This window comes from Crotalus tigris, unplaced genomic scaffold, assembly GCF_016545835.1.
Source record: "Crotalus tigris isolate CLP2741 ecotype Arizona unplaced genomic scaffold, ASM1654583v1 scf7180000024350.909852, whole genome shotgun sequence".
In the NCBI taxonomy this organism is placed as follows: domain Eukaryota; kingdom Metazoa; phylum Chordata; class Lepidosauria; order Squamata; family Viperidae; genus Crotalus; species Crotalus tigris.
In genome coordinates, this window is record NW_024100519.1 from 605,943 (window position 1) to 676,052 (window position 70,110).

The 70,110-nt window shown below is 43.0% G+C and overlaps 2 protein-coding genes across 3 annotated transcripts; one reads left to right on the forward strand and one right to left on the reverse strand.

Moving 5' to 3' along the window:
- The first annotated feature begins 4,157 nt into the window (after positions 1 to 4,157).
- Positions 4,158 to 40,222, forward strand: CNTRL (centriolin). Of its 2 annotated transcripts, XM_039327056.1 has the most exons (44): positions 4,158 to 4,315; positions 6,668 to 6,884; positions 7,903 to 8,027; positions 8,195 to 8,325; positions 8,814 to 8,955; positions 9,820 to 10,006; positions 10,121 to 10,314; positions 10,689 to 10,808; positions 11,688 to 11,904; positions 12,303 to 12,412; positions 12,984 to 13,178; positions 15,258 to 15,411; positions 15,589 to 15,809; positions 15,896 to 16,072; positions 16,367 to 16,501; positions 20,196 to 20,338; positions 20,451 to 20,658; positions 21,605 to 21,784; positions 21,968 to 22,147; positions 22,353 to 22,469; positions 23,254 to 23,392; positions 23,538 to 23,680; positions 24,348 to 24,531; positions 25,049 to 25,344; positions 25,915 to 26,120; positions 26,508 to 26,700; positions 27,315 to 27,445; positions 28,171 to 28,311; positions 28,539 to 28,665; positions 29,056 to 29,220; positions 29,519 to 29,678; positions 29,791 to 29,906; positions 31,002 to 31,219; positions 32,079 to 32,236; positions 32,397 to 32,470; positions 33,031 to 33,219; positions 33,978 to 34,203; positions 34,899 to 35,104; positions 35,640 to 35,780; positions 37,135 to 37,410; positions 37,899 to 37,961; positions 38,531 to 38,743; positions 39,257 to 39,345; positions 39,909 to 40,222. In XM_039327056.1, exons 2-43 carry the CDS (start codon positions 6,701 to 6,703, stop codon positions 39,332 to 39,334), a joined length of 6,963 nt encoding a protein of 2,320 aa, XP_039182990.1. In that variant the 5' UTR covers positions 4,158 to 4,315; positions 6,668 to 6,700; the 3' UTR covers positions 39,335 to 39,345; positions 39,909 to 40,222. The 2 variants fall into 2 exon arrangements, with proteins under 2 accessions (XP_039182990.1, XP_039182991.1); XM_039327057.1 differs by lacking the exons at positions 4,158 to 4,315; positions 6,668 to 6,884; positions 7,903 to 8,027; ... (6 more) ...; positions 12,303 to 12,412; positions 12,984 to 13,178 and adding an exon at positions 13,189 to 14,015.
- Positions 40,223 to 40,804: 582 nt separating this feature from the next.
- On the reverse strand, positions 40,805 to 52,183 carry RAB14 (RAB14, member RAS oncogene family). Its single transcript, XM_039327058.1, has 8 exons — positions 51,920 to 52,183; positions 47,492 to 47,550; positions 45,912 to 45,965; positions 45,220 to 45,397; positions 44,802 to 44,868; positions 43,852 to 43,939; positions 43,560 to 43,590; positions 40,805 to 42,977 (listed from the first exon to the last, which is right to left on the reverse strand). The coding sequence occupies exons 2-8, from the start codon at positions 47,541 to 47,543 to the stop codon at positions 42,800 to 42,802; spliced, it is 648 nt and encodes a 215-aa protein (XP_039182992.1). The 5' UTR covers positions 47,544 to 47,550; positions 51,920 to 52,183; the 3' UTR covers positions 40,805 to 42,799.
- Positions 52,184 to 70,110: the final 17,927 nt, after the last annotated feature.

A 70,110-nucleotide genomic window follows, 5' to 3' on the forward strand; every position in this document is an offset into this window, starting at 1 on the left:
GGGGTCTGATGGTGAAGAGGGGGCTGCGGGGGGAGGTGGGGCTGGGGCGATGGCGCGCGTGCCCATAGAGAGGGCTCACGTGCCATAGGTTCATCACCACTGCCTTAGGGTAAATTTCAGCAAGGCCCATCACTTTCATGATACACCGAAGAGTGAATTAAACCATCTGTCTTACTGTTGATGTCTTCTTCTTCGTCTACAGGTCATTTTGGATTCGTGCCTTTGAAATAAAAAAAGTCAACATTACTTCAGTTGGAATTGGGGTTTTACTCCCTTGCTTACCTAGGCATAATTAGTGGAAGACCATCCACCTCCCTCCGTATCCTAAAGCAGGGGTCTCCAAACCTGGCCCTTTTATGACTTGTGGACTTCAACTCCTAGCATGCTGGCTGATGAATTCTGGGAGTTGAAGTCCACAAGTCATAAAAGGGCCACGTTTGAAAACCCCTGTCCTAAAGCTTTAAAGAATACAAGACTCAATGTACCTTTCAGTGTCGAGGGCGCCATCACAGCCGAAGACTAAGAGGGCTTGAGCTGGAGACATTTTCTTGCTCTCTTTTTCTTCTTTTTTCTTCTTTCTCCTTTGTTTCTTCCTCAGTCGTGCCCAGCAACGTTGTCTCTTTCGAAGAATATTCGGCAGAAGAGTGCACTTCGTCTGCTCAGTCTGCAAAGCTAGAAAACTATAACATCTTTTACGGCTCAATGGCCGCACCTAACATTAAAAAGGGCCATTGAAGTTTTCCTTTGGGTTCTATGAACCATTGCTAGGGCTAAATTTCCAGACCAACAATGAAGAAGTAAACAATACCCTAATCTAGAAGCTGCCAAAGAAGCTAACAACACATAGCACAACAAAGAACCTCCAAGACCATTTTCACCAACACTGAGCCACTAGAACCTAAATTGGGAGTAAACTGCACTCCCTTCAAGCACTGATGATGTTCCCTAGTTTGGTAAGAAATGTCTACAACAGGGATGTCAAACTGCCGGCCCACGGGCCAGACGTGTCATGTGGAAGCCACGTCCACCCCATTGCCGGCAAGGGCAAAACCAGCCCGATACGTTGCACAAATGACGTCACGTGACGTCGCGAGTTTGGACATGCTTGGTCTACAAGAAAACCGCCAAACTCAGAGAGCAGCAAGGACACCTCATTTCAATCATGAACCAAAAATATTTTCCTTTATTGGTATTCCTCATATTAAATTGCATCATCAGGTTTACTTTTGGTTCTAAGAAGTCTGCTGGTACTACTAATAAATAATAATAAGAAACCCTTTATTATCAAAGTATAACATGTATACAGTGAAATTGGCTGAGCCAACTCAGGCACTGGAGGAGGCTGGTTAGCTGTCTGGTTCTAAGATCCACAGCCAATAGCTAAAATGGTCTTGAGTCAATTTTTTTTGCTACTTTTTAGGCATGTTTGTCAAACTTGTGACGGTTCTTTTTAGCCTTGATACTTTGTAATGTTTTTTTTAAAACTGCTAAAGCAAGCCTTAAGGTAAACTTTAGCAAGGCCCAAAGATTTTTGCAGTAGTTAACATGTTGCAAACAGTACTTGCCAGCTGCACACTTTCATGATATACTGGGAAGTGAATTAAACCATCTGTCTTACTGTTGATGTCTTCTTCTTCGTCTACATGGATTCATGCCTTTGAAATTAAAAAAAAAAAAAATCAACATCACCAAATGACCAGTGGATGTTCAGAGGCTAGAAAAGCTATCAGTAGTCAAAGGGGCTTTTATGTGTTTTATCCTACTGTGAAAGAAGGCAAGATACAGCGAATTGTAACATTGTTCTCTCGAGCAATTAGTGGTCTTCTACATGGTTTGCTTCTTTTAGAGCGGAGGTGTCAAACTTGCCACGTCACGTGACGTCGCAACGTGTTTTTTGCATTGCCGGAGCGGGGTGGGCGTGGCCTCCGTATGACGCAACCGTGACCACAAGCCGGTTGCGTCATACGGAGGCCACGCCCACCCAGCTCCGGCAGTGCCAAAAAAAAAAAAAAAAAAAAAATGTCGCGGCTCCCATTTTAAGGCTTTGAGCCTCGACCGCCGTTTCCTCAGGTCCCGAGAGTTGCGCGTATTCAAGAAAGAAAGGGCCCCTCCAGATAACTGGAGCAATTTCGCCTTTCAGCTAAATTTTGCCTTTAGCCCTTTTCACTGCACCTGGCTAAAGTTGCCTCCTTTATTCCCGAGAGTCAGATCAGCTCCTGGCCCCGAAGTAATTTTCATTAACTTTCCCCTTTTCTTCCTTGCGGCGCTTTTAGCCTGCAAAGACGTGGCTGAGATTACCTCTGACTTTATTCTGAAGCTAATTTTAACTTATTCGCCTTGGCTGGTTTGCTCCTTTTTAAAGGGGCATGGCTGAAATTAATATTAATATATTATTATTATTAATAATAATAATAATAAGAAGAAGAAGAATAAAGTTGGAAGGGACCTTGGAGGTCATCTAGTCCAACCTCAGGCTCCGCCAAAGTTTTACTCTGCGCACCCGAGTCTTGGCTGAAATTACCTCAGGCGCCAAGAATTCGCTTTATTCCCGTGAGCAAAGTCAGCTCCCGAGTCCATTTTACCTTTCAAACGAATTTTAATTCTTATCCACCTATGGTAGTTTGAAGCTAATTTTAACTCTTATTCGGCTGTGATAGTTTGCTCCTTTTTAATGGGACATGGCTGAAGTTAATATTAATATATTATTATTATTATTAATAATAATAATAATAAAGTTGGAAGGGACCTTGGAGGTCATCTAGTCCAACCTCAGGCTCCGCCAAAGTTTTACTCTGCGCACCCGAGTCTTGGCTGAAATTACCTCAGGCGCCAAGAATTCGCTTTATTCCCGAGAGCAAAGTCAGCTCCCGAGTCCATTTTACCTTTCAAACGAATTTTAATTCTTATCCACCTATGGTAGTTTGAAGCTAATTTTAACTCTTATTCGGCTGTGATGGTTTGCTCCTTTTTAATGGGACATGGCTGAAATTACCTCAGGCGCGCCAAAATTTTACTCTGCGAACCCGAGTCTTGGCTAAAAGGCGCCAAAAATTTACCTTTAGAACGAAATTTAATTCTTATCCACCTGTTGGTAGTTTGAAGCTAATTTTAACATATTCAGCTGCGGTGGCTTGCTTTTTCAAGGGACATGGCTAAAATTACCTCAGGTGCCAAGAATTTGCTTTATTCCCGAGAGCCAGGTCAGCCCCGGAGTCCATTTTACCTTTAAAACGAAATTTAATTTTTATCCACCTGTTGGTAGTTTGAAGCTAATTTTAACTCTTATTCGGCTGTGGTGGCTTGCTCCTTTTTAAAGAGACATGGTTGAAATTACCGCTGGTTCCACCAAAATTTTACTCTGAGTCTTGGCTAAAATTACCCCAGACGCCCAAGAATTCGCTTTATTCCCGAGAGCCAGGTCAGCTCTCGAGGCAATTTTACCTTTAAAACGAATTTTAAAATTACCCCGGACGCCCAAGAATTCGCTTTATTCCCGAGAGCCAGGTCAGCTCTCGGGGCAATTTTACCTTTAAGACTAATTTTAATTCTTATTCACCCGGACTAGAATTACGTTATTCCCTAAGGGAAAGACTATCTTTAGTGACCTGTGGTATCGGCGTCCTTTTAAATAACACCCCTCGGCCACCCCCGGCCTTTTACTGCGAAGAATACACGCCTCGGTTCAAATTACCACGGGTGCCCCCCTTACTCCGCGAGAACAGGCTATTCCTTAGCTAAAGAACTCCCGCTCCCCCCCGTATCTTACAACGTAGAGAAGGCTCAGAATTACCTCAAAAGCTCAAAAGGCCCTGCCCGGCCTCGAGCTCGAGGACTTGGGCCGCGGGAGCGCCGGAGAGAGAGAAATTTTTGCCCCCCGGCGCCCCGCAGCATCGTCTCTTTGGAGGAAAAAGAGACGCGGTAGCGGCGTCTGCTGCCTCTGCAGCGCGCTCGCTTTTTTTTTTTTGCACTCAGCCTGAGGGAGCCCGCCGTCTTTTTAAATGCCCCCGCCTCTCGGAGAGGAGAGAGGCCTCTCAGCCAATCCGAGCGACGGGTTTTCGGAGCAGCCAATCGCGGCCGAAGTGGCCACGAAGAAGAAATTCGCCAGGAGGTCCTTGGGTGGCGCTGGGCGGGGGAAGGAAGCGCGCTCGCGCTCGTGCGCACGCGCACACAGTGGGCGCGCGCGGCTGTCCCCCCCCCCCAACCTCGCAATCCGGGCCCGGCCGCGGCTCCCGGAGCGGTTGCCATGGAAACGGCGGGAAGCAACGCGCGGCGCGCGGGGCGCTTCATCCCGGCCAGGTGGGCCGAAGCTGCGCAGGTGAGGAGAGATTTGGCGGTTGCGACGTTGTGTGTCAGTGTGTAATGCCTTCTCCTCGAGGTTTCGCCCCATCTGGGGGAGCCTTCGCCTCGCCGGTGAGGGGGGTGGGGGGTGGGAGCCTTTGAACTACAAATCCCATCCCTTAGGCAGTCAGCGGATCTCCCGTGGTGCGTGAGAGGCCGGAGTAAGGTTGGAGGCTGCCGGCCCCCCCCCCCGCAAAGGCCCAGGTTTTAAAAAAAAATCTGAAAATTTAATACAAAAAAATAATAAAAAAAATAAAATTATGATTATATGTATAGGAGATGCGTTGGACTACAGTTCCCATTAGCCAGTGTGTTGCAAGATGGGCAATCCCCATCAGCCCTCCCCCCAAGGCTGGCTAATGGGAACTGTAGTCCAAAACATCTCCTATGCTCTACATATACCCATTATTTTATTTCATTTTTTTGTATTTGCTGTATTAAATTTTCTGGTTGCAGTTCCTTCCCACCTAAAATTCAAAGTCCCTTTTTCTTTTTTTCTCTTTTTTTGTTTGCATCTTCTCCACCATGTTACAATCTTGCCAAGTAGCCCATGATTTTATTTTGTTGTGCAAATATTGAATTTATTTTTTCCAGTTTTTTTTTTAAGAAAAAAATCTAGGATTGATTTGTTTTGCTTTGCTTAAAAGTTATAATAGAGTTTTTGATACATGGTGTCTTCCCTGTGAAAGAAATTGACCCAAGTTTGAAACTGTTTCTCCCTTTTTCTGTTATAGGAATTCTTCCCCCCCCCCCATCCCTGGTTAAAGGTTTTCAAAAGAGGTGCTTGTCCGAAAGTGCAAAATAATAATGGCTATCTTAGTTGAGTTTATTTCTGTTCTTGAATGACACTGAACTTATTACCCACATGGGCTACTTTAGCAGAGCACCCTGAAGTGGGTGACAGATTAGAAGTGGGTGACTGATTCCTTGTGTTGGACAAACTCGGTTATTGATTGATAAAATCTGCTGCTTTCTACTTCATGTGTTAGAAAAAAATTGCAATGGAGAAACTGTGATCTTTTGCATATTGTACAACTACTCTATAGTTTTCAGCACTCCTTGCCAATGGAAATACTGTTAGGGTCTGCTAGGGGCTGTAATCCAGCAACATCTGCAAGCACAGCATGTTCCTGTACATGACAAAATGTTACATGTATGTATTTTTTTTCCTTGTTAACTTCATGATTTCTCTAGTACTGCATAAGAGGACCACACAAATCTGATAAACTCAATAAAATTTATCTTCAGGCTCAATGTCTTATGACTTCATAGGCCTGTCTATGTAATTTTCTTTGCTGCAGTATAGAAGCTATTTATCACTATTTTCTTTTAGATTTTTTTTTTTCAAGTTCCCAGTCTATCCTATAACTTTGGATTTCCTTGTGGTCTCCTATCCAGGCATAAACCCGCAGCCGTTTTTGAATTGAACATGGTCAGCCAAGTGCTGTCTCCTGCTGAGGTGATAAGAAGCCCAATACCAAGAAACAAAGCAGTCAGAAGAGAAATAATATATTAGCAATAAAATCTGATACAATTGAACAGATACATCAAGACAAAAGGGATGCCTTCCTTCAAAAATTTGTTGAGAATGAACTTAGAACAGGCGATGTGTTTTTCCTGATTTTAGTTTAAGCTAGTTTCCAGCAATGACTGGCTCTTTTGTATACCAGTAGAAATATGCCCAAAGGAAAGAACGTAGAAACATCAAAGGCATATTTTTTTAAAAAATTAAATACCAAAATAAATTTGGGGCACTGCTTTCATAAGTGTACATCTAAGAGAATAGATTATGCAGAAAAAGTTACATGCATTCAGAGCATAACCTCAGATCTTACTTTCAAGTCATTTTTTTCCTTCCTAAATATGAAACTGTTTGATCTCTGGTTTTACCTTTAAAAAAGTAGCTACCCCTTTGCTGATACAGATGAGAGAGTCATCTTACAATCTATGCTTGTTATTAGTGGCCTCAAGGTAGGTAACGGAAGCAAATTATCGGGGCAAACACTGAAGGGATTTCTTGAGTGGATCCTGCTACTTTGGAACTGTAAAAGCAGCAGCTAACATCTGCTAAAGTGTTTATGCGCTGAAGGGGAACCACAGCTTCCGGAAAAGAGGCATGTAGTGAGTAAGCAAAGATGGAGGTGTAAAACTAGGCTGCCTTGGAGAACGTGTCTTCTAATTGATTTCCCTTCTTGTGAAAAATTAGTGCAGGGCAGGTTAATATTTTGGAGGGAAGCCGGTTTAAAAGTTGCTGACTCCTCTTGTTTTACAGTGAAGCAGCTGCTCAATTGGTTATGCCCTGCTAAAGCCTGGGTGTCTTTCCTTGCAGCTTTTTGCCTTGTGACATGCAGAGGTCTGTGCGATGAGGAGAGGCCAGCCACAGAAAACATCCCTTGGGAATCCACAGATGTCTCCGTCCCGTGCTCGGAGTCCAAAGTCTCCTGCAAGTGCCCGTAGCAGGTCATCGTCTCCGCTGAACAGAGAAGGGATCCACCAGCCAACTGGGCGAAGCTATCAAGGAGAGGTAGATCAAGAAAGCGATACAGGTATTGCAATAATCCGTGAGGGATATAATCAAATGTTGCAGCTTTCCTTCAGGGACTTGGCTTAAGAGATCTAAATAATATTAATATTATGATTGATATTTATATGTATTTGTATGTAAGGGTGTATGTATATAGCATGTTTATATGTGAGTTATGTATGTGTTATGCTTTTGAGAGGCAGAAAACAATTTCATTTTTAACGTGTGCCATTGTGCCCACAGTATAAAATGACAATAAAGGTTATCTTATCTGGGCGTGGCTCTTTAAGATTTTTGTGTGTGTGTATGTGTGTAGAATATACACTACAGGTAATCCTTGACTTACAACCGTTCATTTAGTGTCCGAAGTTGCATGACCGTTTTTCACACTTAGGACCATTGCAGCATCCCCAAGGTCACATAATCAATATTCAGACATTTGGCAACTGGCTCATATTTATGACAGCCACAGCGTATCGGGGGAGTCACGCAATCCCCTTTTGTAACTTTCCGACAAGCAAAGTCAGATTCACTTAACAGCCACGTTTCTAACTTAACAACGGGAGTGATTCACTTAACAACTGTGACAAGAGAGGTTGTAAAAAGGGGCCAAACTCACTTAACGACTGTCTTGCTTAGCCACAGAAATTTTGGGCTCAGCTGTGTCGTAAGTCGAAGTCTATCTATATTTCTGTTTTGGCTTACCACTTCATCCGAACATGAATATGATTTCTAATCCTATCATAAAGATTTCAGGCCTTATGAAGTTGATGGAAGAGAAGAGTTCTGCTGCTGGTCTTTTTCTACTTTGTATTGAATGGACTGTTTGATTTTAAAAGTTTTTATTATTAGGTGGCACTGAGAGTGTTATGGAGTTGGCAGCTTATAAGTTTAATACAGCGTTTCTCAACTTCAGCCATTTTAATATGTCTGAACTTCAACTCCCATAATTTACCTCTATGGCTTTGATAATGTTTAGATCGTTCCTTGTTCTGTTTCTGTATCACTCACTACCTCACAAACCTTGCTGTTGATTTCAGATGGCAGTCCAGGTATCCGGTACATAACAGAGCCTCTTATTAAGAAGCTGACCAAGCAAGAGAATCTGGCGCGCGTAACTGCTCTGAATCTTTCTCTCAGTAAAGATGGAGGGAAAAAATTTAAGGTATATGTCTGGTGCTTTGTACTTTAACAACCATCAACCACAGACAAATAAGAGATTGTGGGAATTGGGCAAATAAACCCAATCTAAAGAAACACCTTATAATGCTTTATAGTGTGATTGCAGAGCTGAAATAGATTAATTCAGTAGGATGTTCTTATTCCTTTCAGTACATAGAAAATCTGGAGAAATGCAGTAAACTGGAAGTCCTAAACCTCAGTCATAATCTGATCGAAAAGATCGAAAAATTGGATAAACTTCTGAAGCTATTAGATCTCAACCTCTCTTTCAACAGAATAAGGTAAGCAAGAAAAAAGAGTGAATAATTACAAAGCAGATTATGCTTTTCTTGAGATAAGGCTGTTCCCATTTTTTAAACTTGCATCAACTGGAGATTATTAATGTGTGGTAAAATGAGGAGGGCAAACTTTTACATTCTTCTTAAACTTCTGATAAACCCTCTCAATTTCAATATCTTGGTCATTCTTTTGTTGTAAAGGGATATAAGTACATGGAGGAAGTCTAAGAAGTACATGGAAAAATAATGCATAATAACCAACCAATGTATGTTAGCAAACTTCCTGTAAGTTTAGATGCCCTTCCATTCTTGTAACTTCTTAAGTTTTTTTATTTAAGGTGAGGCATTGTTCAGTTCTTCTAATCCTGGCCTATTGAATGGGAAAATGTTATCACAGCTCTTTCTTTGTGTAAGAACTAACATTAATGATAAAATCTGAACCTCACCTTAAAATGCCTGTTTATCAACCCATCTCTCTTTTTTTTGTCCAGTAAAATAGAAGGTATTGAACATTTACACAGTCTTCAAAAGCTGAATCTGGCTGGGAATGAGATTGAACACCTCCCTGTGTGGCTGGGGAAAAAACTCCGGTCCCTTCGCATCCTGAATTTAAGAAAAAATAAAATCTCATCAGTAAGTGATTTCCCCCCATAGCAGTGTTTATTATCCCACCATAGCTATCGTTGTGATTGTTTAATTCCTTCTCAGCACTATAACAATATAGTCACCTCTGAAAACAGTTCTGCTTCCTTGGAATACCAGACTATAACTAAAGAACCCAGATGGCACAGTGGTTAGAATGAAGTATTGCAGGCTAACTCTGCCATAGCCAGGAGTTTGATCCTGACCAGTTAAAGGTTGACTCAGCCTTCCATCCTTCCAAGATTGATAAAATGAGGACCCAGATTGTTGGGAGCAATATGCTGATTCTGTAAACTGCTTAGAAAGGGCTGTAAAGCACTGTAAAGTGCTATATAAGTCTAAGTGGTATTGCTTTTGCCAAAGGAACTAACTGGGATAACCAGTTGCAGAATCCTATGACTGCAGAAAGTTACTATAAATATATATTGCTTTCTGCTAGAAAACAAGGATAGGATCACATAATTTCTGGGAAATGTTCCCTCAAGCTAAAAAAAGAAAATGTACTCTCTCCCACACAAAGAAGCATTTTGTGTGTCCTTAAAATGCTCTTCATTGACTTCTGTTTTTGGTTCTATCGCTGTATATTTGTAAAGCTCTATGAAAGTACTGTAGTAGAAAAAGCAGGGTTTTTTTAACACCAGAAATTGAGTTAACATTATGCGTTATGATTGGTAGAATCATTGTGTGTTAGTGTGAGTGTGTGTAATGCCTTCTCCTCATCGATTTCTATTCAGTTTTAGCGTAAAAGAACCATTTAACTTATTTAACGTTCTATTGCATTACTTATCTGTAGTAGAAAACTAACTTCAGCTTATGCCTCAAGTGTTTAATTCCTACGCTATTCTTTCCTTTCAGCTCCATGAAATAGCCAAACTGAAGCCTCTTAAAGATTTGACTTCTCTGTTGCTGGCAGACAACCCAGTGGTCAACCTGCCTCACTATCGTCTCTATACCATCTTCCATCTGAGGTCATTGGAGGATCTGGAGGGGCAGCCGGTGACAAATTGTGACAGGGAAGAAGCCCTTGAAAGATTTAATTTAGGTAAATAAGTGCCAGTTTGAACCCTCATTTGGCCTGCCAATCCAGTTTGCATTCCTTATTTGCTTTCCTGTGAAGAAGCTGGACATCACTTTCTGGCTTGCTTTGTCTTTGCAGAAGAGATAGAACACCTAGAACATAACTTGGAACAGATGACCAAGGAGATAGAACACTTGCAAAACAAACAGTCTGATTTGCTAGAGCAGATCCATCAACAAGAGGAGCAGAATAAATCCTTAAAACAGAAGCAAGACCAGCAGAAACAGAACCACAAAGACCTGGAGAGTGAGCTGGAAACCAAAAATGAGTTGGTAAAAGCAATATATATGGGTGTTAACCACCCATAGATTCTATTTTAAGGTTATGGGTTGCTTGCAGACTTAATATGAAGTTAAATTCTTTAGGAGATGCACTGTGTCATATGCTTTTATTAACTATGGTTAATTAAACAGTTTGTTATGCTAAGCCATTGTGTGATCTGTTCTGGTTTTGGCTTTGCCTTCTGCATGAACAAACCCACTATGGATTGTTCAGCAAACCATGAGTCTAAAGCATAGCTTTATATGATGCGTAAGCCAATTTGTCACATCATCCATGCCCACTATTGTGCTGGGATCTTGACTTCCTGCTTGTGTTCACATTTTCCTGAAGCTGACGTTGCTTTACTCCCTGCATTTTTCCTTAGCTGAAGCAGAAAACCGTGGAACTGACTCGAGCTTGTCAGAAGCAGTATGAGCTGGAACAAGAACTGGCCTTCTATAAAATTGATGCCAAATTCGAGCCGTTGGGCTATTATCCCATGGAGGTAATTCTTGGATGTTGTTCTAATTTCCAGGGATCTAAAATTTTGGCTAGCACGAGAGCCAAATTTCTGGTAGTCCCATTTTCAATGGGATGACCAGAGAAGAGAGGCTTATGCACATTAAGTACGTGCTCAGATTACTCCTTCCTCTGATGATGATGGCGCTGATGATGTTACCTAGTTGGGTAGTGAAATGTCTGCAAGAAAAGCAGCAAGCTTGGAGAGCACTAAGTATTCCATATTTCTTCCTCACCAAAGATTCCATACTTCTTCCCATGGTTAACTTCAAACTTATGGAAGAAGTAATGAAAAGAGTCATCCTTGGAACTGGATCATGTTTTTGTGGGACTCTTTGTGCTTCCAAAATATGAAGCCTCAATAAATTGCAGGTCATCTCTTCATCCTGGGAGAGAGAGGGAGGGTAACATGTACATAGTTGAAGCTTCTGATACAGACTTCCTTGACCCTAGTCACCTCCTGATATGCTTGTCTCAAATCCCCACTTGCTAAGAATGGGCCATGTAGTCAGGCAAAATGTGGAAGTATCAAAGCTGGGGAAGACCTTTTGAGTGCAAACGAGATGGCTTTTTTCAATCTTAGATGTTCTTGCTTCTATCCCTCATCTACACAAACTAGTATGTATAACAGAAACTTTATATGACGATTAAAGTTCAGGTTGGCTGAAGAAGATAAAATCCACAAGTAAGGGGACTTGGATGAAGTTTTTAGTTATTTAACAGAATAAGAATTAGTAGTAAGATCTTTATGAAACACATTGGTTAAATCAAAACAGAAATAACACGTCTCATGGTTCAGATGATGCTGGCTTTGCGGATGATGTCCTAACATCCCTGGACTCTTGCGTCACTTCTCCTGTTTTAGGATGTCGAATTTGACAACGTACCGGGCGAAAGTCCGTACATCGGCAAGGCCAGGTACAAAAGGAACATGTTTGCTGTGGAAGGTTACATCCCCAGAAAGGCTCAGCAGATGCAGATGGGAAACTTGGAACAGGAAGAAGAAACCCAGCAGCTGAAGCAGAATCTTCTTCAGTCGCTCGATAAACAGCTTGAGGAAAAAGAGAGGAAGATTAAAGAAGGTATTAACAGCTTTCCTTTTCCTACCTTGAAATCATGAGCAGTCCGTGCGATGACAGAGATGACCTGAAATAGACAGCTCCTCCTCTCACAGGTTTAGCCATCCTGGTAGATTCCAGTAAGACATGCTGAAATAGCTTCAGAGGTTATTCAGATTTAAAGTCAAACCCCTTGGCTCTTTTGATCTTTCTTTTTAAACCCGTCTCCGATCCTCAGCCTCTCAGCGGCCTCTCAAACCCTGGGCATGAAAGAAAAAGAGTCTTTAAAAGCTTTGGCAGCAGTTGGTTTTTAAAAATTAAAAAAAGGATTGGCTTTTCTAACACTAGAGAGATGCCTTCCAGAGCTTCTACATTGCCTGCTTTTAATCAATTAAATCTTTTTTTTTTTTCATTTTTTTCAGCCCAGGAACAATTGGCCACACTGCACAATGAAGTTGCAAAGGCAGAGCAGCAGGTCTTAACAGTCACTGAGGAGCTTAAACAAGTCCAAGATGCTGTTGGGCAGAAAAAGGTAGGAACAAATGAGCAGCGTGACAACCAATCTAGCTAGGCTCACCCAACATGCTAAACCAGGTTTCTGCTTTGCCAGTCACGTGTTGCGTCGAACCCAATAAACCATAGATAAAAATGGTTTAATGCAAGACAAAACCTTAGCTGTTAAGAGTTTTTTTGTGCCTGAAGGATAAATTTCAAACATTCCAGTTTAAGGCTCTTAAACTAGAGGACACAATGCTTTTTGGAGCAAAACATTAAAACAATCCTTAAACTGGGATGGGAACAATAACAACATATTTAGCATTTTATCTTCCATTTTCATCATTTATAGCAATGCTGCTGAGCATAAAATGACAAGAAACTGACTCGGAAACCCTCAAAAGTCACAGTCCTGCGCATTTATATTTGGGTTTAATTTCCATTAATGCAAGGAGGTTGATGTCTAAACAGGAATGGGAACCCCGATTCCCGAATTGCAGTAGATTCCAGGTTTTTATACCTCAGCTTTTAGCTTGGGAATCTCTTGCGTGCTCCTCCTTTCCCATAATCTCTTTCATTGATTATATGCTCTGCATGTTCAAATTCAGACATCTGAAGCAGAAAAAGATTGTTTTCGGCACCAGCTAAGCAACAAGATACGTCTTCTACATCATTTACAAGAGGAGGCTCTGGAACTAGAGAGACAGATGCAAAAACAGCGCCAAGAAATGGTGGAAAAGGAAAAAGAGCTAGAAGGCTTGCAAAGTTTCCTAGATTCTCTGGATCCTAAAGACCCAAGACATGTAAGTCTTCCTGTTTTGAAATGGTTTGCTTTCTTTTTTTTTTTAAACTAGGATCTGTTCCGTTGAAGAAACTCAATTCAACTTCAAGTTGATTTCTTTAGATTTTTGGCAACTACGTCCTTCAGATGCTTCCTGTTTATTGCCAGAGTCATTGCCAATGTCCAATTGTCTGCAGGAGGTATAGATGTATTCCCCTACCCAGAGTTCCCTCAGCAAAGCCAACTTTCATTGACCCAAATTCTTTCATTTTGCGGAATATCGCAAATTCCTTCAGCACGGATGGCTTGCAAGCAGCTCCTCTAGCTTTTCAATCCCATGGGCGTGAATGCTTCTTGTCCCAAACTAATTTTTTTTTTTTTTTTTTGTGCGCAAGGCCACAAAGCGCACCACACAAAAAGCCCTGCCCAGATTGCAGCCTTCCAAAACTGACATCCCCGCATGCTTTCCAAACAAAAGGAAGCCGTTTCCTCTCCAGATCTGCCTGTTGCAGCTCCTAAAGCCGATTGGCCGCTGACGGGCGCTTCCTGTGTTGTGATTTAAAGCAAACAGGGCAGATCCCGACTCGCTGAGTCGAGCAGGGGATTGGGCACACCCGTTCCTGCTGTGCAAGCGTCACAAAGAATCTGGCACGGGTCTCTGAGCTGGCTTCTTTCAAACCACTTCCTCGCCTGAGTGCAACTGTCAAAAGAGTGGACGATGCACAGGACGAGAAAAGAGATTAGGGGAACTGAGTCCCAGTTAAGCAACGCCTTCCGTTGCTGCATGAATTTCACATGCTGAGAGCGGGGTGGGGGTGGGGGGAGGCTGCGGAAAAGAAAGCAAGACAAAGAAAGCAGTGTAAGTCTTCTCCTTTTTTTTCTCTCTCTCTCCCCCTCCTCCTGTCAAAAGACTCAGCTCAGCAGCTGCAGAGACCTCGAGGGAGTCGACAGTATTCAGCAATAGACTGTAGAAGAAAGATTGTGGGTGTGTCACCAGGGGCTGAGCAGTTTAGCGAGTCTGCGATTGTGCTCACATGTAGCTTGCTTCAACCTTTTTTTTTTTTTTTTGCGTTGCTTCCGAGAATCTGGAGGAAATCATTTCATTCTCAGAATCGGAGTAATTAGGATTTTGCATTTTTAAAATAATTGCTGGACGCTGCAGTTTTGCAAAGAGACCATTGGATTAGCCTTGAGATACCTCCTTCGTTTTGTTTTTTTTTTAAACCATTGCTGTTGCTTTTATTTTTGAAGTTGGCAATCCAAACCGTCATTTTTCTTTTTTTTTCCTTTTCTTTTTTCTATTGATACAGAAATAGCCAAATACAGTATAGCTGTAATTATTGGTAGGCTGAAGGCCCAGCTAAAGGAAATCAAGCAGGCAAAATTTAGCTACTGTTTTCTAAGCCAGTGGTGCAAAGGGAGGCTGTAACAAAACTTGCTATCAGGACAATTTAGGTGGGCTGTGCTGTCAGTCTAATCATGATAGGTGTTGCCTGGTAAACCCATCACTCAACTTGGAATGGGCTTTGTGATCTTTAAAAAACCGGTTACTGCATATAGTACTTACATTAGTTGCTGAGGGTGTTTGGTTTTTGTTTTCTTGCCGTTGCTTTGAGCTGTCATAGAACATAGAATAAGAGAGTTGGAAGCGACCTCCCTCGGAGGTCTTCTAGTCCAACCCCCTGCTGGAGCAGGAGACCCTACAGCAGACAAATGGCTGTCCAATCTCTTCTGGGAAGCCTCTAGTGATGGAGCACCCACAACATCTGAAGGGAAACCGTTCCATTGGTTGATTGCTCTCACCGATAGGAAATTTCTCCTTAGTTCCAGGTTGCTTCTCTCCTGGATTAGTTTCCAGCCTTTGCTTCTTGTCCTGCCTTCAGGTGCTCTGGAGAATAGGTTGACACCCCCCCCCTTCTTTGTGGCCGCCCCTGAGATATTGGAAGACTGCTATCATGTCCCCCCTCATCCTTCTTTTCATTAAACTGGACATACCCAATTCCTACAACCGTTCTTTGTATGTTTTAGCCTCTCTAATCATCTTTGTTGCTCTTCTCTGCACTCTTTCCAGAATCTCAACCTCTGTCCATTCTCTTCCTAGGCTCATATGAAGGCCCAGAAATCCAGCAAAGAACAGCAACTCGACATGATGAGGAGGCATTATAAGCAACTGGAAAGCCGCCTGGATGACGTGCTGTCCCGGATCGCAAATGAAACCGAGGAAATCCGGGATTTGGAGCAACAGCTTACAGATGGTAACCTTCTCCTTTGCAGTCATCTCCTCCATCCAAAATTTTTATGGCAAACTGGCCAGACGTGCCTCGGACATAGGGGCACAGGCATTTAGTGACACCGGTAAATATAAGTCAATGTTTTGTTTTAAGAAACACCTGGGGTAGCTTGTGAACTGTCTTGAATTCATCTGTTTGCAGGCCAGATTGCAGCCAACGAAGCCCTGAAAAAAGACTTGGAAGAAGTGATCCTAGGATTACAGGAATACCTCAAGAACGTTAAGACTCAGACGAAGCAAGCCACCGACGAGTGCAAAGAGCTGCGGCAGGAGAAGGAAAGTTTGTTGAAAAAATTGGGGGAAGTAGAGGAAGAGAGGAACCAGTTGGAAATAGTGGCCATCGATGCTGAAAACCTGAGAAAAGTGAGTTTCCGAAGGCACCTGTCTTCCTCAAATGCTGTTTTTTCCCTCTGTTTCTTTAGCTGACAGGCGGGTATCTTTGATTTCAGGAAACTGCGAACCTGGAACGGGCTCTCCAACAGCAGCGTGAACTCAACAAGGCCTTGCAGGAAGCCCAAGGAGAAATCAGCGCTTACGAGGCTGAGCTGGAAGCTGAGCTGAAGGCCCGAGACACTGAAGCCAGCCAGCAGAAAGAAGAGCTTGAGAAGTTAAAGCAGATTATTCAGGTAAGGCAAACGTACAGAAAGAAGATTCCCTCCTCTTATTGTCTGAAAATCAAAGTTAATGGCTCTCCAGCTTTAGAATCGTTGCTGGGAGTGATGTTTTAAGGTGTCAACAATATTCTGGACAGATTTATTTCAACAAAGGCATTCCCAAATTCCATCCTGATGGGAACTTCATCTTCAGGGCCTTTAGAAGGAAAATGTAAATCAATATTCAGTAGCTTAATTTGGAGGTTTCTTTAAAAGATTCTCTTCGTTTGCTTTCTACCTCATTTTTTTTCTGATTGGGGGGTACAGGTGGAACAGTCTGCCCTCCACGCTCAGCTTGGCAAGGAGAGGCTAGCCCTGGAGAATGCCTTGGCCAAAGCACGCTTGTGCGAAGAGAGGGAACAGGAAAATAATCAGCTGCTTTCCCAACTCAACCAGCTGCAGGTAGAATATTTTTCCCAATTGTATTCGTAGCTCTGCTCCTTTTCCTTCAAAGAATTAATATTAGCCTGATGGGAACCAGTTACATTTTCTTGTCTTTCAGGTCTGTTAAAAATTAACAAAACCGGACTTCCGGTGGATTTTGCGCGCGCGATGGCGGCTACTTTGTAGCCGTCTTTCCTGGGCAAGTGTAAGAACCGCTATGAACAGCAGACACCAGCTGTTCAGCGGTTCAAAATCCCCCTCCCGGGCAAAGGGGGGGGGTAGAGAGTGTCCGAATAGTGGTAGAGCCTCTTTTGCACCCCCCAAGTTTTTTTGGGGGGGGTGAAAGGAGTGCTCCCACGGAGTTCGGACTTGTCTCCGCTTCCCAGCTGTTTTTGTCCTCAGGGACAAAACGAGCCGCTGCAAACACCTCCGTGCTTAAAGAGAACTGGTGAGTTTTTTTTTTTATAAACGGACAGAGCTGAGTAGAGGATTTAGTTTTTGCTTTCTTTGATTTATTTGGATTTTAAGTTTTAAGACTTGCTTCTATTTTTATTCTCTCTTTTTATTTTATTTTATTTTTTTTTCTCTGTTGAAAGGGAAAGTAAAATGGCGATCGGCAAATCTCTCGGTGTTTTTTTTTTTTTTGAAGTTAGAATGCTGACCGGCAGGCTTTTTGGTGTTTCTTTTTCTTTCCTTTCCCTTTCCCTTTTTATTTTCTTATGATTGGAATGGTTGTTTTTGGTATCTCTAAGTATTTTTTTTTGGAATGGACTTTTTCTATTTAATTATTATTATTATTATTATTATTTTTTTTCTTCTCCCTTCTTTATATTGTAATGACTCTTTTTTGAAGGACTTTTTTCTGTTTAATTTTTTGCAATTTTTAAGAAGGAGTAAAGCTTTTTTTAATTCTTTTTCTCTTCCTTTTTTTTCCCCTTTTTTCTTTTTATTATAATGACCTTCTTTGGAGGGAGTTATGATTTTTGAAGGAATTTTTATAATTTTTTAAGAAGGGCTAAAGGTTTTTCTTTAAGATGGCTCCAAAGCGTCCAGGGATTTCTACAGCTTCTAAATCAACAGTTTCACCCTCTTCTGGGGGTCAGCTAATAACTATGAAGGATTTGCAAAACATGATGGGAGATGTTATAATTCAAATTAGGGCAGAAATGAAAAAGATTTTAGAGGAAAATAATAAGATCTTGAGACAAGATTTTGTTTTGGCTTTAGAAGGAGTTGCTTCTGTTCTTGAAAAGGTGAACTCCCATGTGGAAGAGGTAGCTGAAAAAGTGGACATAATGGAGGGGAAAATTGAAAGTATGGAAAAAGAAATGGAAAATGAGATTCTTATGCTTCAATATGGACAAATGGAATATGCCTTAAGAATCAGAGGCCTGGAAGAGTCTTTGCAAGAAGATTTGAAAGAAATGGTTGCAAAGGACTTTGCATTGATTTTGAATAAAGAAAAAGAGGGAATACTTAGTGAAATTGAAAAATTATTTAGGGTTAACTCTGTGGTGGCAGCACAGAAGAATCTGCCAAGAGATGTGGTAATTTACTTTGGTAAAAGATCCTTACGCAATCAAATTGTGCAAGCCTATTATAAGAAGAGATTTCAAATTGCTTCACAAGATGTCATAATTTTTAAGGAGATCCCATCTAAAATTTTAAGAAGAAGAAAGGAGTTTGCTTTTCTAGTAAATGAACTTAAAAAGAGAAAAATTCTATTCAGATGGGATATTCCGACTGGAATGGTGGTGAACTACCTGGGGACATGTCATAGACTTAATACTGTTTCTCAAGCAAAAGATTTTTATACTTCGGTCCTGGGGGTATGTGCATCGCCATCTATTAGGTCTCAACAAGTCCAGATTGAGGAGCAGAAGACAACTTGTGTAGCACATAACTCCAAAGAAAAGCAGCAACAGAAGAAGGTTAAGGAAGTTTCATATTCAGCGGTCTCTGAATCTCTGGGAGATGTTGGACTTACAAAGTCTTTGGAGCAATCTTCAAGGGTAGCTCTGGGAGAAGTTAGACCTACAAAGTCTTTGGAGCAATCTTCAAGGGTGGAATTGCTGCCTGAAATCGAAATTGGGAAATTTCAGCTTGAGGGGCACCAACAAGAGAGGAACGGGCAGAGGATAACTTGTACAACTTACAACTGTGAAGATCAACACAAGGAGGAATTTACTGAGGAAGTTTTACAGGTATCGGTCCCTGAGACTTGTGCAACATATAAATGTAAAGAAAAAGTAACATATAAATGTAAAGAGAAAGACCAACAGAAGAAGGAGGTTGAGGAAGTTTCACAGGTACTGATTCCTGAGCTGGTGGGTCAACCAGGACTTACAAACTCTTTGGAGCGATCTTCAAGGGCAGAATTCCACGCATTTTTTTCGATGCTTGCGGGCAAGAGAGACCAATATGGATTGTGCTTATAGTAGATGCAACTGGCTATTAGACAGAAGATTATGGATATTGAATGAAAATTTTAGATAAGAAGTTTGTGTTTATAGTGGGTGCAACTGGTTATTGGACAGAAAATTATGGACATTGAATGAGAACTTTAGACAAGAAGTTTACTATTGAGATTGTGGGAGAAGTAAAACTTATATCGTTTTTGGAAAATGTCTTATGTAATGTCTAAATATGTGTTTTGGGATAATAATATATTTCAGTTTTAAGTTTTAAACCTTTAATGATAATATTGTTTAAACCTGTGTTTTGAAGGGATTATAATTTGTTTATTTCAGTGAGGGGATTCTAATAAATTTGTGTTTCGAAGGGAGTATAATTTGTTTAAGTTTCAAGTAATGCTTAAATTTGGTTTTTAAATATTATTATTAATATTTCTAAGAGAAAATAATTTGCTTAATTAAATGTCTAGATTTGTTTAGGAAAGAAAGTAATGCTTAAATCTGTGTTTTTGGAGAAAGTTTATATAGAATGATGATTGTATTTAGATTTGTTTAGGATTTAAAAGTGTTTCAAGCTTTTAAATATTATTATTAATATTTTTAAGAGAAAATAATTTGTTTAACTAAATGTGTCTAGATTTGTTTAGGATTTTTAAGTTTTTTTTTTTTTTTTTTGGATAGGTGAGAAGATTATGAAGATTGAAGGAAATATGTATTTACTTTAAGTTTTCTAAGAGTATTTAGTTTTAATGGTACAACAAAGGTTTATATGTTTATCTTTTTGTATTAGGATAAAGAAAGAGGGAGAAATTAGATTTTACATTATAGCTATAGATATTCAAAGAAAGTAATGTTTAAATTTGCGTTTTTGGAGGGAGTTTATATAGAATGATGATTGTATTTAAATTTGTTTAGGTTTTAAAAGTGTTTTAAGTTTTTTTCTCAATTAAGCCTGTATTCAGCTCTGGGAAGTCTAGGGGAGGGTTTGGGAGGTTGGGGAGGAGGGGGGTGAGGTAGGGTTGGGGGGGGGTATGGGAAGGGGATTTGTTTTTGTAAAAATTTAAAAATTTTCAATAAAAAAAAAAAAAAATTAACAAAACCTTTATGCTAGAGAAATTATTATTTGTTGTAATAACAACAAAGCAGCTGAATGACAAAATAATAATAAATCTTGCTTGCAAACGTGCAGCACTATTAATGTTCTGATGAGATGTCTGTAGGTTTCATTCTGCGACCGAAATGAAAATAAATAAATTCCAACTTTGTAATGGTACAACGTGTCTCTCTCGTGCGTGCAGAAGGACAACCATCTCTTGAGGCAGCAGCTGAAAGACACACAGGAGCAAATGAATCACGCAGCCGATAGCTTAATTCATCCCGAGGAAATCTCAGCTCGTGTGAACGAACTCAAACAAAAGCTGCGGACTGGGGCAGAAATCAGGTGCGTTAAAACCAGAAGCGTCCAAAGTCTTTGTTTACTTTAATTTGTGGTTTAAATCGCCACAATCTTTTTGTTGTTGTTGTTGTTGTTTAAATTGCTTCTTCTAAAACAGGTGCCATAACCCGAAGGACATTTTAGGGAAGAGCTTTGCCGAGCTGCAGAAACAGTTTGCTGAGCTCTTAGCTCGTTCCCAGCAAGAAAATGAGTCTGTCCAGGCCAGAGAGAGAGAGCTCCAAAAACAGATGGCTACTCAGCGGGCTGAGCTGGAAGAAGCCCAAGAAAAGTATAAACTGGCCTGCAACAGAGCTGCAGAAGCCAAAGTAAGAAAAAAAATAAAATAAATGGCAAAATTATAACAAGTGGGAGGAAAAGTTACTTCGCATTTTGGCAGAAATCTTTTATAAACAATAATTTGTTTTCATGGGGCACTTTTTCTCAACCCCTCTCCTGCAACCAATATTTTGCAGAATCTAATTAAACAGAATCCTCTCTGTCTGTCTCATTATACTTGTCTGCCTTCCTATTTCCTTGCTCTGTAGCTATGATTATGAAGACTTTAAGGGTCCCTTTTTAAGCAAAAAAATAGTAATAATAATACCCAAACTCTCAATCAGAGTTGTATAGCTTGAGACCCTCAGACTATTGATGAAGAGGAGAGCACCTCTCTAAAAACAGCGCCTGAGTTGTAATAAAAATTACAACTATGACAATTATTAATACAGCAGGAAAATTTTTAAGTACAGATGGTCCACGACTTACACCTGTGCGTTTTGTGATCGTTCAAAGTTACAACGGCTCTGAAAATTGTGACCTATGACTGTTTTTTTCTGTGGTCGTGTGATCAAAATTCAGACAGTTGGCAACTGACTCACACGTACGACGACAGTAGGATCACGTGATCCCCTTTTGTGACTGTCTGACAAGCAAAGTCAATGGGGAAACCAGATTCACTTAACAACCTTATTATTAACAACTGTGACAAGAAAGGTTATAAAATGGGGTAAAACTCACTTAACAAATGTTTTGCTTGGCAACATAAATTTTGGGCACAATTGTGGTCGTACGTGAGAAGGAACTGGGCTAACACATTAAATTCCATGTTCGTTTTCATAAAATAAGATTTTCAGCCTGTTCCTTCTCACTTCTCCTCATTCCCACGTTTTAAAACTAAAAAAAAAAAAAGTAGACATCAGTAGAATGTCGGATATTGACAAGATACCTTTTCAGTATCGTTCACTGGCTCCTCTGCTTCTTGCATTTATCCAGATTAAATCTGAGAGAAGGCAGAATGAAGCCAGAGTTCAGCAGCTAGAGGGGGACATCCAACATCTCGTTGAAAAATTGAAGAGCCTGGAAGAAATTCAGGGCCTCACCGATCAACAGCTCCAAGAAGCCGATGAGGAGAAAGAACAGATCCTTGCTGAGCTGGAAGACTTAGAGAATAAGGTGGGTGTCTCCTCTTGAAATATCCTTCGTACAAAAATATCTAGCTGTTGGTTAATTTGTTTAGCGTGGATGCATTCCGTTGGAAAGAGTAAGGTGAATCCTGGTTATTTTTATTTATTGTTTTCAGCGCTTGGTGTTGCTTTGCTCACATCTGTTTGAATGCGCTTTTGTGGGTCTTTCCAGAAAAAAGTGGAAGACGCGAGGGCCCAGCTGCAGTTCCACAGCCTCAGCAAGGAGCTGAAGGCCTTAAAAGAAGCCATTTCCGCTTCCGATAAGCAGGCCACCGCCCAACTCTGCGCAGCCAAAGACCAGCTCCAGTCGCTTCACGGAACCGTCTGCAAGATTAATCAGGAACGTACCGAGGTACAGTGCTGCTGAAACGCCCCTCTTGAAAAGGACGACAACCAACTCCTCACTGTTTACGGTGTTTGACACTTGTAGCTAGGCAAACGTGATCAGTGCTGGTGAATCCAGCAAGAGATAGTTAAGTGCACAATCCCACCTGTAAAAGGCTAATGGAAAGTGATTTGGTGTTTCCTCCCCCTTTCTTTTCTCCTCCCAACTGAAGGAGCTTCAGGAGGCCGAGAGGTTTTGCCTGCAGGCCACCCAAGCGGCTAAGGACCTGGCCAGAGCAGAAACAGAAATAGGACTTTTGCAGAAGCTTCTCAAAGAAAAGGAGGCGCAGGTATGTTACGTTCACATGTTCCTTTTCGGAGCAGAGCCCTGGTGGCGCCATGGTTAGAATGCAGCATTGCAGGCAAACTCTGCCCACAGTCTGGAATTCGATCCTGACGGAGCTCAGGGTTGACTCAGCCTTCCACCCTTCTGAGGTGGGTAAAACGGGGACCCAGATTGTTGGGGTAGTTAAATTAGTCACATGGTTGTTAAGTGAATCTGGCTTCCCCATTGACTTTGCGGGTCAGAAGGTCACAAAAGGTGATCAGGTGACCCTGGGGCCCTTGCCGCAGTCCTAAGTACTTGCCAGTTGCCAAGGGTCTGAATTCTGATCACATGACCCCGGAGACGCTGTTAACGGTCATGTGAAAAAAACTCCTAGGTCACTTTTGCAGTGATGTTGTAACTTCAAACGATCACTAAGCAAACTGTCATAAGTTGAAGACTGCCCGTGTAAGTCTAGGTGCTATTACTATTGACCAAAGGGCTGGAGTGAAATGTGTAGGAGGTGGGGGATGTAAGATGTCCATTTGAGTGTCTCCCAAAGCTCTTTAAAATTGAAAATTTGAGGACAGTCTTCATCAGAAATATCCTCTGCCCCAGGAGAGGACTCACGATATTGCCTTTGACCCCGGTCCTTCTTGGTTTTACATTTCATTCAAATCCACCCTCCGGTTTTTTGACAGCCGGTCAAAATCGGTTAGAGCAGCGGACAATGAAGGACTCGGTTCGGGGCACCCTCGAAAGCACACCTTCTCAACCCAAAATGCTTTTTTTCCCCCTCAATATTGCAGTTAGAACTGGGGAAAAACGACGCCGAGATGGCGGCTTCACGGTTGCAAAAGGAAGAGTTGGAGAAGCTGAGCGAACTTCTGAAACGGCAGAAAGCAGAAACTGACCGACTCCGCGGAGCCTTAGACCAGGTTAAAAAAGGTTTGTTTCTTTTCCTCTTTGCTTTTCCAGCAGATGTGGATGAACTTGCACGGAAGAAGTTGCACCAAATAGAATAGCTAACTCAAAACCGCACGATCGCCAACCTACTTAGAACCGCAGACGGCATTTTAAAATTCCCTTCTAGGCAACAGGGCTGAAATGGACGGCCTCCTGGAGGAAATTGAAGGACTCCAATGTACCATCTCTCAGCAGAACGAGACCATCGCTAACTTCGTGACTCCACCCCACCGGTGTCAGCCTCTGTTCTTCGTGCCGTCATCCTCCCAAGTATGAAAACGTTTGCACTGTTTGCCTTGAAAGGAGCTTTCCAATCAACCAAGCCAAGTCCTTTTCAGGGCTGCAGCTTGCTTTCATTAAAAAAAAAAACATCTGGAGCTAGGAAGCGCCATATTATCTCACGCTTCATCCCGCCTCACGCGGGCTGCTTCTAAACCTCTCCCCACCTTGCTAAGCCAAAGTGAGATAAATATTTTAAGTTTTCCTAGGCCCAGCCGGTTTCCGTTTCCCACAATTTCATTTCAAGAGAGCCCGCTTTCCGTACAATTTTTTTCCCCCTGCAGCCCGGTTCTATCCCTGTGGAGAAGAGACCCGGTCCCCAAAGAGAAGGAAAACCACAGCATTTACAGACAGCTTTGTGAATGCCATGACTTGGAGAATTTCCATAGCACAATGATTATAGCCCCTTTTTTCCTTCCCTCCCTTGTGCATACAGATATTTGCCTGTCTAAATCAGCTTCTGCATCATAGTATGTTGCCATCTTTTGATAGAAGGGTTCATAGTTGTACAATGGGTGACTTTCTGCCTATTGCAAGCCATCCTTCCCTGGATTTGAAAGCATAGCTTTTATCTTTGCCTGAAAAGCTCTTATTATCTTGGGGCCTTCCCCTCTCAACTCAAGTTGTTTATTTGTTGTTATTTATCTTTGTTTCCAAGGCATCTACTCCTGCATCTCAGAGCACCAAAGATTCCGGCATTATTTTACAGTGTCCCATGTCGACTCCCATCCTCAAACAGGACAGGAAGCTTGCCGAAAGCAAGAAAGCACATTATCCTGCTTCAAGAGAGTGCTGCATGCACAACTCAGCCCAAGCTGGCCTGCAGGAACCTTCCTCTATCAGTAAGTCAGTTCCGCTAACTATCTTGCAAGTTACTCCCTTACTTTCCAGAGAAAGCTGGGAGATTATTTGCCCAGGCGTAGCAGCATCTCTGTTTGCTCCCAGGAAGGAGAGGGATGCTTTTAAAATTTGATGAATAAATAAATAAAAGACCATAACTTCTCCTTGCTATGTACAGTATGTCACTGGGAACCCGTTGAAGGTAAGGACTGGGAGTGCCTCAGCGTGCTTCTTGGTTGTGACTCTGACTATAAAGGGAATATTCTTGGCATTTTATTCATACTGCTAGCTTTCAGAGTGACAGACACCCTGCATTATAAACCAGGCAGATCAAAACCAAATAACAATATATGCCATGCAGGGCTCGGCCTTCTGTAACCATCAGCTCTGAAGTAATTTTCCACACACCGTTTCTTTTTCTGAGAGTGCAGTTCTTCGCTGTTGGTGTCTTTGTGTTCCACAAAAGTTTCTTATCCGGGTCCTTCAATGGGACGGTGTTCACTGTGTCTCTCCATCAAGGGCACCATGGCGAGGGTGAAACCCTGCCCAGCACTGCTCCTTGTGTTCTGCCTCCTGGATGCATCATTTATACCCTGCTGCCGGATGGCAAACCAGTGCCTCAGGGGACGGTGTTGTACGGTCTACAACCTCTCTCCACACAAGCCAGCGGAGGCCCAGTTGCTCCCACGACAGTCGTCTACGGCTCACCTCCCGCTGGAATCCAGCTGCATTATGGTTTTCTTCCCGCTAACTATTCCGTGCCATTGCTTCCCCTGGGAATCCTTCACTGCAACATCCCCGACCACCGAGACTTGGTAAGAGGCTAAATCATCAGGTTTTGCAGTGATACAGAAGAAACTTATTATCCTTGGATTTGTGTGGCGCTGAAAGACAGGAGCCCTCAGTATAGTCTAATCCCCTTTTCCCAAGCTCCATTCTCTCCTGATCAGGAAATGATTTGACTAGGCTACCAGATGACGGTACGATAAGGATAGTGACAAATGTCTTGAGCCTTTGAGTTCTGGAACATAGAATAATAGCATTGGGAGGGAGCTTGGAGGTCTTCCAGTCCAACCCCCTGTTCGAGCAGCAGACCCTATCTCATCCAGACCAATGGCTGTCCACTCTCTGCTTAAAAATCTCCAGTGTTGGAGCACCCAAAACTTCGGAAGGCAAGCTGTTCCATTGATTGCTCTCACCGTTAGGAAATTTCTCCTTAGTTCTAGGTTGCTTCTCTCCTTCATTACTTTCCATTCACTCTTTCTTGTTCTGCCTTTTGGGGCTTTGAAAATAGCTTGACTGCCTCATCTCAATCTTGACTGTCTCCTCCAATTGGATGCGGAGACAGAGGCTCTAATGACACCCTTGGTCTCCACCTTTGCCAGGAAAACGATATCTTAAGGCTAGAAGACAGCATAGAGGCGCTGAGGTCTCAGCGACACCAAGATGGGTCCGCAAGGACTTCTCGTGAACCCAATAACGAGACGGAAGAGCTGAACCAGGGCATACAGGACTTGTTGACGGAGAAAGAAGAGCTTGAATACCAAGTGGCAGAGCTGCGGCGGGTAGCCCAGAAGAGATATAAGCGCAGGTGAGCAATCCTTTAACAACAACAAAAGATTTACTCTGGGTGGAATGTCGTGGCACTTTTTATTCCTGTAAGCAAGAAGGAGCTAGGAGATACCGTTTCGCAAGTTTTTCCTGTGACGCTCCTGTGATATGTAGAGCAAATCTGGAGAACTTTATCAATCTCATAACTATTTATTAAATGAATAGCTTGGTTTTCCTTGCAGAACTCTGGATGGTTTAAAACCGGTGCTTAAGGGATGAGAACAATTTAGATAAAGAGGAGAGCAGAAAACCGGGGATATTTATGGCTGACAGTCTTCCTTCCTTCCTTCCTTCCTTCCTTCCTTCCTTCCTTCCTTCCTTCCTTCCTTCCTTCCTTCCTTCCTTCCTTCCTTCCTCTCTGCTTTAGAGATTTTATTGAAGGGTGTGGGGACGCTCTGACTGCAGAGCTGGAATTGGAAGAGTCGATCCAGTGCCATGAAAATATCATGGACGAAATTGAATGCGTGGAAAAGACGCTTCTGAAGCGACGGGCAGAACTCAGGGAGGCAGACTGTCTTCTGGCCGAAGCTGAAACCGAGCTCGAAAACACCAGAGGAAAGGTAATTTTTTAATTTTTTTTAAAAAGTATATATGTGTTTTTTTAAATTAAAAGCTGATGGCCGAGTCACATACAGAGCTCATTCGCAGGTATTTCCAATTCTCCGTTTGGAAATACAGCCTGTCTTTTTAAAGAGGCCATTTAAAAAAATGCAGGTATAGTCCTCAACTTACCACCGTTCATTTAGCGACCGAAGTTACAACGGCACTGAAAACAGTGCAGCATCCCTGTGGCCATGTGATCAAAATTCAGGTGCTTGGCAATTGACTCCTGATGGTTGCAACATCCCGAGGTCACAGGATCTCCTTTTGCAACCTTCTGACAAAGTCCAGGAAGAAGCCAGATTCACTTAACAACCATGTCACTAACTCACTTAACAACCGTGGCAAGAAAATGGAGCAAAACCCATTTAACTACTGCCTCACTTAGCAACAGAAATTTTGGGCTCCATTTTTGATCCTAAGTTGAGGACGGATTGTAGTTGTGATCTAAAATACCTGTTAGTTAGTGAATTCCTCCTCTTGCTTGTCCTATTTCTTCTCAGCCCTTCCAAGGGCTGAATAAGAGAATTATTCTTCTTTGACTAATCACAGGTCTGTTTATTTCCCCTTCCAGACCAAAGACACTCTTCAGAAATACAACACTGCTAAGCAACATTTGTCTCGGATAGAGAAAGACGCTGAGGAGCTGGAACGACGGGCCCGGGAGACGGCTGTGAGGCTTGTAAAAGCAGATCAGGAGTTCAGGTGAACTTAAGTGACTTTAAGATCACATTCTTCACCCCAACAAAACAGGGTCCTGTGGTGACTCAGGAGAATACTTGCTCTTGGTTTAACGAACAGCCTTGTTTGCTTTTACGGGCGTGTAACCGTTGCTCTGGGAGAAGAATCGGTGCGGCAGGTAGCCTGTATATTTATGCACACCCGCCTTCCTGAACCTGCAATCAATTTAATTGCTTTGATCATTGGGCTGTTCTTTTCCGTATTTACTTGGCTTTCATTATTATTGAACCACAGTGTTGATTTCAGTGCCTGTTCAGCCTTTTATTATAAACTTCTCCCTGAAATCAGCAGAAAGGCATCCCTCAAATGGAACAGCAAGTTCAGTTTCCAAGTATAGATCCTCAACAATCCAAAACAAGGTTGCCCGTGCCCTCAAGACAGGGCCTGTGAAATCCCCTGGATTAGCAATGGTTAGTTTGCAGAAGTACAAAGAAGGAATGAAAAGATGAAAAAGAGAATAAAAAGATGGGATCAAACCCACTTCCTAACGCCCACTCAGGAAACGAAAGAGATAAAAGCTCAAACATTATTTGGTTTTGTGCATGTGGTTTCCATTAGATACACGGATCCTAGAATTTGCCCATTGGGCATTTAGGTTTAGCTCATGATTTAAAAAATAATAATAAAACCCCCAAAATAATTGATTTTCACAAGCAAGCAGTCGAGAAATTTTTGGTGATGCCTTTTAGGTTGCTTCAAGCAGATTCCCAGGATTTGGAACAGCACAAGATGGAGCAAGAAGGAATCCTGAAAGAAATCAACCAAATTGTATCGGCGAAAGATTCCGAATTTCAAGTCTTGAGCCAGAAGATAGAAATATTGACTGAGAGGTATTTTTGACTGGTGCATCTGATGGACATCAGACCTCCATCACTTGGGTAGATGGTGTTCATCCTCTCTCTCTCTTTTTTTTTTTTTTACTTCTCTCCGTCGTCTCCAATGTGCCTTTCTCTGAAAAGGCTACTGCAGGCCTCTATAATGCTGTGCCTTTTGGGAGTGGGTAGACGGCCAATTCCTCCTCCAAAATAAATACGTTTCAGTTTTCATTCTTTTCCAGCCTTCAGAAGCTGCAAACAGACATCCAAGTTGCAGGAGGCAATGAAGATCACCACCTTCAGATCCTGAAAGAAGCAGAGAACATCCTTCTGAGCAAAAAACATGATCTGGAGAGATTGAAAGATCAGGTGGGTGGAATCCTTCCTGATCCACATTTCCCAAGAATATTCTGAGCTAGCCCTTGGATGCAGCCATATAGAAAACTGGAAAAGCCTGCCTTCATAACCAGAGGGAGTTTATTATCCACGAATACCAGCGCAACTATGGCTAGTATTTTAAATGTTACAAAGAGTCACACGGGCCTTATCGCTGTCTGACCAGCAGCTCAGCCAATGAGCTGGTTGAGTTTTGGAAAGTCATGACTAATCAGGGAGCTGCTACAGAATGCAGTTAGCCCATCTTGACATCCAGGACAGGTAAAAAAATAAATAAATAAAGGACAGAGCTTAGATCGCCCTGAAGTCTGATAAATAAAGACTTGATTTGTTCTGCACCTGAACGCTTTCTCGTTTTGGCAGACTTCCGTTCAGCAGCACGAGTTACACGTGGTGGGCAGATTGCTTGATCAGAAAAGGGCCGAGTTACGCCTCCTCCAGGACAGCGTTGCTGAGAAAAACGCCAACTTTGCAGAAGCTCTCAGGGATGGAGAGGCAGAGATAACTGAAAAACAGCAGCTAATAAAGGTTTTGCTTTTTTTTTTTTTTCCCCTGCTCCGGTCACATTACAGCTTTTTTTAGAGGCTTGTTTTCAATTGCTTGGAAATCTTATTCAGAAAATCTCTGTCAGGTTTTGTCCGTCTGGACTATTCTGTTGTTTTCAGGCGATCCTATTTTTTGAGAACTGTTTTAATTCAGCGTTCCCCATTCAGAAAGTAAAGCTACCCTCAGGTGTGCTGGTTGCTCTGGCGCTGCCAGCACTCGATCTGAATGGAGCTGCCTGCTTGCACGCTTTCCAAAACAAACCCTTTCATTCTTTCCCCAGGAAATGAAGACTTTTCTAGAAGACCTGAGCGTTCAGAAGGGAGAACTCAATGCCCAGCTCAGTGAGAAAAGATCCCAGCTTTCTCTCGTAATGCAGAATATCCGAAAAGAAGAAACAAAGCTACAGGATATCTTGGGGCTGATAAAGCAGCATAAGACAGGTTTGGCTTAAAAAAAAAAAAAAAAAGAAATTGTAGCTACGTCTGTAGCTTTCTGTATGCCTACCAACATTTACTTAAATGGTCTTATGTGCCCTTTTCTGTCGTTCCTTAGAACTGAAGCACATGCTGGAAACGGCCCATCTGGGAAAAGAGGATCTCGAAAGCCTGAAATTTCAGCATAACCAAAAGACAAATGAGTTGGACAAAATTGAAAGATTGATTCTGGAGGTAAAAGAAGCCACATTTTGTAGCTATGGTTCAACCTAGGAAGCTCTGCCTTATCTCACTATTTTCCAAAGCACCTGAAGGCAGGACAAGAAGCAACGGGTGGAAACTAATCAAGGAGAGAAGCAACCTAGAACTAAGGAGAAACTTCCTGACAGTGAGAAAAATTAATCAGTGGAACAGCCTGCCTCCAGAAGCAGTAAATGCTCCAACACTGGAAGTTTTTAAGAAGAGACTGGACAGCCATTTGTCCGAAATGGTGTAGGGTTTCCTGCCCGAGCAGGGGTTGGACTAGATGACCTCCAAGGTCCCTTCCAACTTTACTATTATTATTATTATTACTTTTCTAAATAAGGAGAAAGTGGCCCCTCCGCTAATGCAGGCAGGGCAAGCTGTTGTACATAAACAGGGATCAATTCCCACACTCACCCTGGCCCTGATGGTGTTACCTTGTTAGGTAATGAAACGTCTGCAAGTGAGCAAGTTAAGAGAGCACCAGTGTGTGAATTTATATTTCCCACTTTATCATTTTCGTGTATATTTGGGTGATGTGTTTTTTTTTATGGTTTTGATTTTTTAGTCATCCAGAATTTTGGGAATGGGCTCTCTCTCTGGAACATCATAGCCCCCCCCCCCAGAGATTAGACTGGCCCCCACTCTGACACTCTTTCAGAAGGCACTGAAGACCTGGTTCTGCCAGCAGGCCTGGGGAACCCAGAGCTGGATGGAGCCCATTAAATGGCTAGTTTGTGTGTTGTGGCTGAGGTGGGGGTTATCATTTTATTATTTTTCTTGTCATTTTTTATTCTTTTTATATCCGTTTCTGCCACCTTGAGTTGCCACGTGCGAGCAGGCAGCCATATAAAATTTCTAAATAAGTAAATAAATACAGATTAGGTAAATAATACTAGGGTGATGTGTTTATTATCTTATTTTATGGTTTTTGATTTTTAGTCACCCATAATCTTGGGAACAGGCAGCCTACAAATTAAGTAAATAATAATAATGAGCTTGCCCTGTCATGCAGCAGTGAGGGTGCAGTGATGGGGAAGTTAAACTTTGGGCAGCCGTCTTTATGCGGGTGTTTTTAAACCCCAGGAGAAGCTGGAACTGGAGAATCTCCAGCAAGCATCCCAGCGCCAGCGAGGGGAGGTGGAGCATCAGAGGCAGCTTCTCCAGGAGGCTCAGCGGGAAGCCGAGCGGCTGACCTCTCAGCTCCATCTTCTGCAGAACCACGTCAAGGCCCTGAGTGATGAGAAGCGACAGCTGGAGGCCAGGTGTGAAAGCCTGGAGGACAAATTCACCCAGAGCAAAAGGTGAGGATGGAGGTTTGGAGAGAGGCGTCTTCTTAAATGGCTGATCTTAGCAAATAAATAATAATAATCCAAAACGTGTGGAAGAGATCGTTTTATAGGAACTTACACAGTCTTATTTGAATGTGTCGTCTTTCTATTTTTCCCACGGCATGAGAGAAACTAATGGAACCGCCGATTTTCCTTTCATGTGAAATGGACAATTAGTAGATCCCTTCTTTGAGCCCAAGGATACCGTAGGGGTAGACTTGGGAAGATTTAGTATTAGTAAATTAGTATTTCCTAATACTATCAACCTAAGGGGGGGGAAGGCATTTTAGAAATCTTGATTAGTAGAGGAGAGTAGCCTGTTAAAACAATAAAAATAATTAATATCCACTCTTCTACACCAGGGGTCTTCGAACTTGGCCCTTTTATGACTTGTGGACTTCCAGAATTCCTCAGCCAGGCATACTAGCTGAGGAATTCTGGGAGTTGAAGTCCACAAGTCATAAAAGGGGCAAGTTTGAAGTCCCCTGTTGCACACCATCCCTGATGAATCATATATCACCTGCTAATAACTTCAGCCGTCTGCGAAATGAAACAGACTGGTTTCATATTCAGTTCTTAGCAGTCCACCAAGTTGCACCTACCTCTCTGCTTTAATTTCGGAAAGCGAATCCCAAAGACAACTGGACTTCGTTTTTCCTTGAAGACGTTTCGCTTCAGAAGTGAAGAAGCTTCTGGAATGAGAAGCGAAACGTCTTCAAAGCAAGTCCAGTTGCCTTTTTGAAAAAGCATCTTTGGGACAATCGTAACCTGGATGATTGAGAGTCTCCATGGACATTTGTGAAGTTGAACGTGTGGCTTTCTCTTTTGGCAGAACCTTAGCCTCCACAGAAGGTAACAATAAAAATATCCTTGCCAGCACGGAGAAGTCTGTACTGGATTTCCAAAAACTGCAGTTTGAAATCGACGAGCTTCACAACCAGAAAATAGCTCTGAATAAAGATATTGCTGAGCTGCAGAAGCATTTGCACGGTACGGGAAACTTTTCCAAATCTCTCTATCACGGTCGTTTTGCATATAGATGAATGTCTTGTGTGGGATAAAACACCATTCAGAAGTTTTATCAAATTTTCTCCTGTTTTTCTTTCGATTGACCTCTTCCTCAAAATATCGCCATTATTTTCTCCTTTAGGAAAAAAGGAGGAATTGGACGTTTTGAAGATGGAACTGAACGACGCCAGGCGTTATCTTCAGCTGTTGGAGCAAGTAAGCTTTGTTTAGATCGACTGTTCCGTGTTAAGGATGGGGATATATATTGCAGCCAGGTATTTTCCCCAAGGATGCAAAGATCAGGGCAAAGATATAAATACCTCAGTCAAAATCAGACTGCTAAATGAAGGCATGGTTTTCTACCGAAAACCCAAAGGGAGAAAAGAAAGCCTATTTGCAATTTTTTGGTCCTGAGAGCTGCATCCGGATTTATCTGTAGCAAAGGCCTACTTTATAGGCTTCTGAAATAACTCCACCAAAAGGATTGATCAGCAGCATTAATGAGCATCTTAAATCCTTCTCTTTCTTTTTTTTCATATAAATTTTATTAGTTTTAATAGGGTTAGGGATAAAATGGGGTCGGGATTAGGATTGGGGTTTGGGTTAGGGTTTTCCAAGGTAACATTTTCAATATTTAGCAAACAGCACATTATCTGGGTACGTGTATTTAACTAAGAATAATAGATGTAGTTCATTATCATAAACAGTACTAATTAATCGCTCAGTAGCCTTCTTCTTAAATCTTTCTCTTTCAATTCTTCGCTGTGGGGTGGCAGGACGTGAAAGAGGCCGCCAAAGAAAAGCAGGAGCTTCTCCAAGAACAGGAAGTCCTCAAAGACACCCTCCACGAGTCTTCCAGGAAGTGTAAGGAGATCCAAGAAGCCCAGAGGGAAAAGGAAAACCAGCTACACCAAGTCCTCAAGGAGCTTCAGGAACAGGAGCTGAAACAGGCCAAACAAGAGACGGTACATTCGTCTTTTTTCCATTTGTGTTTTGACTGATCTGCTGGCTGAATTCTTTCTCTTTGAAGACGAAAGAGTTGGGGGGGGGGGAGAAAACAGAAAGGTTCATTCTGGAGGTAAAAAGAAGCCATAATTGTTCTTGGATCGGTGATTCAGTAGCTTCTCCTTACCACAAATTCTCTGTAAGCCCAGTTGTTTAGAATTCTACAAGAGTTTGGTTCGTTATTTATTTAATTCGTACCCCGCCTTTATTATTTGCAAATAACTCAAGGCAGTGAACATATTCTACATGCCTTCCTCCTCCTGTTTTCCCCACAACAACAACCCTGAGTTGGGCTGACAGAGAAGGACCGGCCCACGGTCACCCAGCGGCTTTCGTGGCTAAGGCAGGATTGGAACTCACCGTCTCCTGCTTTCTATCCTAGATGCTTTAATCACTAGACCAGGGATTTTGTGATTTGTGGACTCAGGAATTCTGAGAGTTGAAGTCCATGAGTCATAAAAGAGCCAAGGTTGCCTACCCGTGCACTAGAGCAAATGAGTTATTAATGTTGTTAATCAAGAGGCATTTTAAAAGAAAACAGGCCAAATTTTTTTTTTAAAAAAAAATGTACGATTCGTATTGTGCCAAATACCTTGCAGTAGGAGGAGATTTTGGGCCAGTAGTTTTATGCCATCGAGAGAGAAACCAGATCCTTCACCCATCCCAGTGACCTCTTCTCCCAGCCTAGCTTAACTCTCAATGGGTTGCTTTCATCCAGGTCCTTCAACGTCTCGGGGAAGACATCCTGCACGAAGAAAGAAAGTTGGCAGAATGCGCAGACAAACTGAGGACCCAGAATCAGCAGCTGGAACAAGAGCTGGTAGAGCAGCAGGGTCACCTGGCGCAAGCTGTGGCCAAGGTCCAAGAGATGGAAGAACGGATCCGGAAGCTCCAGAAGGAGGGGTCCCACATTTCAGCTCTTGAAGAAAAACTCCACAAAGCCAGTGAGTGGTATTTAAGGCTGGGAACACTGATGTGTGTTCATGAGAAATATGTCTCCATCGAGTAAGAAAGTCAGCGTGATATTACAGCTAAGGATGAGGGAGATCAAGATTCAAGTTCCAAGCTTAGTAGTTGTTCAGTTCAGATGGAGTTTTAGCCATTAAAAGCATTTTTTTGTAACATCCTTTTAGATACCCTGAGCTCGCTGCAATGAGAATAGCATTTAGATATTATCAATTCTGCAGGATCCAATCTGAGTAGGTCACCGGGACCAAAGGTTTACTCTTCCAAGCTTTTGGCTTGTGCTGGAGCCCATCCTCAGAGAACTTCACTCTCCCCAGAATATGTGCACCGGGATGTTCTGTGCGTTGTATTTTTATGGTTGCTGGTTGTGTGTAGCTTTTATTTGTTTTAATTATGGTGCAGATGACTGACTATTAAGTCATGAATTGTTGTTTCCTTGTGCTGCCATGCCCTCAGCTCCCAGGTACCTGATAGGCTGGTGGTAAATCAGCACTCCTGTTGACTAACAAGGGCCCCGTTTCCCAGGCGTCCATCATTTCTCTGGCTGTTTTTGTCCTTGCTTAGCCAACAATCATCGTAAATTCTCCTAGAATGCCCTTTAGCAGATGAAAAGCAAACCTGAGGCTCTTGGTAAGGTTGGCTTGGTAACCAAGACCGGCTCCTCTGTTTCTAGGGCATCAGCTCTCCGAAAAAGAACAGAAGCTTCAGGAAAAGATGGGGGAGATTTCCTGCCTTCAGAGAGAACTCCACCTCTCCAGAGCCGAGGAGAGGCTGCTCCAAGATCGGCTCCAAGCAGACCATCTCAAAGCAGAGAAGCAAATTGCAACCTTGAAGGACACCATCAAGGCTCAAAGGGACCAGCTTGAAAGAGCCCTCCAAGTACGTAGCTGTCTCCCCCCAACCTCCAGTTGCTTTCCCATTTTGGGTTGTGGGAGAGAGGGGCCACAACAAGAAACGAGATGGTTTCTTGAACGTGAGGAGCGGCTGACTCGGCCCCAGTTCTCCCAAACTCTATGAATGCTTGGAAGTGGTTGTAGAATATACCTTAAATAGCCTTATTCCAACTGTGTAAGGTTCTGTGAAAAGGTGGTTCGTTCAAGACCACCTAATGAATTCATAGGACCTCCGTTGGTCATTTCTGGATTTACAATCCAGTTTTCTCTCATAACTCACAACACGGAGCCGTTGGATCCTATCCACGTGGGATGACCTAAGTAGGGCCAGTATCCTCCAGATGTTCTGGACCAACTCCAATCCAATCCGGTATGGCCCTCTGGGGCTGATGTGTTTGTGTGTAGCTTTAAATCATTGAAGGTCACAATGGAGCGTTCGCCCGGCCCTTCCGTGGAATGTATTTATTCAGATGAAAAGAAAAAATATATATATTCTTCTTCAACTCGCCGCTCTCATTTAGGAACAGAAGCAAGAAAACTACGGCTTGCAGCGAGAAATAACCTCACTGGAACAAGTGGCCCGAGAGAATCACCAGCGGGCCAAGCGGTTGATGAGGGACCTTGGCCGGATCCAAGAAGAGCACGCACAACTCAAGTCACAGGTAACGCTCTGGAGCCTCCAAATAGCCTCCCTGTTGCCCAGAAAGATAAGTGTCCACTCTTGACCTGCTGGTCAGGAGAATGAACTTCTTCCTACAATCTAGAATTAACGTAGGAATGACTACTCCTAGGTACAGGATTCACAACCTCTGAGATGTTGGAATAAAGCAGAGAAAAGGATTATCAGGGCTCTGGGGGATTGTCCTGCCAGTGTGCAAATTAATACAAGTAGTCCTCAACTTAACAACCGCTCATTTAGTGACTGTTCGATGTTACAACTGAAAAAAGTGACTTATGACCGTTTTTCACACTTAACAAAAGTTGCAGCACGCCCACAATGACATGATCATGACCCTTGGCAACTGACTCCTATTTATGACAGCTGCAGTGTCCTGGGATGTGATGGCCTTTGTGAAACACAAAGATTTTAATTGCAAAAGAGACAAATTCAACCTTCCGACAAGCAAATTCAATTGGGGAACCACATTCATGTAACAACCACGTTGCTCATTTAACAACTGCAGTGATTTGCTTAACAACTGTGGCAGGAACGGTTGTAAAAGGAGGCAAAACTTACTTGACCAATGTCCCAAAGGTGCTTTTTTTTTTTCAGGAGGCAACTGGACGTCCTTGTTTTTCTTTGAAGACGTTTCGCTTCTCCTCCAAGAAGCTTCTTCAGCTCTGATCGACTTCCATCCTCCACCATCCAGCCAGAACGGAAGAAGCTCCCCAGATGAGAAGCGAAACGCCTTCAAAGAAAAACAAGGAAGTCCAGTTGCCTCCTGAAAGAAAAAGCACCTTTGGGACAACCATGGAGGACTGAGACTCTCCATACCGTATGATAAATGTTTCCCTTAGCAACAAAAATTTAGAGCTCAGCTGTGGTTGTAAGTTGAAGACTACCTGTAATGACAATGTAAAAGGATGGTAAAATGTGAAAGGAAGCCTCATTAAACCCAAATCATTAAATAGCTGCTTCAGCTGTTCACTTTTAATTAGTTGCATCGATTAGATCAGTGGTTCTCAACCTTTCTAATGCCGCGACCCCATAATACAATTCCCCATGTTGTGGTGACCCCCAACCACTTATACATCACCGGGTGCCAGGGGTGTGGCCAAAGAAAAGGGGGGAAAAAATGGCGGACAGCCTTGTTTGGCGACCCCCGTGAAATGGTCGTTCGACCCCAAATGGGGTCCCGACCCACAGGTTGAGAACCACTTGATTAGATCAACTCGTCCATGGAGCTTTCTGGCCCTTGGGTGCTGAGCCCCCCCTTCCCCCCAGAATCAGAGAGATGTAAGGCCACTCGATGCTTCAACATCAGTGTTGAATGACCGTTGCGTCTTGTGTCTCAGATGAAGAACCAGGAGGAGCTGGAGAAACAGCAGAAAGAGCTGAAGGGCACCGTTAAGCTGGTCAGACTGGAAGTGAAGGACAAAATGAGGACCGGCTTGAAGGATCTGAGCCAGTCTCCTCCAGAGTTATTGGAGGACAGAGACGCTAACCTGGAAGCGAAGGCGAGACTTTGGAGCGACTTGGAAAGCCTGAAGGAAAACTACCCATTCACTGAAAACAAGGCCAAGATGCCGTACTGGGATGAAAAGCTGGACCTCTCTAAAGTCCACATCACAGTAAGTACGTTAAGAAGCAGAGCTGTACCCAGGATCCGAACAACGGGCCGCACACACGATACTGTAGCTAGCATGAACGTCCACTTGAAGAAGGAACTTCTGCATCTTCCACACAAGAAAGTTGCACCTAGGTGAAAAATTCACACATCCAAGCAGATTGTTCCCACGGGCAGCTTGCCCAAATCCTTGCCTTTTCCATCATTCTCCCATTGTCATTTTTTTTTTTTTTTTTGCTACTCACAGTCCAGCTTTCATTTCTAATCTAAAAATGAGATCTAGGAGTTTGGGTTTAAATCTCTGCCTTGTAAGCGGGAGTCCACATTTAAAGTACCTGCATGATAGCTATTGTATCACTGGGTTTGCTACAAATGATAGTTAAAACCTAGTTTTACCCCACATTCCACCCTGAATGAGTGTGAAGGGATGTCACAAGGCGCCTTCTTTTTCCTCTCAATTCTTCTCTTCATCAATCCTTTTTTTCTCCCAAGGATGAACAGTGGCGTGGAAAGGTACGCCGGGAACAACTGCAACACCACGAGGATCGTCTCAAGGTAGTGACGATTCGTATGTACGGCTACCAGACTTTTGCTTGGGATGGGGAATAGAACCAGGCCGTCCTCAACTTGGAACGGTTCATTCAGTGACCGTTCCAAGTGAGGGCACTGGAAGAAAGTGACATACGACCGTTTTTGTTTTTTTTTTACACTTGCAGCTTCCCCTGGTAACGTGTTCAAATTTCAGATCCGTGGCAGCTGGCTCATATTTATGACGGTTGCACTGTACCCTTTTGCGACCTTCTGATCGGCCCAGTCAATGGGGAAGCCAGATTCACTTAACAACGGGGTTACTAACTTACCAACTCCGATGATTCGCTTAACAGCTGTGGCGAGACAGGCCATAAAATGGGACAAAGCTCACTTGACAAATGTCTCGCTTAGAAATGTGGGGCTCCATTGTGGTTGCTAAGTCGAGGCCTTGGAGAATAAAACCCTTGCTTTAAATTTAGAAGGTCACTTCTGGATTAATCCAGAGCGAGGGGCAGAGACCCTGCTCTGGTGGTCCTCTGTCCTAAGCAGCCCAGATCTTCCTCGCTGATTTAACGTGGAACCTCTCCATCCAGGCTCAACTCCGGCAGTGCATGTCAAAGCAAGTGGAGGCCTTAATTAAAGGGAAGCAAGAGACCGAGGGCACCCTTCACAGTCTGAAGAGACAAGTCGATGCCCTGGACGAGCTGGTCAGCAGCAGCTCTACCGATTCCTTGTTTCCATCCTTAAATTCATCGGGATTCACAGATTTTCTGCGCCAAGAGCCAAGCCTGACGGCAAAGAATCAGGTACGTTTGCCCGACAACCTGGTTTTCTTAACTAGCGTTTGCACAGATCAATCTTTACAGCAACACACATGGATTGTTTTACCCTGTTAAGCCTGGATCCAAACTAAGTGTCCTTTCTCATGAATGCCCCCGTGGCCTTTTCTAAAGCATCCCTATACTGTCTTCACTCTGAAACAGCTTTAATAGAGCAGCATTAAACAGAACAGCACTTTGAGAATTATTTTTAACAGGTCAGCAGGCAGCCTTGTTTTACGCCCTGGAATATTTGCAAGGTACCAACTTGGGGAAAGATTTAAAGCCTTCTTTATTGGAGTGGCTGGAGGCTCCATGCAGTGAATATGTTCACTTTGGAAAATTGAATTAACCTGCCTTGAATGTGTACATGAAACTATTAGAAATCAGTTTAAAGTGTTTTCTTCTTAAAGAGCACTTCAGCCTCTGTAGGACTTTTATAAAATCAAAAATCGTACCGACAGCACTGTTTAGTTAAGGTTTTGGGTTTTTTCTCTCTAGTCCACCAGATCCCCTTCTCCCTGGACCACTGCAGATGCTTCAGCCCAGTCTAAAGTGATTTATCAGTACAAGACATAGTTTCAACAAAGGTGAGAGGCGGGAGACCAACCAGGTTATGAATAGTTTTAAACATGACCAATTAGAAGACTTAAGTCACAGTTTACGTATATTCCTTCTTCGTAGCATGACAAAGTTTTTTTTTATTGTGGTCAAGAAAAGATCTTAAAAATCCATTGTGGCCCTGGATAGTTATTGCAGCCACCAGCTACAAAACTGCTCCAGATTATAGGTAGTCCTCAACTTACAACAGTCCATTTAGTGACTGTTCAAAATTACAACAGCACTAAAGTGGCTTGTGATCGTTTTTCACGCTTACAACCGTTGCAGCATCCCCAGGGCCACGTGATCAAAATTCGGATGCTTGGCAACTGATTCGCATTTATGACGGTTGCAGCGTCCTGGGGTCACGTGATCCCCTCTATATTCAGAGCCTGGTTGTCTGTTCCAAGCCAAAATGCTGCTCCCTTAGAACAAATAGATTATGAATAAAATGACACAAGTTGTCACGAGGAATTGTGAAGGGGAGGGAAGAGGTGCCTATAACTTGCTGCTTGGGACTTAAAATCGCTTTTTTTTTTTTTTGGTTGTTAAGAGACAAAGACTGTGCAAAAATGGGTTTGCGAAGCCCGTGCCAATTGGATGTGAAGATTATGAAGACTACCTCATTTATTTTACAAGTTTAAAGGTCTTTTGAGTCACCTCACCTGGTCCTCAGTTTCCGCATCTCTACAGCAGAATTCTGCCGTAGTGAAAGCAACATCAGGGTGTTTTGTATTCCTTTGGAGTGGAGGCGATTCTAGGAAGAGGTGTGTCTTTCGCTTTTTACATTTCTTTTTAACCACCATTTAGCAAAGCGGCTTTTTACGGGATAAACTATTTTGTGAATAAATTTTTTTGTACAAAACAGTTCAAGCTTTTTGACTGCTCCTGCTCGATAGCCAGTAGAGGATGACAGCGACATTTTAAATGGCTCAACATCTCTTCTCTTCTCCTTTATTCAGACAGCAATAATTCTGAACATAGGGAAACCAGGGGGTTGGACTAGATGACCTCCAAGGTCCCTTCCACCTTTTTTTATTATAAGCCCCTGTAGATTTCCTCAATCTTTATGGCACGCCATAGAAGAATTCAAGTCTATGGATATTCTCAACCGTGGTTGTCCCAAAGGTGCTTTTTTCAAGAGGCAGCTGGACTTCCTTTGTTTTTTTCTTGAAGACGTTTCGCTCCTTATCCAAGAAACTTCTTCAGTCAGAACTGAAGAAGCTTCTTGGATGAGAAGCAAAACGTCTTCAGGCAAAAACAAAGAAAGTACAGTTGCCTCTTGAAAAAGCTCCTTTGGGACAATTCAAGCCCAACCTTTATTAAAGGTCTCGAGGAATTTCCCCCCCCCCCCTCGCCTTTAAAAAAAAAAGGGGGGGGGCATTCATCTCAGTCGTCCCACAATTCGTAACCCTTTTGTTCTGCCTCTTCAAAGAACGACTACTCTCGTTGGTCTCTAGATACAGGTACTTTATTTACAAATATTTAGAGAATAGCATTGTTACATTAAATGAGTACAGCAGCCCAAATAAATCCTGTCACAGAAATGAAGACCTACTGTAACTTGAATTGGGGGGGGAAGAGGAGGTAAGAAAAGGGATTATTGCACCGCCAACAAGCTGCAGGAAGCAAATTGCCTTTGCCCAAAACGTAAGTTGTGTCAACAGATCGTGGTCCCTGGGCAACCCTCACCCCACCCTCAACCCCCCCCCCACCCACGGTGCAATTCAAAGAGCAGAATTCTGTAATACCCATCTACTTTTAAGAATCTGAGATTTCAAGAAGGAGGAAAAACGAGAGCCAAACGTAAAGGGCAACGTAAGCGAGGGGAGAGCACACAAGCTACCCAAATGCAAATCGTTTGCACTTCCCAGTTTTGGCTTTTGGTTCACATGTTGACTGTACGTTATGCTGGTTATCCCCTTTCACTTTTGCACACTGGAACGTGGCCTGGTTTTAGTGTCAATCGAGGGGGTCGCTGAGACACTGCGGGCAACGGAACCAAACGTGCTCATCCTTTCCCTAGCCGGCCTTAACCGCCTCTCGACCAGATTGCCACTGAGAGAACAATTAAGGGTGGAGAGGGGTCTGTGGGTGGCTCCATCCTGCAGGCCACCCCTCCCCTTAAGCCCTCTTCCAGGGACAGAGGCTTGCAATCATGGCAGAGAGGAACATGGGGAGAGCATCGGCAGCCAAGCCAGGGGAACTGTAGTGTCAAATGCCAGAGTAGAATCCAAAGTCCCTCTAGAGTAATGCTTTTTGCGACCGTCCAGTTTAGAGCAGACTTTTCCCAGAAGCATATAGATGTGCAATACAGCTGGAATAAATGCAGAACTTTTGGGGGGGGGAGGGGGAAGAGGGAAAGCGAGTTAGCACATCCTCAAGTGCACAAGACCTGGAGTAACAGCAACAAAAAAAAAATAATAGTAGGCTGCTCACCAGGCACAGAGGTCCTACACTGGGCTAGCAATGCCCTGGGAGCTGCATCAAGGTCCTCTGGACAACCGCCAAACATCATATGGAGTTGAACCAGGGTGGCCAATGACTGCAGTCACTAAGCGGGGCGACCTGGCCATCTTTAGTGGAGCTGTACAGATATTTCACTTTTAAGTTTCTAATGCCGGTCATTAAGGTTTTTTTTTTCCCTCTTCATTAAAATCATATACACGGGATGTATTTGAGTGTCTAGCTTGGTTCCGTCAAAATTTATACATATTTACGCTTGGTTAATAAGGGCCCGTGTGGGTAAAAATAGGGAGCAGCAGCATAAAGATACCGGGTACAAGATAAAAGCCACGCCATGTCCCAGGCCGAGAGGGAGGGGGCGTACACCACAGCAATAAGTGTCTTTCTTTCCCCCCCCTCCCCCAAAAGCCCCAGCCACCACCACCACCACGACTTTCCCAATGAAAGCAATCTACGCAGGACCCCATTCTACCCTTGGAAAGTTTTTATAGCAAATCTTTTTTTTTTTTTCCTTTCTTTTTTTTTGTTACTAAAAAGGACAGACCAGTTACAGACTGGGGAGAAAAAGCTGAAGCTAACAAAGTTAAACTTTACAAGAGACAAAGCTCTGCGGAGAAAGAGTGAAAGTCATGGGAGGGGGGGGGGTCCAGCATCAGAGCTCTGTTCTGTAAATCATGAATCGGTGACATCTATTCACAAGGACAATTAATTATTTGGAGGGGAGAGGAGAAAGGGGGAATAAAGACGTCTAGATTTTACCATGCAGGGAGAGGGAATGACTCTACTTGCCTTTGATAACCTGATTACATCTAAGTTTTCTCTTATTTTATTCTTTAGCAGTTTAGTACTGTGTTAAACTCTTGCCTCAGGAGTTTTAATTAAACCTGGTAAGATGTGCAGAGGAAAAACGGAAGCAGCCCCAAAAAGCACTGCTCTTTAACAGAGGTGAAAGGTCACAGAGCCAAGGAACCGAGGTCACTAGCAGCCACAGCCTTCTCTTTGGGGCTGGGGTTCGTTGGTTAGCCGGCCGCCCTGTGGAGCTGAAGGCTTGTGCTGTACCCCTGACTCTGCCGCGTTCAGATCCAGGCTCCCGTCTTGGATATTCTGGTAGATTTTCTTGGCGGCCTCTAGGAACGCGTCTTCCACGTTCTCACCTCTGGGGAAAAGGACAAGCCAAAGCAACGGCATTAATTTGGGACACTTGTGACAGATGCAGGTGTATTTATAGCTTGGGGTTGGAGCGAGGGGTCCGCGGTGTGCTTGTTTTTTTCTTGCAGATGCTTCATGACCTAACTAGGTCACGTCAGCAGTGCCGATGTGCGTGATCCACACTGATGATGTTCCCTAGTTGGGTCATGAAACATCTGCAGGAAAATAACCAGTAGCGGAGAGCATCGAGGACCCCACAAAATACATCCCTCCTGCTTGCGCACTGCACTGTCCATGTTTTGAAGCAATAGCTAGCATTACTAGAGCAATTTAACCATCGGCATTAGCATAAACCAAGATGACTCTTGTGCTGCAAACAAGACATTCTCACCACCCAGTCATTCTTTTTTGTTTGCAGAGAAAAATTCATGGGGAAAGAATCTCAGAGTTCCTGTTTCTTTCGGGATTTCCCCCCCCCCCCACTACAATTAAGGAATTACACTGTCACCGCTTGCTTTGGCAGGCAAATGATGAATTCATCCATGCAACAAATGTTTGTTTGTTTTTAACATAACAGCAACCAACTTACGTTTTTGCGCTCGCTTCAAGAAACAGCAAGCCTGTTGGGGAACAAAAAGCAAGGTCAACTTAGGTCGGAAATCAAAATAATTCCTCTTTCGGATCTTGCCAACCAGCAAGTTGGCGTCTCCAAAGTGACAAGGCCACGGATGCAGTTTGAGTAGCCTGATCCACGCGTAACCACATCACCACACAGAGGGCCTAAATCGGCACTACACTAAATGGCTTCTGCGCGATCTTTTCTGCCAAGTGCTTAGCCACCCTCGGTTCTGCTTTGGCTACTATGGTGCACCCATGCGTACCGTTCTCTTCAGCAAACTGTTTGGCTTCCTCGTATGTCACGTCTCTCTGGGCTTCCAGGTCTGCTTTATTTCCTATAAGGATGATCACCTGCATCCAGAACAAGAGACAGAACAGGGCATTTAGAAGAAATCCAGCAGCGGACAAGAGCCAGTTGTCAAGGGTACGCGTTTTTGCCCCAAAGGATCCTGTTGGGATCCTTTTGCAGAGCGAGCCTCATTACAGCTAAGAAAACACACCCTTCCTCTCTAAGCATTAAAGGGGGAAAAAAAATGGAACCGGGCATCCCCAGAAGGGCGAGCCAGGATGCAAATGCTTTAATTAACGGACGATTTGGTTTCTGATTATGGTAAGGAAGCAGTTTTAAGGAACTGCTCATTATGAAATTAACACAAGACATGCTAGAAGAGGAAGTCAGAGAGCTAGCTAGCTTGGAATGACTGCTGCAGTTAACCACATCGTCAGGAAGGGAAGCTAGCATGCTGCACAAAAGGGAAAGAACCCCCCCTCCCCTTGGAATACAGAGCTGAGAAAAGCGTTCGGTTTCAAAACTGTCTCCCTTAAGCAAATTGTAATGGACTCTGTTCACCTGGTGACTTCTAGAGACAGAGAGGAAGAAGGAGGTGCTGACTAGGAGAACGGAGGATATATTCCGTTCGAGGGGCTGAAGGCTAAAACTTATGAAGGACGGCTGCAGGAATTGGGTATGTCCAGTTTAACGAAAAGAAGGACGAGGGGGGACATGATAGCAGTCTTTCAATATCTGAGGGACTGCCCCAAAGAAGAGGGAGTCAAGCCATTCTCCAAAGCATCTGAGGGCAGGACGAGAAGCAATGGATAGAAACTAATCAAGGAGAGAAGCAACCTGGCACTATTTCCTGACATCTCAACCTGGAGATGAGCAGATGCTGTTTACCTTTAACACAAAGGTTTCTAAATTGTTGACACTCACAGTATTGGGGTTAGTTAGATTCCTTGCGTCTGTCAGCCAGCTGCTTAAATGGTTATATGTACTTCTTCTGCAAGAGAAAGAAAAAAGAAACAAGGGTGTCATGTTTGTAGAACATCAGCTAGTTTGTCCTGTCTCTAAGAGGATCACAGCAAGAGAAAGTCCAGCCTCATCCCATTTGATCTGAGATAAGAAAGATTTGGTATTTGTGTTCTTCCACCATGTCCATCAAATTGGCGTGCCTGCATGGAGCTTTTTAAACATACGATTTGAGAAGGCTGGAAAATTAATATCTGGCTAGAAGAAGGGGTTTAATGAAATAGGCAAACTCTTGCTTTGTTCCAGAGTTTAGTGTCAGCTAAAAGAGCATCAGCTTAAATCACGGCAAAGTTTAAACCGCCAGCACAGAAAGACTCCTTACCTAGTGATATCATAAACCATAAGGGCTCCTGCTGCTCCTCTGTAGTAGCTCCGTGTGACCGCTCTAAACCTCTCTTGTCCCGCCGTGTCCCAGATCTGCAGCTTAATTTTTTGGCCGCTAACTTCAATTATCCTGGTACCAAACTCGACTCCAATTGTATGGGGACAATCTGCCATAACTGTGAGGCAAAAGGAAATAACAGTGAGAAAGCACGATCCACCTAACGCCAGGCTTCCATTCACAGGGATTCCCACGTATCTGAAGACCTACTTAACCCACCTTCTCAGCCAAAAGGCAGCCCCAAAATCAGCAGTTATGTGTGTGTGTGGGGGGGGGGTCATTACAGAGCACAAAATTAATTTCTGACTTGTTCTACTGCATATTTCTTATAAGAGTGAGAAACAGACATGGGTTTTCTGCCAAGACTTCCCCAGCTCTAGTCATCAGCAAATGTATAAACCTTTGGCTGTTAAATCTATCTCTGGATAAAAATACACAGCATTAAACCAATAATGATCACATATTATATAAAGGGAGGCATTTTGCTTCAGTGAAATCCGGAATCATTCCCATTCTGTAAAAGGCACTTTTAATAACATAACAGAAGCCTAGAATTAACACGTTGGGAAAACGGAGAGGATAAAGTCACGTTGTGTTTACTACTTCAACTACAAAGAAAGGTACACACTTACACTTCTTTTCTGTAAACTGATGGAGCAAGCACGATTTTCCTACACCCATATCACCTTAAGATAAAAAAAAAAAGAGAAAAAAGAGGAATATTTAGAAGTGAATTGTTACCACTGCTGCCTTGACTTAGTATCTATTGCAGAAATGAATTGTGGAATAATATGGAGCCATTTTGCCCACATAGAAGGTGTCATAATCCACAATCAGCATTCTTTCTTAATAAAAGTGCCAAGCTTTTTTTTTTTTTTAAGGGAAATGAAAGAAAAAAAACCTAGTGTATAATGCTACTGAGAACTGCTCTGGAATTTTTTTTTCTGGTATTCCTATTACAGAATTTGTAACTGGAAGTACGGAGATGAAAGCTCCTACTTCTTCAATTTCTTCTGAAGGCCACGGATGAGTAAGATGAGTAACTCTAGCTGTATTTCCAACTCTGAAAGATAACCTATGTTTAAGCAGCATTCATTCCTGGAATGTGATCTTAGACTCGGTGGATAATCCAGCTTCGAAAGCATTCATTTATCGACTACCTGAAGCTACAAGTGATTGAGATCCCTGTGGTCATGTGATCAAAATTTGGGTGTTTGGCAATTGGCATGGGTTTACAATGATTGCAGCCACCTGGGTTGCCATTTGGGACCTTTCAACAAGCAAGCAGACATGGTCTGTAAACACACTAAAACCAAACTGATCCCATGTTTAGGCTAAGAAAGATCTCAAAACACAGGGCCTATAAAAATAGTCCTCAGCTTATGCTGATATTGGGGGCCAGAATTTCTGCTTGCTTGTTGAAAGGTCCCAAATGGCAACCCAGGTGGCTGCAATCATTGTAAACCCGTGCCAATTGCCAAACACCCAAATTTTGATCACATGACCACAGGGATCTCAATCACTTGTAGCTTCAGGTAGTCGATAAATGAATGCTTTCGAAGCTGGATTATCCACCGAGTCTAAGATCACATTCCAGGAATGAATGCTGCTTACCACTAAGAGAATATTCTACCAGTTCTCCAAGGCATATATCATGTTACTATCTAGTGTAGTAGTAGCCAGCGTTACAGGCTTTGCCCAACACCAGACACAAAACCAGGATCAAATGTCAGCACCACAGTAGCAACTGAAAGAAGTGTCTTAAGGGTAAATCATTCTATCTCACTTCCTGGCTTTGAAATCCAAAACTCTGCCAGACTGGGGAAAAAAAACACATCTGCAGGCTTGAGAGATTACTTGTGCAACACAAGATCAAGCTTCTGCGGATAAAGAGCGCAGCAATCTTAAGCATTAAAAATAATTGAGTCCCTGCTTTTGAGGAACGGGGGCAAAAACCCTCAGACCACTGAACTAAAAAAATTCAGTGACTTGTGACTTTGCATGCCACCTTTTCAACAAGCCTGGTGTGCAAGGGACGATTCGACAGATGCTGAAAAATACATCCTTTTTTTTTTTTTCATTTGACTGGTTATTTGTAGGCTGGGCCTTTCCAGCATCGTCTTCCCACAACTTCTATTATCCCAAACCAGCTGCACTTAAAAGTGTGTTGGCAGAAATAACGAGGCGTTTTCTAAACGATGCTTAGACTTACCAATAATGATGTATTTAAAGATGTAGGAATAGTTGTAAGGTGCAGTTGCCATTGTGGCACTAGAAAAGAAGAGAGAAAAACAGCTTAACGTGATTGCCCTTGGATCCGGTCCTATCAAATGTTTCACTTAGCAACATAAATTTTGGCTCAATTGTGTCGTAACTCGCGGACAAAGGAAATATTAAAAGTGCAAACTAAATTGGAAGCCAAGGCCTTTATAAAGGGTTGTAAACCATGCTGCAATGCTTGTTAAATATGAAAAATGGCCGTCCCTTTTTTTTCAGGGCCGTTGGAATGTTGAACAGTCACTAACTGAATTACTAGTGTTGAAGTAAACATCATTTTTTGGATTTGTCCTCCAATCAGCAACGTCAGTAACATATTCATTCCTTTAAGAATCCTACTTTAGCACTGGATCACTGCTCCTTCAGAAAAATATCGTGGAAGCTTTCCCACAGCGGACACACCTAGCTATTTTGGAGATCCCATGTGCACTTTCTCAATTTCCTGGCAGGATAGTGGAAGAATCTGTTGAGCAATTCACCTAACACGTGCACTGCTAACATTGCTTACTCCCCATTATTTTAAGTCTCTTATCTTTCTCCCTTTTCCTGGGAGAAATGATCTAACTGCGCCTTTAATAAAAAGATTCCCAAGCATTCACCAAGCTATTTACCTATTTCGAAGTCTTAAATAAAGTCGGCTCATTTGTTTAGAGCTAAAGGTACAAACTTCATATGCAAGCTATGTTAGCCAGTCTGTGTTTTTTTTTAATGAGCAAGTTAAAATAGAGAAGCAGAACGACATTACACAGGTATCAAAGGAAAGATTAACATATTAACCAAATCCATTGAAAACAAGGAAGAAGACACTGCAGTGAATGGAAATTCATTGGAAATGAATTTATTGGTTCAGTTTCTATAACCAATTAAAGCAGGCAGGTGAAATGTTGCTTGGGACTGGGCAGGCAGCAGAAAATCCTACAGTATGTAGAAAAACCAGGGGCAAGTTGGTTCGTTTTAAAGAGCGCGAGGCTAAATTTATGTATTGCCCAAAACAAATAGGCTTAAATTGCTCAAAGAGATTGTGACATCTATACCCTCGGTAGATTGCAAAGAAAAATACATCAGAAAGGGCAATGCAGAAAGAATCTGTCTTGGAGGAGAAGCCAGAATGCATGACTGCTGGGTCCTTTCCCACTAGAAAAATAAAATAAAATAAAAAATAAATTCTCAACTGCAATCTGATGGGTTTAGATCATTCCCCTCGTCAGAAGATGCGATTTCCCAAGCGCAAGCGTCTTCTAGTAAGCACGTGACCGTCATCTGATTTGAATTCATCCGTTCTATACAGCCTGATGTGCCGTATGAATGAAAGACGGTCGTGTGAAAAACGGCCGTAAGTCACTTTTTTCACCGCTGCTGTAGCTCTGAACGGTCACTAAACGAACTGTTGCAAATCTATTATCTAACTACTGTCTCAACAGCGTGCAACTCAAACCAATGCATATTTACACAGACATACAGGGAGTCCTCGACTTAATAACGGTTCATTTAGCGACCGTTTAAAATTACATCGCCGAAAAAGTGACTTATGACCGTTTTTCACACTTACGGCCGTGGCAGCATTCCCAGGGTCCTGTGATTTACATTTGGATGCTTGACAACCGACTCACACTTATGACGGTTGCAGTGTCCAGGGGTCCCGTGACCCCCCTTTTGCCACCTTAGGTCAAGCAAAATCCACGGATGAAGCCGGATTTCACTTAACAACCGTGTTCCTAACTTAACAACGGCAGGGATTCGCTTCACAAATCGGGCAAGAAAAGTCGTAAAATGGGGCAAAACTCACTTAACCAATTTCTCACTTCGCAAAATTAAGTGTTCGGCTCAATTGCAGTCACAGGTCCACAGGATTACCTGCACGGCAACTCTGAAGTGAACTTTTCTCTTTATTAAAGTTATGGGGTTGCACTATTTTTAGTTTATGGTAATAGTGCCCCAGCCCTTTGGGAAAGTCTGCACGATGACAATACATCAGTGTGTGTACAAAGCTTGGCGCTTGCCACGGGAAACAATAAAGAGCCTTAAATGTTCTTTATTTATTGAAGAAAGCCACTCCCTTGTCTAGCAAGAGCCACTGAAAAGACAGCAGACAGCTGAAAAACTGATAAAGCTTCCCGATAATTGACAAAACTAGGGCGAATCTCCAAAGTGAAAATCATTTACAACGGTAGGGAATCTCCTCACATTTACATCTACAGAGGTTTATCTAATCTTTCCTTTTTGTGTCCAAGAATGCAAAATTGATCTCTACTCCGCTTCTCCTCCTCCTCCGTGCCTTCTGGATGTTTGAGAATATGAACTGCCCTTAGCCCAAGTTTGCACGTCCCAGGCTGGTGTTAAAGAATGCCCTGTCGATATTTTACTGCACAATTCTGCCTTCATACAAAATCTGAATTTAACAAGATTCACACCTTAGCAGGTGTGAATCGCCCCAAGCAAATGAAGTGAGCCAAATAGACCCAGCAACTAAAAACTGAAATTATAGCAAAGGTACCACTCCTAAATATGATAATCCCCATTAACATATGATAGTAGTTAGTCAGGAATCTTGCGCAAAATGTTCTTAGTCTAAGCAGACAAATCTGCAAAGTGAAAAACAAGTTTATCAGTATATAGGATTCTTAACTGGATTTTTTTCCTTATCAGAAAGAGCCTCTGCTTGGGTCATTTGAAAAAACAAGCATGCAAAGTTTATTACATTCATACCACATTCTTACAAGGAAACATAACTGTACACACACGCACATATGCTGATTAAAGGATAAGAGGTGTGCACAGCTCACCTTATATTTATTCAGAGCCAAGCGCACAACATCTCTCACTGAAGATCTACAATGGGTAAAGCACTTAACACTGCAATATTTTTTTAAAAAAGAAATCAGTGCAATAAGATATCGTCAATCCTACTTTCAGTCCAGATTCCAGGCAAAATTTCTTTTTTCGAGCCTTCGTTGCACTTAGCCTACTTAGAAGGACTTATCCAAAATCCTCAATCTCTTTTTTTTAAAAAATGCTCAATTTGCCCCTCGGATGTAATAGGCACAAGTGGCATTCACTGCACATCATGATGTAGTTGTGTTGTAGGCTAGCTGACAAATAAGACAGCTTCAGAGACACAAGTTTTTAACTTTCTCCACAGGAAGATGACAAGTGGCGTCCTTGACACCTTCAGGACTTGGGACAGCCAAGGTAAAGAACTTAAAACAAAACTAAACAAACTGTAGGAAAATGGGGAGCCCTTTCCAGAAGCAGCTGTACCCCACCCCTTAGAGAAAGTATCCATCCACTCCAGGCTTCCTGAGAATACAATGCTGTTTATTCATTTATTTGTCAGATTTTTATCCTGCCTTTATCACTTTATAAGTGATCAGGATGATGAACACACTTAATATTCCTTCCCTCTATTATTTATTACATTTTTACGGCGCCCATCTCAATGACAACAACCCTGTGAGGTGGGTTGGGCTGAAAGACAGACTGGCTGCAGCTTTCATTTTACCATTGCTCAAGGGTGAGATAGGGGGCACATATTTAAGAAAGAAATAAGTAAATATAGTTCCAGGGAATACAGTCCATGGCATTCCCTAAAGTTTTAACGCAGGGGTGTCCGACCTTGGCAACTTTGAAAGATTTGTGGACTTCAACTCCCAGGATTTCCCAGCCAGCACGGGGAATTGAACTCTGGGAGTTGAAGTCCACCAGGCTTAAAAAATGGCCAAGGTTGGACATTCAAGGTAGGCAGGTAGACTGCTGCTCTAAAAAGCTTCTCTTGGATAATTCAATCAGGAGGGCAAACAGAAGAGGAGGAGAAGGAAGGGGGAAGGAAGGAAAAGAAAGAGAGAGGGAAAGAAAGAGGGAGGGAGAGAGGGAAAGAAAGATACAGAAAGAAAGAAAGAAAGAAAGAAAGAAAGAAAGAGGAAGGGGGAAGGAAGGAAGGAAAAAATCCTTCTCCATCACCCCAAAGGCTTCCTCTCTGCCAAAAGACCGCAGCTCCTCCGGGCCGGGCTATGCCCCGCCTCCCCCGCCACCAGGACCCATGGGTCTGGGGCAGGAAGCAAGGGATGGGGATGATGGGAAGGGGGCTCTTCAGGGACAGGGAGGAAGGGGCAGCGGGAGGGGGTCCCCCGCACGGCTGGGGAGGATGGGAGGTGCAGAGGCCTCTAGGGGTGGCGCGGGCTGGGGACGATGGGCCCGATAGTCGCCATTCAGCCTCCCTTCTTCCGCCTCCCGGAAGGGAAGCCCGGCCAGGCGCCGGCGGGCGCGGCTTTCCCCGCCGAGAGGGGGGAGGCGCTCGCCTCCCGTTGCTAGGCAACTCCGGGGAAGGCCCCGGCCGGAAGGCCTGGCCTAGGCCGCCCGGATCTACCTGGGCTCGAGGGGCTGGTGACTGGGCAGCTTGGCTGAGGAAGCGGCGGCGGCGGCGGCGGCCACAGCAGTGTATCGTTCCCGGGCGGGAGCCGCGGAGGGCGCAGGGAGCGACGGGCGGCAGCGGCGGCGGGTCTCCTCCTCTCCAGCTTCTCCTCCTCCTTCTTCTTCCCTCTTTCGTCGCCGCCGCCCCTCCTCTTCCCTCACAGACACCCGCGATCCAAGATGGCGGCGGCGGCCCTTTCCGCTGGGTGTCCCCGCCCACTTCCCACGGGGCGGGGCCCGGAGGCCGGCCGGCCCGGCTCCGCTGCCAAATCTCCCCCGCGGGAAAGAGGGAGGCGGGCGACGCGAAACAAAAGTCAGCGCAGGGAGGGAGGGATGCGCTGGAGCAAATGGTCAATCGGGGCGGCCGGGGAGGCGAGGAAGTGCTTTTTGTGGTTTGGGGATTCTTTTTTTTTTTTCCCGGAGAAAGGGCGGGGCGGAAAGAGTGGCCCAGAGCGCCTGCGTCAAAAAAAAAAGCTGGTTCTTGTTTGGGCAGCTTAAAACGAGTGGCATGCGCAGATTAGAGAAGGAAGACGCATGCGCAGATGGGAGACGACGAAAGGAGGTGCCATCTGCCAAAAATGGGCGGGTTTAACCCAAGGATGGTTTAAAAAAATAAGTCATGGAGCTTGGCCAATGAACTCCGTCCACACTCCGTCTGGCTCCGCCTACTCGATTAGGCCCTCCCCTTCGGCTGGCATTCAACCCGGAAATCCTTCCTAGTTGAATTTCTGCCTGGAATCATGATTACTTCCTAGTCAAGGTTTTGTGTGGGGGTGCTGTCCCAGGGAATACTTTAAAAAGTCGTTTTATTATTGATAATGTTCACGCATAACACATTTATTAATGAGCTGTTCTTGCCAAGGACGTGATCAGAATTCGAACTCAGAGCCATGTAAAGCAGGAGGCCCTTTGGGAACGATATAATAACATGTATATAAACAAAAGAATAGTAAGTTTCCTTTGCTGGACCGTAGCCTTCCGCATGGGTTAGTAGCCAGTTCAATGCAGCGTGCAAACCCCCGAAACACGTGTGAATCAGTCAACAAGGAAGGGAGGCTCGTGTGAATCCAACCTCTGGCCTTTCGGGTTCATGAAAAAGCTAAGAAAAAGGAAACGAAAAAGAAGTGCCTGCACCACTTTTGTTTGGCCACGAGATGGCAGCATTGCTCCATGGTTGGGAAGGGAAAGGTAGAAAACACGCGAAGCCTTTAAAAAGAGAATAAAATAAAAGTTTTAACTGATTAAAAGAATATTACACACTTGTGCAAAATGATCTTCTATTGCAGGGGTCTTCAAACTTGGCCCTTTTATGACGTGGACTTCAACTCCCAGAATTCCTCAGCCAGGCACTTGTGGACTTCAACTCCCAGAATTCCTCAGCCAGGCACGCTGGCTCAGGGATTCTGGGAGTTGAAGTCCACAAGTCATAAAAGCCAAGTTTGGAGACCCCTGGTCTATTGGTTGCAACCCACAAATGCCTTGATGCGATTTCATTGAATTCAGTGGGAGATTCCATTGGGAATCAAAACAAGCATGCGCAGATAGGAAGAGGAGGAGCCAGACCCCGAAATGGGCGGGCGTAACACAACAAAAAATATTTTTTTAAAAAAAATCGAGGAGCTCCATCGGTTGCCTTTGTGGCTTCGCCCACTCGCTTAGGCCCGTCCCTTCGGGTTGCATTCAACAGGGAATTCATTCACTAGTTGAATTTCTGCCTGCAAGTTCACTAGCACGCTCCTTAGTCAAAGTTTTAGGGGTGTCGCGGGTGTACGTTAAAAAAATTATTTTATTATTCATAAGGCTAACACATAAACGTTTATTTCATGAGCTGATCCTGCGAAGGGCATGAACAGGATTCGAACTTAGAGCCACGTAAAACAGGCAACCTGGTGAGAAGAAATAACATAATATCTATTAACAAAAAAATCATTTTATTATTCATAACGTTAACATATACAACGTTCATTTTGGGTGCTGATCCTGCCAAAGACATGATCAGGATTCGAACTCAGAGCCACGTAAAGCAGGAGCCCGCTTGGGAGACGATATAATCAAATGTCGATTAATAAAAGAATAACATTCTTTTGCTGGAGCCTAGCCTTCCACACAGGATAGTAGCCAGTTCAGTGCATCGTGCAAGCCCCCCCAAACACGTGTGAATTAGTCACTAGGCAGGGAGGCTTGTGTGAATCGACCTCCGGACTTTCGGGTACATGAAAAAGCTAAGAAAAGGAAACGAAAAATAAAGGCAGTGCACCACTTTCCTTTGGCCACGAGATGGCAGCATAGCTCCATGGTTGGGAAAGGAAGGCCGAAAACACGCGTTCCCCTTTAAAAGGAGAATAAAATAAATAAAACTTTTAACTCATTAGGCCCAAGCTAGGCATTTAAAAAATATCACACACTTGTGCAAAATGATCTATTTGTTGTAACCCACAAATGCCTGGTTGCTATTATTACATTGAATTCAGCGGGAGATTCCTTTCCGAATCAAAACAGGCATGCGCAGATAGGAGAGGATAAAGGGGAGGAGCCAGACCCCGAAATTGGGTGGGGGGGTGTAACACATATAAAAAAAAATATTTTTTAAAAAAAGTCGAGGAGCTGCATCCGCGGTCGTTCTGGCTCCGCCCACTCGCTTAGACCCTCCCCTTCGCCTTGCATTCAACAGGGAATTCCTTCCCTAGTTGAATTTCTGCCTGTATGTTCACTAGCCCACTCCATAGTCACGGTTCTGAGGGGGTGGGTGCTGTCCCAGGGCATACTTGAAAAAGTCGTTTTCTTATTCATAAGGTTCACACATAAAACATTTATTAATGAGCTGTTCTCGCCAAGCACGTGACAGGATTCGAACTCAGAGCCACATAAAACAGGAAGCCCTTTGGGGAACGATATAATAACATGTCTATTAATAAAAGAATAATAACATTCCTTTGCTGGAACCTAGCCTTCCACACGGGATAGTAGCCAGTTCGATGCACCGTGCAACCCTCCCAATCACGTGTGAATCAGTCACAAAGCGAGGAGGCTCGTGTGAATCCGACTTCTGGTCTTTCGTGTTCATGAAAAGGCTAATAAAAAGGGACGAAAAAGAAGTGCCCTGCAGTACTTGCCTTTGGCCACGAGATGGGAGTATTGCTCCATGGTTGGGAAAGGAAGGCGGAAAAGACGCGTTCCCCTTTCAAAAGAGAATAAAATAAACCTTTTAACTGATTAAAAGAATATGACACACTTGTGCAAAATGATATTTTATTTGTTGCAACACACAAATGCCCTGATGTGATTGCATTGCACTCAGTGGGAGATAGACTCCAAATGAGAATCAAAACAAACTCAGTTTTATGGGTGTTTGCTTGCTACGTATATTCCTTTATCAAAGGTGTATTCTTGAGTGGCCCTAGAAAAAACGAGTTGTAGGAATCATAACAAGTCACTAGATTCCTCATCAGGGTTTATGTTGAATGGTGTCCGCCACATGGCAGAATTTTTTGTTTTTACACACTGGCTTGGGCTATCCACAACACAGGGGTCTTCAAACTTGGCTCTTTGATGGCTGGTGGACTTCAACTCCCAGAATCCCTCAGCCAGCATGGAATCAAATGCCTCCCAATCAATGCAGAATGGTTCAGGACTCATTCAGAAACTCAATGGAATGGAATGGAATGGAATAGAGAATGGAATAGAATAGAATAGAATAGAATAGAATAGAATAGAATAGAATAGAATAGAATAGAATAGAATAGAATAGAATAGAACGGAACGGAACGGAACAGAACAGAACAGAACAGAGAATGGAATGGAATAGAATAGAATAGAATAGAATAGAATAGAATAGAATAGAATAGAATAGAGAATGGAATGGAATGGAATAGAATAGAATAGAATAGAATAGAATAGAATAGAATAGAATAGAATAGAATAGAATAGAGATGGAAGGGACCGTGGAGGTCTTCTAGTCCAGCCCCCTCAGCAGGAGACAGCACTTGGCTGACCATGTTCAGTTCAAAAACGGCTGTGGGTTTATGCCTGGATAGGAGACCACAAGGAAATCCAAAGTTATAGGATAGACTGGGAACTTGAAAAAAATATATATTAAAAAAAATAGTGATAAATAGCTTCTATACTGCAGCAAAGAAAATTACACAGACAGGCCTATGAAGTCATAAGACGTTGAGTCTGCAGATAGATTTTATTGAGTTTATCAGATTTCTGTGGTCCTCTTATGCAGTACTAGAGAAATCATGAAGTTAACAAGGAAAAAAAATACATACATGTAACATTTCGTCATGTACAGGAACATGCTGTGCTTGCAGATGTTGCTGGATTACAGCCCCTAGCAGACCCTCCCAGTATATCCATTGGCAAGGAGTGCTGAAAACTATAGTTGTACAATATGCAAAAGATCACAGTTTCTCCATTGCAATTTTTTTCTAACACATGAAGTAGAAAGCAGCAGATTTTATCAATCAATAACCGAGTTTGTCCAACACAAGGAATCAGTCACCCACTTCTAATCTGTCACCCACTTCAGGGTGCTCTGCTAAAGTAGCCCATGTGGGTAATAAGGTCAGTGTCATTCAAGAACAGAAATAAACTCAACTAAGATAGCCATTATTATTTTGCACTTTCGGACAAGCACCTCTTTTGAAAACCTTTAACCGGGATGGGGGGGGGGAAGAATTCCTATATCAGAAACAGGGAGAAACAGTTTCAAATGGGTCAATTTCATTCACAGGGAAGACACCATGTATCAAAAACTCTATTATAACTTTTAAGCAAAGCAAAACAAACCAGTCCTAGATTTTTTTCTTAAAAAAATAACTGGAAAAAATAAATTCAATATTTGCACAACAAAATAAAACCATGGGCTGCCTGGCAAGATTGTAACATGGTGGAGAAGATGCAAACAAAAAAAGAGAAAAAAAGAAAAAGGGACTTTGAATTTTAAGTGGGAAGGAACTGCAACCAGAAAATTTAATAAATACAAAAAAATGAAATAAAATAATGGGTATATGTAGAGCATAGATGCTTTGGACTACAGTTCCCATTAGCCAGCCTTGGGGGGGGGGCTGATGGGGATTGCCCCTCTTGCAACACACTGGCTAATGGGAACTGTAGTCCAAAACTCCTGGTTAGATGCTTTGGACTACAGTTCCCATTAGCCAGCCTTGGGGGGAGGGCTGATGGGGATTGCCCCTCTTGCAACACACTGGCTAATGGGAACTGTAGTCCAAAACTCCTGGTTAGATGCTTTGGACTACAGTTCCCATTAGCCAGCCTTGGGGGGAGGGCTGATGGGGATTGCCCCTCTTGCAACACACTGGCTAATGGGAACTGTAGTCCAAAGCTTCTGGTTAGATGCTTTGGACTACACTTCCCATTAGCCACTCTTGGGAGGAGGGCTGATTCGGATTGCCCCTCTTGCAACACACTAACTAATGGGAACTGTAGTCCAAAGCCGCGGCCGAGCCCGGACTGCGAGGTTGGGGGGGGGGGGAACAGCCGCGCGCGCCTACTGTGGGCGCGTGCGCACGAGCGCGAGCGCGCCCAGTGTGTGCGCGTGCAAGCGAGCGCGCTCCCTTCCCCCTCCTGGCGAGTTTCTTCTCGCGCGGCCACTTCGGCGGCGATTGGCTGCTCCGAAAACCCGTCGCTCGGATTGGCTGAGAGACCTGTCTCCTCTCCGAGAGGCGGGGGCATTTAAAAAGACGGCGGGCTCCCTCAGGCTGAGTGCGAAAAAGAAAAGCGAGCGCGCTGCAGAGGCAGCAGACGCCGCTACCGCGTCTCTTTTTCCTCCAAAGAGACGATGCTGCGGGGCGCCGGGGGGCAAAAATTTCTCTCTCTCCGGCGCTCCCGCGGCCCAAGTCCTCGAGCTCGAGGCCGGGCAGGGCCTTTTGAGCTTTTGAGGTAATTCTGAGCCTTCTCTACGTTGTAAGATACGGGGGGGAGCGGGAGTTCTTTAGCTAAGGAATAGCCTGTTCTCGCGGAGGAAGGGGGGCACCCGTGGTAATTTGAACCGCGGCGTGTATTCGTCGGAGTAAAAGGCCGGGGGTGGCCGAGGGGTGTTATTTAAAAGGACGCCGATACCACAGGTCACTAAAGATAGTCTTTCCCTTAGGGAATAACGTAATTCTAGTCCGGGTGAATAAGAATTAAAATTAGTCTTAAAGGTAAAATTGCCCCGAGAGCTGACCTGGCTCTCGGGAATAAAGCGAATTCTTGGGCGTCCGGGGTAATTTTAGCCAAGACTCGAGTTCTTAGAGTCAAGTTTTGGTGGAACCTGGGGTAATTTCAGCCATGTCCTTTTAAAAGGACCAAATTACCGCAGGTGGATAAGAATTAAAATTCGTCTTAAAGGTAAAATTGCCTCGAGAGCTGACCTGGCTCTCGGGAATAAAGCGAATTCTTGGGCGTCTGGGGTAATTTTAGCCAAGACTCAGAGTAAAATTTTGGTGGAACCAGCGGTAATTTCAACCATGTCTCTTTAAAAAGGAGCAAGCCACCACAGCCGAATAAGAGTTAAAATTAGCTTCAAACTACCAACAGGTGGATAAAAATTAAATTTCGTTTTAAAGGTAAAATGGACTCCGGGGCTGACCTGGCTCTCGGGAATAAAGCAAATTCTTGGCACCTGAGGTAATTTTAGCCATGTCCCTTGAAAAAGCAAGCCACCGCAGCTGAATATGTTAAAATTAGCTTCAAACTACCAACAGGTGGATAAGAATTAAATTTCGTTCTAAAGGTAAATTTTTGGCGCCTTTTAGCCAAGACTCGGGTTCGCAGAGTAAAATTTTGGCGCGCCTGAGGTAATTTCAGCCATGTCCCATTAAAAAGGAGCAAACCATCACAGCCGAATAAGAGTTAAAATTAGCTTCAAACTACCATAGGTGGATAAGAATTAAAATTCGTTTGAAAGGTAAAATGGACTCGGGAGCTGACTTTGCTCTCGGGAATAAAGCGAATTCTTGGCGCCTGAGGTAATTTCAGCCAAGACTCGGGTGCGCAGAGTAAAACTTTGGCGGAGCCTGAGGTTGGACTAGATGACCTCCAAGGTCCCTTCCAATTTTATTATTATTATTATTATTATTAATAATAATAATATATTAATATTAACTTCAGCCATGTCCCATTAAAAAGGAGCAAACTATCACAGCCGAATAAGAGTTAAAATTAGCTTCAAACTACCATAGGTGGATAAGAATTAAAATTCGTTTGAAAGGTAAAATGGACTCGGGAGCTGACTTTGCTCTCGGGAATAAAGAGAATTCTTGGCGCCTGAGGTAATTTCAGCCAAGACTCGGGTGCGCAGAGTAAAACTTTGGCGGAGCCTGAGGTTGGACTAGATGACCTCCAAGGTCCCTTCCAATTTTATTATTATTATTATTATTATTATTATTATTATTAATAATAATAATATATTAATATTAACTTCAGCCATGTCCCATTAAAAAGGAGCAAACTATCACAGCCGAATAAGAGTTAAAATTAGCTTCAAACTACCATAGGTGGATAAGAATTAAAATTCGTTTGAAAGGTAAAATGGACTCGGGAGCTGACTTTGCTCTCGGGAATAAAGCGAATTCTTGGCGCCTGAGGTAATTTCAGCCAAGACTCGGGTGCGCAGAGTAAAACTTTGGCGGAGCCTGAGGTTGGACTAGATGACCTCCAAGGTCCCTTCCAACTTTATTATTATTATTATTAATAATAATAATAATATATTAATATTAACTTCAGCCATGTCCCATTAAAAAGGAGCAAACTATCACAGCCGAATAAGAGTTAAAATTAGCTTCAAACTACCATAGGTGGATAAGAATTAAAATTCGTTTGAAAGGTAAAATGGACTCGGGAGCTGACTTTGCTCACGGGAATAAAGCGAATTCTTGGCGCCTGAGGTAATTTCAGCCAAGACTCGGGTGCGCAGAGTAAAACTTTGGCGGAGCCTGAGGTTGGACTAGATGACCTCCAAGGTCCCTTCCAACTTTATTCTTCTTCTTCTTATTATTATTATTATTAATAATAATAATATATTAATATTAATTTCAGCCATGCCCCTTTAAAAAGGAGCAAACCAGCCAAGGCGAATAAGTTAAAATTAGCTTCAGAATAAAGTCAGAGGTAATCTCAGCCACGTCTTTGCAGGCTAAAAGCGCCGCAAGGAAGAAAAGGGGAAAGTTAATGAAAATTACTTCGGGGCCAGGAGCTGATCTGACTCTCGGGAATAAAGGAGGCAACTTTAGCCAGGTGCAGTGAAAAGGGCTAAAGGCAAAATTTAGCTGAAAGGCGAAATTGCTCCAGTTATCTGGAGGGGCCCTTTCTTTCTTGAATACGCGCAACTCTCGGGACCTGAGGAAACGGCGGTCGAGGCTCAAAGCCTTAAAATGGGAGCCGCGACATTTTTTTTTTTTTTTTTTTTTTGGCACTGCCGGAGCTGGGTGGGCGTGGCCTCCGTATGACGCAACCGGCTTGTGGTCACGGTTGCGTCATACGGAGGCCACGCCCACCCCGCTCCGGCAATGCAAAAAACACGTTGCGACGTCACGTGACGTGGCAAGTTTGACACCTCCGCTCTAAACGAAGCAAACCATGTAGAAGACCACTAATTGCTCGAGAGAACAATGTTACAATTCGTTGTATCTTGCCTTCTTTCACAGTAGGATAAAACACATAAAAGCCCCTTTGACTACTGATAGCTTTTCTAGCCTCTGAACATCCACTGGTCATTTGGTGATGTTGATTTTTTTTTTTTTTAATTTCAAAGGCATGAATCCATGTAGACGAAGAAGAAGACATCAACAGTAAGACAGATGGTTTAATTCACTTCCCAGTATATCATGAAAGTGTGCAGCTGGCAAGTACTGTTTGCAACATGTTAACTACTGCAAAAATCTTTGGGCCTTGCTAAAGTTTACCTTAAGGCTTGCTTTAGCAGTTTTAAAAAAAACATTACAAAGTATCAAGGCTAAAAAGAACCGTCACAAGTTTGACAAACATGCCTAAAAAGTAGCAAAAAAAATTGACTCAAGACCATTTTAGCTATTGGCTGTGGATCTTAGAACCAGACAGCTAACCAGCCTCCTCCAGTGCCTGAGTTGGCTCAGCCAATTTCACTGTATACATGTTATACTTTGATAATAAAGGGTTTCTTATTATTATTTATTAGTAGTACCAGCAGACTTCTTAGAACCAAAAGTAAACCTGATGATGCAATTTAATATGAGGAATACCAATAAAGGAAAATATTTTTGGTTCATGATTGAAATGAGGTGTCCTTGCTGCTCTCTGAGTTTGGCGGTTTTCTTGTAGACCAAGCATGTCCAAACTCGCGACGTCACGTGACGTCATTTGTGCAACGTATCGGGCTGGTTTTGCCCTTGCCGGCAATGGGGTGGACGTGGCTTCCACATGACACGTCTGGCCCGTGGGCCGGCAGTTTGACATCCCTGTTGTAGACATTTCTTACCAAACTAGGGAACATCATCAGTGCTTGAAGGGAGTGCAGTTTACTCCCAATTTAGGTTCTAGTGGCTCAGTGTTGGTGAAAATGGTCTTGGAGGTTCTTTGTTGTGCTATGTGTTGTTAGCTTCTTTGGCAGCTTCTAGATTAGGGTATTGTTTACTTCTTCATTGTTGGTCTGGAAATTTAGCCCTAGCAATGGTTCATAGAACCCAAAGGAAAACTTCAATGGCCCTTTTTAATGTTAGGTGCGGCCATTGAGCTGTAAAAGATGTTATAGTTTTCTAGCTTTGCAGACTGAGCAGACGAAGTGCACTCTTCTGCCGAATATTCTTCGAAAGAGACAACGTTGCTGGGCACGACTGAGGAAGAAACAAAGGAGAAAGAAGAAAAAAGAAGAAAAAGAGAGCAAGAAAATGTCTCCAGCTCAAGCCCTCTTAGTCTTCGGCTGTGATGGCGCCCTCGACACTGAAAGGTACATTGAGTCTTGTATTCTTTAAAGCTTTAGGACAGGGGTTTTCAAACGTGGCCCTTTTATGACTTGTGGACTTCAACTCCCAGAATTCCTCAGCCAGCATGCTGGGAGTTGAAGTCCACAAGTCATAAAAGGGCCAGGTTTGGAGACCCCTGCTTTAGGATACGGAGGGAGGTGGATGGTCTTCCACTAATTATGCCTAGGTAAGCAAGGGAGTAAAACCCCAATTCCAACTGAAGTAATGTTGACTTTTTTTATTTCAAAGGCACGAATCCAAAATGACCTGTAGACGAAGAAGAAGACATCAACAGTAAGACAGATGGTTTAATTCACTCTTCGGTGTATCATGAAAGTGAAGAAGCCTGGCCAGTACTGGGCCTTGCTGAAATTTACCCTAAGGCAGTGGTGACGAACCTATGGCACATGAGCCCTCTCTATGGGCACGCGCGCCATCGCCCCAGCCCCACCTCCCCCCGCAGCCCCCTCTTCACCAGCAGACCCCCGGAGGAGAATCACCCCTGGGCATGGCCCGTGCGCAGCAGCCCAGCCAAGGATATAGCAGCCAGGCAGTGGGGACAAGACTCCGCCCTTGCACCCTGTCGTGTGCAGATGATGCTGTGGGGCGCAGGCGGAAGGTGTGGCTGCCATGGCACTGCAGGGCCGCCTGGGAGATCTGCGACGGGCCATGGAGGAGGTAGGTGGCCCTGCGGGATGGCAGAGTGGGACGGGGAGGCGGGCGGGCGGGAGCGGGGACAGGGCGCTTTTTGGACACTCTAAAAGATCTAAAAGGTTCGCCATCACTGCCCTAAGGCTTGCTTTAGCAGTTTAAAAAAAATGGTCTTTGTTGTTAGCTTCTTTGGCAGTTCCTTGATTAGGACATTGTTTACTTCTTGATTGTTGGTCTGATGTTAATCATAGTGTTAATCTATGCATATCTCAGTGTGGATTGCTGGTGAGAAGGTGTTTTTTTTGCAAAGTGGGTACATATTGTTTCTGTCTGTCTATTGATGGCTAATTTGTTAGAGTGACAGGCTCCTAGAAATTTATTAGTGTTTTTGGACATTGCTTGGTCTAGGACAGGGGGAGGCAACCTTGGCTCTTTTATGACTTGTGGACTTCAACTCCCAGAATTCTGGGAGTTGAAGTCCAGGAGTCATAAAAGAGCCAAGGTTGCCTACCCTTGGTCTAGGATAGTCAGTTTCCCAACTGGAACTATGGTTAGGTCTATGAATTTGTTGTGAAATTAAAGAGTTTTCATTATATATTCTGGCTGCTACCTGGTATTATGATTGATATTTGATTTCATACCTTCCTTCCCTAGCACAATTTTAGCCACGGTGATGGTTCTTAGAACCAGAAAGGAAACCTCAGCGGCCCATTTAAATGATCAGTGTGGCCGGTGATTAATAATAGATTTTATAGATTTATGCCTGGCATAATTCTAGCCATGGTGATGGTTCTTAGAACCAGAAAGAAAACCTCAATGGCCCTTCTTAATGCTAGGTGTGGCTGTTGATCTATAATAGATTTTATAGTTTTCTGCCTGGCATTATTTTAGCCATGACGATGGTTCTTAGAACCAGAAAGGAAACCTCAATGGCCCATTTAAATGACCAGCGTGGCCGATAATTAATAATAGATTTTATAGTTTTCTGGCATGCATAGTTTTAGCCATGAAGATGGTTCTTAGAACCAGAAAGGAAACCTCAACGGCCCATTTAAATGAAGACGTGGCGGGTGATTAATTATAGATTTTATAGTTTCTGCCTGGCATAATTTTAGCCATGGCAATGGTTCTTAGAACCAGAAAGAAAACCTCAACGGCACCTTTCTAATGCTAGGTGTGGCCGTTGATCTATAAAGATTTTATAGTTTCCTAGCTTTGCAGATTGAGCGGAGGAACAAGTGCCAAATGTTCCTCGAAAGAGACGACGCATGCTGGGCATGGCAAGGAAGAAACCAAAGAGAAAGAAGAAGAAAGAAAGAAGACCCAAGACAGCAAGAAAATGTCTCCAGCTCAAGCCCCATTAGCCTTTGGCTGTGATGGCGCCTCCTACACTGTGAGGTAAGTTTAGTTGAGTGTTGTATTCTTCAAAGTGTTAGGGTATGGAGGGAGGCAGATGATCCGTTATGCCAGGGGTCCCCAACCCCCGGTCGGTGGACCAGAACCGGTTCACTGCATGCCAGTAAGTGGGCCACACAAACAAGCAAAGCTCCATCCTTAGGATGCAGGCAGTATTCAAAGCCACACCCCCTCTGGTCCATGGAAAACCTTTCTCCACGGCACTGGTCCTTGGTGCCCAAAAGGTTGGGAACCTCTCCATTATGACTAGATAAGGAATGGTAACACCTGCATCTGAGCTAATAGTAACCATTGTGTATTGTGCATTCTTACGAGTAAAACTCCAGTGGCAGCTGATGTAACATCGATATTTTTTTTTTATCTCAAAGGTGTCTACTACATCATCTTAGAAGACAGAAGACTCAGTGTTGATGGTAAAAGAACAAGAAAAAGGAATGGAAAGCAAGAATGAATATGGTTCTCCATTAAGCATATTACTTCACCAAGTCAATCACAACTGAGCTGTAGATAATAGATTTAATACCATTTTTGCCTGCTTGTAAATTTAGCCATGGCGATGGTTCTTAGAACCAGAAAAGAACCTTCAACAGCCTTTTTTAATGCTAGGCATGGCTGTTGAGGTATCATAGATTTTATATCGTTCTTGTCTGGCATAAATTAAGCCCTGGCGACACTTCTTAGAACCAGAAAAGAAATCTCAGCAGCCTTTTTTAATGCTAGGCATGGCTGTTGATCAATCATAGATTTCTTGCCTGGCATAATTCTAGCCATGGCGATGGTTCTTAGAACCATAAAGGAAACCTCTCAATGGACCTTTTTAATTCTAAGTGTGGCCATTGATGGATAATAGATATTATACCTTTCTTGCCTGGCATAATTCTAGCCATGGCGATGGTTCTTAGAACCATAAAGGAAACCTCTCAATGGACCTTTTTAATTCTAAGTGTGGCCATTGATGGATAATAGATATTATACCTTTCTTGCCTGGCATAATTCTAGCCATGGCGATGGTTCTTAGAACCATAAAGGAAACCTCTCAATGGACCTTTTTAATTCTAAGTGTGGCCATTGATGGATAATAGATATTATACCTTTCTTGCCTGGCATAATTCTAGCCATGGCGATGGTTCTTAGAACCATAAAGGAAACCTCTCAATGGACCTTTTTAATTCTAAGTGTGGCCATTGATGGATAATAGATATTATACCTTTCTTGCCTGGCATAATTCTAGCCATGGCGCTGGTTCTTAGAACCAGAAAGAAAGCCACAATGGACCTTTTTAATGCTAGGTGTGGCCGTTGATCTAGAAAAGAATTTATAGCTTTAGAGTCCCTGAGATTGAGGGGAGGAACATTTGCACGCCTGTTGCCAAATGTTCCTCAGAAGAGACACGGCGGAGGAAGAAACAAAGGTGAAGAAAGAAAGAAAGAAAGAAAGAAAAAGAAAGAAAGAAAGAAAGAAAGAAAAAGAAAGACCCAAGAGAGCAAGAAAATGTCTGCAGCTCAAGCCCTATTAGCCTTTGGTTGTGATGGTGCCTCCTACACTGTGAGGTAAGTTTAGTCTTGTATTCTCCAAAGCTTTAGGATATGGGCGGCGGAGGGTTGGTTTTCCACTATTTGATGGTCCATTCTTCCCAGGTAAGTAGGGGTAACACCTGCATCTGAGGTAATAGTAACCACTGTGTATTGTGCATTCATAGGAGTAAAACTCCAGTGGCAGCTGAAGTAACGTTGAGGTTTTTTTTTTATCTCAAAGGCATGTACTACAGCATCTTGGAAGACAGAAGACTCAGCTTTGATGGTAAATGTACAAGAAGAAGGAATGGAAATCAAGAATGAATATGATCTTGTAGATAATTGGTTTTATATCTTTCTTGCCTGGCGTAAATTAAGCCCTGGCAGCGGTTCTTAGAACCAGAAAGAAAGTTTCAATGGACCTTTTAATTCTAGGTGTGGCCATTGATTGATAATAGATTTGATAGTTTTCTGCCTAGTGTAAATTTAGCCATGGCTATGGTTCTTAGAACCAGAAAGAAAACCTCTCAGTGGCCTTTTTTAATGCTAGGCATGGCTGTTAATCAATAATAGATTTCATAGTTTTCTGCCTGGCATAATTTTAGCCATGGCGATGGTTCTTAGAATCCGGAAGGAAAGATTTAATGGACCCTTTTAATTCTAAGTGTGGCCATTGATGGATAGTAGATTTTATACCTTTCTTGCCTGGCATAATTCTAGCCATGGCGATGGTTCTTAGAACCAGAAAGAAAGCCTCAACGGCCCTTTTTAATGATAGGTGTAGCCGTTGATCTAGAAAAGAATTTATAGCTTTAGAGTCCCTGAGATTGAGGGGAGGAACATTTGCACGCCTGTTGCCAAATGTTCCTCAGAAGAGACACGGAGGAAGAAACAAAGGCGAAGAAAGAAAAAAGAAGAACCAAGACAGCAAGAAAATGTCTGCAGCTCAAGCCCTATTAGCCTTTGGCTGTGATGGCGCCTCCTACGCTGTGAGGTAAGTTTAGTTGAGTCTTGTTTCCTTCAAAGCTTTAGGATATGGGGGAGGTTGGTTTTCCACTATTTGATGGTCCATTCTTCCTAGGTAAGTAGGGGTAACACCTGCATCTGAGGTAATAGTAACCACAGTGTATTGTGCCTTCTTAGGTGTAAAACCTCAATGGCAGCTGAAGTAACGTTGATTTTTTTTTTATTTCAAAGGCATGTACTACAGCATCTTAGAAGACAGAAGACTCAGCTTTGATGGTAAAAGTACAAGAAGAAGGAATGGAAATCAAGAATGAATACGATCTTGTAGATAGTTGATTTTATATCTTTCTTGCCTGGCATAAATTAAGCCCTGGCAACGGTTCTTAGAACCAGAAAGAAAGTTTCAACGGACCTTTTAATTCTAGGTGTGGCCATTGATTGATAATAGATTTCATAGTTTTCTGCCTGGTGTAAATTTAGCCATGGCTATGGTTCTTAGAACCAGAAAGAAAACCTCTCAGTGGCCCATTTAAATGACCACTGTGGCCAGTGATTAATCATAGATTTTATAGTTTTCTGCCTGGCGTAATTTTAGCCATGGCGATGGTTCTTAGAATCGGAAAGAAAGTTTCAATGGACCTTTTTAATTCTAAGTGTGGCCATTGATGGATAATAGATTTTATACCTTTCTTGCCTGGCATAATTCTAGCCATGGTGATGGTTCTTAGAACCATAAAAGAAACCTCTCAGTGGACCTTTTTAATTCTAAGTGTGTCCATTGATGGATAATAGATATTATACTTTCTTGCCTGGCATAATTCTAGCCATGGCGATGGTTCTTAGAACCAGGAAGAAAGCCTCAATGGCCCTTTTTAATGCTAGGTGTGGCCGTTGATCTAGAAAAGAATTTATAGCTTTAGAGTCCCTGAGATTGAGGGGAGGAACATTTGCACACCTGTTGCCAAATGTTCCTCAGAAGAGACACGGCGGAGGAAGAAACAAAGACGAAGAAAGAAAAAAGAAGAACCAAGACAGCAAGAAAATGTCTCCAGTTCAAGCCCTATTAGCCTTTGGCTGTGATGGCGCCTCCTACGCTGTGAGGTAAATTGAGTCTTGTATTCTCCAAAGCTTTAGGGTATGGAGCAAGGTGGAAAGGTCTCCCAGTAACTGATGGTCGATTCTTCCTAGGGAAGCAAGGGGAACACCTGCATCTGTGGTAATAGTAACCATTGTGTATTGTGCATGCTTAGGTGTAAAACCTCAGTGGCAGCTGAAGTAATGTTGATTTTTTTTTATTTCAAAGGCATGTACTACAGCATCTTAGAAGACAGAAGACTCAGCTTTGATGGTAAAAGTACAAGAAGAAGGAATGGAAATCAGGAATGAATATGATTTTGTAGATAATAGATTTTATATCTTTCTTGCCTGACATAAATTAAGCCCTGGCAACGGTTCTTAGAACCAGCAAGAAAGTTTCAGTGGACATTTTAATTCTAGGTGTGGCCATTGATTGATAATAGATATTATAGTTTTCTGCCTGGTGTAAATTTAGCCATGGCTATGGTTCTTAGAACCAGAAAGAAAATCTCAACAGCCTTTTTTAATGCTAGGCATAGCTGTTGATCAATAATAGATTTTATAGTTTTCTGCCTGGCGTAATTTTAGCCATGGCAATGGTTCTTAGAACCGGAAGGAAAGATTTAATGGACCCTTTTAATTCTAAGTGTGGCCATTGATGGATAGTAGATTTTATACCTTTCTTGCCTGGCATAATTCTAGCCATGGCGATGGTTCTTAGAACCAGGAAGAAAGCCTCAACGGCCCTTTTTAATGCTAGGTGTGGCCGTTGATCTAGAAAAGAATTTATAGCTTTAGAGTCCCTGAGATTGAGGGGAGGAACATTTGCACGCCTGTTGCCAAATGTTTCTCAGAAGAGACATGGCGGAGGAAGAAACAAAGGCGAAGAAAGAAAGAAAGAAAGAAAGAAAGAAAGAAAGAAAGAAAGAAAGAAAGAAAGAAAGAAAGAAGACCCAAGAGAGTAAGAAAATGTCTGCAGCTCAAGCCCTATTAGCCTTTGGTTGTGATGGTGCCTCCTACACTGTGAGGTAAGTTTAGTCTTGTATTCTCCAAAGCTTTAGGATATGGGCGGCGGAGGGTTGGTTTTCCACTATTTGATGGTCCATTCTTCCCAGGTAAGTAGGGGTAACACCTGCATCTGAGGTAATAATAACCACTGTGTATTGTGCATTCATAGGAGTAAAACTCCAGTGGCAGCTGAAGTAACGTTGATTTTTTTTTTTTTATCTCCAAGGCATGTACTACAGCATCTTAGAAGACAGAAGACTCAGCTTTGATGGTAAAAGTACAAGAAGAAGGAATGGAAATCAAGAATGAATATGATCTTGTAGATAATTGATTTTATATCTTTCTTGCCTGGCGTAAATTAAGCCCTGGCAACGGTTCTTAGGACCAGAAAGAAAGTTTCAATGGACCTTTTAATTCTAGGTGTGGCCATTGATTGATAATAGATTTTATAGTTTTCTGCCTGGCATAATTTTAGCCATGGCGATGGTTCTTAGAACCAGAAAGAAAATCTCAACAGCCTTTTTTAATGCTACGCATGGCTGTTAATCAATAATAGATTTTATAGTTTTCTGCCTGGCATAATTTTAGCCATGGCGATGGTTCTTAGAACCGGAAGGAAAGATTTAATGGACCCTTTTAATTCTAAGTGTGGCCATTGATGGATAGTAGATTTTATACCTTTCTTGCCTGGCATAATTCTAGCCATGGCGCTGGTTCTTAGAACCAGAAAGAAAGCCTCAATGGCCCTTTTTAATGATAGGTGTAGCCGTTGATCTAGAAAAGAATTTATAGCTTTAGAGTCCCTGAGATTGAGGGGAGGAACATTTGCACGCCTGTTGCCAAATGTTCCTCAGAAGAGACACGGCGGAGGAAGAAACAAAGGCGAAGAAAGAAAGAAAGAAAGAAAGAAAGAAAGAAAGAAAGAAAGAAAGAAAGAAAGAAAGAAAGAAAGAAAGAAGACCCAAGAGAGCAAGAAAATGTCTGCAGCTCAAGCCCTATTAGCCTTTGGTTGTGATGGTGCCTCCTACACTGTGAGGTAAGTTTAGTCTTGTATTCTCCAAAGCTTTAGGATATGGGCGGCGGAGGGTTGGTTTTCCACTATTTGATGGTCCATTCTTCCCAGGTAAGTAGGGGTAACACCTGCATCTGAGGTAATAATAACCACTGTGTATTGTGCATTCATAGGAGTAAAACTCCAGTGGCAGCTGAAGTAACGTTGATTTTTTTTTTTTTATCTCCAAGGCATGTACTACAGCATCTTAGAAGACAGAAGACTCAGCTTTGATGGTAAAAGTACAAGAAGAAGGAATGGAAATCAAGAATGAATATGATCTTGTAGATAATTGATTTTATATCTTTCTTGCCTGGCGTAAATTAAGCCCTGGCAACGGTTCTTAGAATCAGAAAGAAAGTTTCAATGGACCTTTTAATTCTAGGTGTGGCCATTGATTGATAATAGATTTTATAGTTTTCTGCCTGGCATAATTTTAGCCATGGCGATGGTTCTTAGAACCAGAAAGAAAATCTCAACAGCCTTTTTTAATGCTAGGCATGGCTGTTAATCAATAATA

What these genes read in the sequence shown, in the direction of transcription:
- RAB14 (XM_039327058.1), bottom strand. Translation starts at nt 47,543, where the DNA reads ATGGCAACTGCACCTTACAACTATTCCTACATCTTTAAATACATCATT. An exon ending in ACAGTTTGCTGAAGAGAACG is followed by an intron (nt 43,591 to 43,851) that starts GTACGCATGGGT and finishes GTTCCCCAACAG; the next exon opens with GCTTGCTGTTTCTTGAAGCG. An exon ending in CTTGAAGCGAGCGCAAAAAC is followed by an intron (nt 42,978 to 43,559) that starts GTAAGTTGGTTG and finishes CCTTTTCCCCAG; the next exon opens with AGGTGAGAACGTGGAAGACG.
- CNTRL (XM_039327056.1), top strand. Translation starts at nt 6,701, where the DNA reads ATGAGGAGAGGCCAGCCACAGAAAACATCCCTTGGGAATCCACAGATG. An exon ending in GGAGCAACAGCTTACAGATG is followed by an intron (nt 15,412 to 15,588) that starts GTAACCTTCTCC and finishes ATCTGTTTGCAG; the next exon opens with GCCAGATTGCAGCCAACGAA. An exon ending in AGAAAAACTCCACAAAGCCA is followed by an intron (nt 34,204 to 34,898) that starts GTGAGTGGTATT and finishes CTCTGTTTCTAG; the next exon opens with GGCATCAGCTCTCCGAAAAA.